At 33.3% G+C, this 72,089-nt stretch overlaps 1 protein-coding gene and 1 long non-coding RNA gene across 7 annotated transcripts; one reads left to right on the top strand and one right to left on the bottom strand.

Moving 5' to 3' along the window:
* Positions 1–22,493: 22,493 nt before the first annotated feature.
* On the bottom strand, positions 22,494–31,383 carry LOC127150447 (uncharacterized). Of its 3 annotated transcripts, XM_051088207.1 has the most exons (15): positions 26,974–28,903; positions 26,785–26,890; positions 26,051–26,709; positions 25,620–25,973; positions 25,095–25,310; positions 24,915–25,007; positions 24,726–24,842; positions 24,351–24,641; positions 24,105–24,254; positions 23,786–24,030; positions 23,506–23,676; positions 23,327–23,430; positions 23,168–23,239; positions 22,992–23,087; positions 22,494–22,896 (listed from the first exon to the last, which is right to left on the bottom strand). In XM_051088207.1, the coding sequence occupies exons 4-10, from the start codon at positions 25,956–25,958 to the stop codon at positions 23,830–23,832; spliced, it is 1,407 nt and encodes a 468-aa protein (XP_050944164.1). In that variant the 5' UTR covers positions 25,959–25,973; positions 26,051–26,709; positions 26,785–26,890; positions 26,974–28,903; the 3' UTR covers positions 22,494–22,896; positions 22,992–23,087; positions 23,168–23,239; positions 23,327–23,430; positions 23,506–23,676; positions 23,786–23,829. The 3 variants fall into 3 exon arrangements, with proteins under 3 accessions (XP_050944164.1, XP_050944166.1, XP_050944165.1); XM_051088209.1 differs by lacking the exon at positions 23,327–23,430; XM_051088208.1 differs by lacking the exons at positions 26,051–26,709; positions 26,785–26,890; positions 26,974–28,903 and adding an exon at positions 31,147–31,383.
* A 16,245-nt stretch (positions 31,384–47,628) lies between these two features.
* Positions 47,629–54,111, top strand: LOC103502134 (uncharacterized). Of its 4 annotated transcripts, none has more exons than XR_001764478.2 (8): positions 47,629–47,726; positions 51,706–51,759; positions 51,845–51,939; positions 52,028–52,120; positions 52,889–52,981; positions 53,100–53,204; positions 53,283–53,379; positions 53,627–54,111. It is a non-coding gene; the product is annotated as an uncharacterized LOC103502134 (long non-coding RNA). The 4 variants fall into 4 exon arrangements; XR_007822758.1 differs by having other exon boundaries at positions 52,651–52,981; XR_007822756.1 differs by having other exon boundaries at positions 51,845–52,120.
* The last annotated feature ends 17,978 nt before the right edge of the window (positions 54,112–72,089 follow it).

Raw genomic sequence — 72,089 nt, 5'->3', positions numbered from 1 at the left:
AAAACTCTAACAATTTCAATTTACAATTTAAATTACAAAGATATTTACTTATTCAATCCATAAAATTTTATACATTCTACAATATACATTATTCCCTAACGTACACATATAAAATTTATATAATATACAATTTATACATACAATATACAATTTATACATACAATATAATATATATTTTTCAGAAACGAAAAAAAGAACAAAATACACTATTTTTACCGACGAACCAAATAAACGATAGCACGAAGATGGTAGGTGGCAGTCGGCAACGAGACAAATACAGAAGTGGCAAACGGCGGTGGACGACAACTGACTCCCTCTCCTCTCATTTCTTTCTTTCTCTTTTCTCTTTTCTCTTTTCTTCGCGTGTCTCTATGTTCTATGAATCGAGAAGTAAAATGAGAGGGGATCTCCTTATGTAGCTCAAAAACGTCAGGAGAACCCCCCACTCGCGATGCAGTCACTTATGGCATCATCGATTCTCAAAGAACTACCGACCTCGTCACTTATGATGTTGTGAGAACTCTGTCAAAAGTAGTAAAAGTGACACCCATCTTGCAGCGCTACCTACCCTATGGTGGCAGAGGTTCGACCTTTCACGACACCATGCAATCTGGCATCGTGATATGGTTGTCAAATTTTTTTAAATATTCAACCTTTGTCGAAGCAGTCAAAGCAACGTCGGCAAAAGGTAAACCTCTCACGACACCTTGCATGCAACATCGACAGTTATGAGGACAACAACGATGCGTACATGCATGGTGTCATGAAAAGTCTATATATATTTAAATTAAATGATTTCATGACATCTCCTTGCTTGACGTCGTGGAAGCCTCACCTTCTACCGATGTTTTTTGTGTGATGTCGCCAGAGTGCCATACTATCGACACCTTCTTCACGATGTCATGAAAAGGTTCTTCTTACGGCATTCCTTTTCCCAACGCTTGTTTCGACGTCGACAAACCTTTGATTTTTTGTAATGTCACCTCAGTCGCCAAACAACCCTAACTTTGAAGATAACTTTAGGGCTTCCTTTCCCTGACTTAGTTCTTTGGCTTTCTCACTCTCGGGGCTTGGCCTCACTAACCTAGGTGTGCACTGACCTTCCTTCTAAACTGAGCCATCGACGTTAAGGAGTGAAGTGCTTACCAACAGACTCCTTAAACACAAGGCAGGATGACATGGCTCTTAAGTTGCATAAGTTTACATAACAACCCTGCCTTACCTTCTTTACTTGGCTTCTCCGCTTAAGATCCATCTTTTACTTAGCTTCAACGCATGACAACCTAGGGAGGGAAAACTTAAAACGTAAGTTAAACGAACTTAGTGAGTGTTAGGTATGAGGAATACCTTTTGGGGAATACAACAACTTCATATACAACAACAACAAGGTCAGTTCATAAAACATATGGTTCTCATCGCATCAAACCACAATCAATCAAACCACCACCACAATAAGTACAAATAAGTTCCACACATTTAAGTCATCATAGGGACCTGTGATTCTCTCCTCACCTGGACCTAGGATTCACGTTCAACTAGAGTCACACGAGTTACCTAGGATTTCCACCAGCATCTACCCACATTCAATCTTTTCTCAGACTTGAGATTCACATTCAACCAGCTCTCATAAGTATTCCTCGCCTAGATATGGGATTTACATTCAACTAGCATCCAGCATCAAGAACACATCATAGCTTGCCCCGACCTGGGATTCTCCCCTTGCCTAGACCTAGGATTCATATTCAATCAACATCATACGAGTTACATTGGATTTCTACCAGCATCTTGCAATAGGTCTCATCTTTTTAAGGTCATACAATCATTACAATTAGCATATGGAAAGGTTAGCTTCCCAGCTAACTTTCCTTACATAAAATCACAGTAGTAACAATATAATGTAATAAACATCAACGAGAGAATACTTTTAAACGATCATCAATGGAATCCATCTTTCACTTATCAAGTTCATAAACACAACATTAACTATTTATGAAAATCATTCATAAAACATTTCTTCCATTGATGAAAGATTCACAAATATTTTGCTTATGAAAGTTACTCAAAACAATTATTTGTTACAAAGATATTTCACAAAGATACTTGTTTTTATTTATAAAGAATCACTCATAAAAATACTTAACCTCAACTTTTCCTTCTCTGCTTTCGACTTTCCCTTGTTGCCTAGCGGTTACCTCGACTAGCCGTTCAACACTCAGAGCTTTCTCTTGTAATCTATCAGAGTGTTTAACATCTCCAAAAGCTCATTTTTCCTTCCGTCTTGGGCCCTATTTATAGTGACCTTTCACATCCAAGTGTCACTTCCACACTTTACATGTGTCACCTTATCGATTCGCTGCACCATGCAGATAACCTAATCTCGACACATAGGCTAAATATCAGTGATGATTAGATGTTCCCTTGAGATGCCAACCTTATCTCCTTGGAAAGCTAAACTCTTTAATAGCCTGACTCTCTCTCTCTCTCTCTCTCTCTCTCTCTCTCTCTCTCTATATATATATATATATATATATATATATATATATATATATATATATATATATCTTCTCGAGAAGCAATAAACATTTACTTTCCCCAACAGATCATTTAGTTATTTCAATAGGACTCCTACTTCTTTGCCACACTCTCTTAGGGTCGGTACTTCTCCCTACATTATGGTGTTAAATGCCTAATTCTTGTCAATGAGTGTTTTTGGGCCATTTTAGGGGGATTTTGGAATGTTTAAGGTATGTTTTGGTATTTTCATGATTAAAGGGAATTAAATGGATTTATTTCCTATTATTTTAGGTCAAGAAGAGATTGGGCAAATCTACAAGCCAATGGTTTAAGCTACCATTTGTGAGTGACAAAAACGAATTTAAAGTTGACTTCTAATCATGATTTGCCATAAAATGTTTTAAGCATGCCTTGATGTTTGAATATTTGAGTATACTAATTTAGAAATTGTTCTAAAACACGAGTTCATAAGTATTTTGACAAGCATGTATTATTTGATGAGTTTACTGATAAGATTTACAAGCAAACATGATTATGCTAAGTTTCTAAAGTGTTTAAGCTTGATCATATTTTAGCCTATACCATGTTGTTCTGAGATATATAGCAACCCTTCGGGGGAGATTTTACCTATGCATAAAGATCCTTTAATGAGGGTATTCCGTAGATACCTAGCTTCCCATCACTGGTACTAGTTTAGAGATGAGGGCTTTTACATATGGCTAGATTCCTATCCCATGTTTAGAGATGAGGGCCTGTATGAACACCTAGTTTCCCATCTCACAATAGCTTTAACAAGATATGGCACTACCGATGCCTAGTTTTTCGTCTCATAAATATCGTATCATGGGATAGGACTTCTATGCTTAATTTATTATTTTCATCCCGACGATTCTTCATGATATAACAACTAAAAGAGAAAAATTGAGATATGTTATTTGAGTTTGATAAATTATTTGTGTTAAGAGTTAACCTTTAAAGATTTATTGTTTCAAAAGCATGTTTGATAAAATCATCACTCACTAGGCTATTTAGCTCTCCCTTTCCAAATGTTTTCCACTTTATAGGAAGAGATTTGATCCACAAGCCTGACCTATTGTCGTCAGTCTACTGTGCCAATTTGTTTACTTAGTGGTTATTACTTCAAGATAAAACTACGTCATGTACATATGTCTTAAGTTAAGTTAGTCAAGTTGTTTTGGTTTTTGTTTTGTTTATGAAACGTTGATCTGTATTTAATGGCATATAGCCTTAACTTGTTTCTAGAATTTTGTAATAAAGTTTGTTTAATCTATAAGTTAGTTTTGGCCCACTAATTAAATTCTAAAATGGTTAAGTTACATTATTTCATTAAAAATTAGTAAACTAATGTTATTCAGAAAGGGGAACGATATCGGTTGACTTCACACCATCTCTCGAGTTGAAAGTAGGTGATCTGGGAGGGGGTTTGACAAGTGACTTCTAAACTAACCCTAGGAGTTCATCTCTCTTAGCTTCACGGAAAGTACTTAGGTAATACTTCTCTTCAAACACACTCCTAAAGATTTTCTAGTTCGTGGTATCTGCATCTCCTTATCGAACCTTGACTGACTTCCACCATTCTTCTGCCTCTTTCTGAAGGAGAAAAGTGGCTAAGTTAACCATCCGTTCCTCTAGACAATCCATTATCTCAAAACATTTATCCAACAGATTCAACCATGCCTCTACATTAGCCGATCTATGGATCCTTCAAATACTATAGCATCTAAAGACTTCGACCTCTCAGCAGTGCTTTCTCTCGGACCTTGCTTGAACTTAACCCATAGATTCCACTAACTTTTGAACCATCAGGTGATAACTTATCTCTTCCATTCCTGCCTGCTGCTGAGGGGCACTTGGCTTCGACTTAGGTAACTGTTCCTCTTCCATTCATGTGGTAGGATCATGCGCTCTTATTGTTTCCTACCTACACTTTCTGCTATTGTGAGGCATAACTATGACTCCCACAACATACCAACACCTTAGATATGCTATAGACTTTTCTAACTCTATGCACGAAACTCTAACTCTTTACTTAAACTTCTTCAACTCTTAAACTCATGAACTAGAGTTCAATCTCTAGATTTTACTTTCCTTTCTTACTTTTGACTTACTTCACTTTATCTCATCCTTTTACTCTTAACACTCTTAGGTAAATCCTAAGACCCATAGTTGAACTTAACTAACTCTATACTAATTATCTATTCCCATGGAGCTAATTACTCTGATACCAATTGTTACACCCCTTCATCACGTCCTTTCCCTCTAAATATGGAGTTGTCTCATTCTTTTACTCTTAACACTCTTAGGTATATTGTTGACCGAAGTAGTGATAACTAAATGCTATAAAAATATGAGACATTCAGGAGTTAGCATTTAGTCAAGATTGTCTTGTTTCAAAGGAGGAGTAATCTCTACTCCTCGATAGAGGTTATTCTAAACCTTTGAAATATTGTTGCAAAATATAATAATGATGGGTACATGATCAAAATTTGTTAAACTAGATTGGTTCTTCTAAGATTATAGTTTTTTCTCTAAAAAGACATGTTATTTAATTTTTCAGTATGAGTAGCTCAATAATACAACTTTTAGCTTCTGAAAGACATAGTGACGAAAATTACTCGACATGGAAATTAATACTAGTAGTAGATGATAGAGTATCAGAAAGTAGGGCCAAGGGGATGAGCTTCAATTAGAGTCAGATGGAGCCATAGTTAAGTAAGACAAACTTTGCGTTCTGAGTATCAAAGAGTTGAAGGATGTTATCTTAGAAGAAGCTCACAATTCAGCATATGCTATGCATGCAGGCAATACTAAGATGTATAGGACTTTGAAGAAAACTTATAGGTGACCTGAAATGAAGCGAGAGATAGCAGTGTATGTTGATAAATGCCTGATATGCCAGCAAGTTAAGTTGGTACGATAGAGGCCAGGAGGATTGCTCAATCCACTACTAGTGCCTGAGTGGAAGTGAGAGCACATAACTATGGGTTGTCTCTTTGGATTACCTCGTTCTTCCATTGGGCACAATGGTTCTTTTTTAAAAAGATTTCATATAATAACTTATAGATGGGGATAATTGAACCCGAGACCTCTTGTGCTCAGGTACATATAGGTGTCAATTGAGCTGAGCTCACATTGACAGCTACGATGGTATTAAGGTGATTGTCGATAGACTCACAAAGACAATGCAGTTTATACCCATCAAAGCAACGTTTACGTTGGACTAGCTAGTTAAGCTTTACGTTGACAAGATATTGAGTTAGTATGGAGTTTGCCTACAACAACAGCTACCATTCTAGTATTGGAATGACACCTTTTCAAAGCTTGGTATAGTAGACATTGTAGGACTCTAATGTGTTATAATAAAGTGGAAGAATGTGAGTTAATCGACCCATAGTTGGTGCAAGCCTCAACTAAAAATGTTAAGTTAATTAGAGATAATCTTAAGATAGCTTAAGATAGGCAGAAAAGCTATACAAATAAGAAGCAAAGAGAGCTTGAGTTTGAAGTGGGAGATCAAGTTTTCTTGAAGTTATCTCTTTGGAAGGGTGTCCTTCATTTTGGTAGAAAAGGTAAGTTAAGCCCTAAATATATTGGTCCCTTTATGATAGTGGAACAAATTGGGTCAGTAGCTTATAGACTTGAGTTGCCTTCAAAGCTTGCTCGAATACATGATGTGTTCCATGTATTCATGCTAAGAATGTACATTCTAGATTCTTCTCATGTTTTATGAGCAACCAGTTGAGTTAAGAGAAGATATGAGTTATGAGGAAGAGCCTGCGCAGATTCTTGATATGAAAGAGCAAGAGTTAAGAAACAAGACCATCTCACTTATGAAGGTCATTCAGAGACAGCACGGGGGTGGAAAAAGTAGCTTGAGAGATAGAAGATCAGATGAGGAGCAAGTATCCCTCACTCTTCAACTAATAATTTTAAATTTCAAGGACAAAATTTATTAAAGGGATTGGTGAGTTGTAATACCCATATCTTCTATCCCATTTGCTTGCTAAGTGTTGAGAAAAGCTAAGAGTTTGCCCAAGGAGTCTCAGGCCATATCAAGCAACTCGAAATGATATCCCAAAGTTTAGTGAAGCAAAAAAAGTACTCCTAAATTGGAATCTCGGGGTAGAGGCTCAAGAACTCAGTCATGTTCGATCGAGAGAAAAGACAGACAACTTTAATTAAAGTAATCTCGGGAGAAAGGTGCTAAGACTTAGTCTTGCCCGACCGAGAGGAAAGACAGAAGGGGTTTGAGTAATGAATCTTGGAAACCTTGAGCAATCTTGAGCAAGATTTAAGATAGAAAGTAAATCCTAAAGATAAGTCATGAGCATCTCGGTGCTTGCTGGCAAAGATGAAAGATAGAAAGGTTTAAAGATGGAACCTCAATCCATCTCGAGGCCGTTCCTGACTGAGATTGGAAGTAGGGAAGGAAATTTAAGGGTTTTTGGGCAAATTTTGGGCATAATCTAACTGAGAGGTGTACAGATCTCAAATGATCTCGTGCTGCTCTCGCTCGAGTTCATTAAAGGACTTGTGTGGATAAATTTTTTAGAAATTTCTATTGTGTAAGGTTTAGCATTGTTCAAGTGCAAAGTTTATTTTAAATCCAGCACTCTCATTTCTCTTATTTTGCACCATTCCACTTCAAGAGAAAAATAGAAAGAAGAGTGGAGAAGAGATTGAGAGTTTTGGGAGCCAAGCAAGAAAGTGTCTCCGATCAAGATTTAGTTGAGGTTTTCGATCAAGAGACATGCAAAGAAGTAAGGATTTTGGCAACTTGGAACTGAAGAAGAAAAGATAAAGCTTGAGGGTTGTATCCAAGTAAGTTTAAGCTTCCTCTTCTTTGTTTAAGAAGCTTAAGAGCAAGTTTTGCTAATTTATGTCGTTTTGGTTAAACTCTAAATCTATTCAAGAGCTTGTTTTGAGCTAGGGCAAGCTTGTAGAAGTGGTTTTGAGCAAGCTAAGGCCATCAAGAGTTCAAAGAGACACAAGGTTGGCCTGAAAAGGTTTTCCTTTGGGTAGAAAAAGGGAAAGAGAAGTAATTGAGAAATTTGTTTTAGTTTCGAACCTGAAGGATTGACTTGAGTTTCTTGTTATCTTCAGGTTAAGAAGAAATAGGACAAATCTATAGATTGAAGAACTAGCCGAAAGTTTGTCAATGAAAAAAATGAGTTTCAAATGAATTTCTAAACTTGTTTACTAAGTTATATTTATAGTATGTTTTGAGTTAAAGTATTTAATTTATACTTGAGTTATGGATGGCTTTAAATGCATGAGTTTCAAGTTTAGAAAGAGTTGGACGAGAATTATAAATGAGTATGCGTGGTTTAAGTTTTAAAGCATTCGATTTGAATATGTTTCCTTGAACATGAGAATTTTGAGCAGAACATTTGGATGTTGAGTTTATGAAAATATCTAAGATAAAGATATGTGTAAGCAAGCATGATGTAAGAGTGGCATCATGTTAAACGGCGCTAGTAGCTAAGTACAAGTTAAGATAAGTTGAGATTTAAGCAAGTATACTTGAAATCAAAGCATGATTTAATGTTTTGATATTTCTAAGATCTATACTAGCTACATGACTGTGATATTGAGCCTAAGGTTGGAGGATACCGTGTGCACACGATTATGTTTCCTTGTTGACGTTGAGCGTACTCTGTGACAACGATACTAGATATTAGGGGTACTGGGCATGCACTACCACAACATAGTAATGTTATTCTAGTTGATCGTTAGCCATGAGTTTCTTTGCTAGAAATACTTGCCTAGAAAAGTGTTGTATAAAATTTTCTTTCTAAGTGTTTGCATACTTGTTTCAGTAAACATGTTCTTTTTTTAAAAGTTGTCAATCATGGGCTTTATAGCTCATTATTTTATTTTTCTTATAAGTAGAGATCATGGTTTCGATATCTGATCACTAGAAGAAATCTGGTCTTTAATGTCGGGTGGAAAAAATGAAAAATAAGCTTTAATGTCGGTTTTCAAAAGGCGGATGTTTAATGTCGGTTTTAAACCGACATTAAAGTTCTATCTTTAATGTCGGTTTAAAACCGACATTAAACATCATGTTTTTTAGAACCGACATTAAAGGTCTTTTTTATTTTATTTTTTATTTTTTTAATTTTGTAAAAAGTTGAATTTTTCTCTCTCTTACTTTACTCTTTTCTCCTTTCTTCTCTACCAAACCCCACGCACGAAAGAAGTGTTCTCTCAACATTTCTTCCCTTTCTTCCTTTCTCAATCTCATCACTTTCTCCCATCTCTTCTCTGATCAGTCGCCGTCCCCACCATCACAGCCATCTCTCATACGTAGCTCGTGCTCGTTCGTCGTCGTATTTCTTGTATCATTTAAAATATCTTCATTCTTTCACTTTGCATCAAGAAAAAAGTCTCTCCTCTCCCAGCATTCTCCATATCTCAGCGTCGCCCAGCCACAGCTTGCACCTCCGTCCCACGTTACGGTGAGCCATTTTCCATCTCTGCCTCTCTATGTTGTTAGATTTGGAATTTGGAGGTTTTCTACGAGCTGTCCAGCAAGGGTAAAAGTTGTTTCGGGTGATTTTTGGATAAGTACTGTAAATTGAGTTTGATTTTGGCGAGTTGAAACGAAAGGCAGATTTGGGTATGTCGATATTTCTATTCTTTTCATTGATGATATCCTTATTTTTCTTGTCCATTTTTATTCAATTTTTTTGGGTTCTTTGAGATTTTAGGGCAATTGATTTAATTTGGGTAGTTGGAATTCATAATTTTTCAATTAATTTTGAAAATTGGAATTAACTGGGGGAGAAAATGTCTACTCATGAGGACATAGGAGAAAGCAGAGGCTTTAATTTGGGTGTAAAACTATAAAATAGCATCAAAGATATTTTTGCTCTAACATTGGATTATTTCATTTGTTCAAAGGCTTTGATATTTCATAATTTCCCCATCAAACCATTTCATTGCCGGACACGGCTCTCCCATTTGCTCATTTCCATGAAATTTGCTCACTATCGACTTTTCAATTTCAAAGTTAGTATGGTCATTCTTGTTTTAGCCTCCAATTCAATCACACAAATTGCAAAGAAAATCAAGAAACCCTGTTGTTCTAAAACTCGCGTTTTTCTCTGTTTATTTTGTAATTTACTTGTCTGGAGTCGTTGACTTTGGTAGCGGATTCAGTGGTAAAGGAGAAATGTTCTACTTCTAATTAGATTCTGGAACTTTATGGTGTTGTTTGTTTGATTTTTAATAAAAAAGAACTAAATAGATAAGTGATTGTAGTTTATGATTTATTGAAGTGCTAAGCTATTCTCTGTAATGGGTTCCTCCTATTTCTTTGAGATCACTGTATTTGGATTCCTCTGTGCTATTTCATGGGCAATTTTAATGCTTGTTCGTTTCTGAACAAAGCAAACGAGATGATATGTTATGTGTTTTTCAATTATATGACTGTCGAAATACTATTATTCTTTTGATTTTTGTTTTATTTTATTTTGGCTTTATATTATCCAAACGCACTTGTTCTCTTTACTTCAGCAAGCATAAGGTTAAACAAACTTTCCTGTTTTTGATTTATATAATATGAATAACAAGGGGTTGAGAAATACTTATCTTCACACTCGATATGTCAAATTCTCTATCAGATGTTTCCAGATTGTATAAGGACCTAGTATCTGCTCTTTTGAAGTCCGTTTCCGAAGCATCGTGTGGGTCACTAGATGACTTGGAGGACAAAGAAGAATGTAATGAGATTGCTGAAGGACGAGCTGAATTAGTAAATGCAAGTGCTTTTACTCATATCATTGATTGATCGAGTTTATAATCGTGACAATTTCCAACACCCATCTCCTATGTCTAATCTAGGTTTTGCTTGTACATTGCAGGTTCTAAAGACGGTAAACTTTGAGCTTCATGTTCAGGAGCCTTTCTTTACTCAGCTAAAAGGTAATTCTATTAGATTTTTTTTAACATTCTTAAGCTTGTGCTAGATGGTATTAAAAGTACTAAATATGTAAACAAGATCGTGCAAAAATCAAGCCTCTCTCTCACTCAAGAGCTCCAAGTACACAGCACACATCTTATCTTTTGATTTTTGTTTTATTTTATTTTGGCTTTATATTATCCAAACGCACTTGTTCTCTTTACTTCAGCAAGCATAAGGTTAAACAAACTTTCCTGTTTTTGATTTATATAATATGAATAACAAGGGGTTGAGAAATACTTATCTTCACACTCGATATGTCAAATTCTCTATCAGATGTTTCCAGATTGTATAAGGACCTAGTATCTGCTCTTTTGAAGTCAGTTTCCGAAGCATCGTGTGGGTCACTAGATGACTTGGAGGACAAAGAAGAATGTAATGAGATTGCTGAAGGACGAGCTGAATTAGTAAATGCAAGTGCTTTTACTCATATCATTGATTGATCGAGTTTATAATCGTGACAATTTCCAACACCCATCTCCTATGTCTAATCTAGGTTTTGCTTGTACATTGCAGGTTCTAAAGACGGTAAACTTTGAGCTTCATGTTCAGAAGCCTTTCTTTACTCAGCTAAAAGGTAATTCTATTAGATTTTTTTTAACATTCTTAAGCTTGTGCTAGATGGTATTAAAAGTACTAAATATGTAAACAAGATCGTGCAAAAATCAAGCCTCTCTCTCACTCAAGAGCTCCAAGTACACAGCACACATCATACAAAAAACTCAATAACCAAGCAATGGCGCACAAAAAATGGGAATACCCCGTGACACCAACTCTGTTATCAAAGTATTTGCTACAAGAATAAAATCATGTCACTACCAAATGGGCTTTGCTTTTATACTGAACTCTGCACTAGGATACCTCTACCTCTTACTCATCTTTCTTTTAAGTAAAGGCTATTCTTACTCTTGACAGTTGAATTTTTTACCGTGTAAAGTCAACTAGTGTACTTCAACTACAAATAACCACAATAGCTTCCATTGTTTAAGAGAGGCTTAACATCTGAATACCTAACTGAGCATCTAGTGACTTGAATTAGTAACAAATGGCATGTCTATTGGCAATTTAGACACAATGTATAGACAAGATAGTATCCTTTTTGAGGAGTCTTGATTTCAAATTCCTTATGAATATTAATAGTTTACATGTCAGGTTTTGTAATCAAATTAAAATTTGAGTTCACTCCCATGAAGGTGAGAGTGTTAGTAATATAATAAAAGATATTAGCTTAAGCTTTTGGGTTCACTTTAGTAGTAGTTTTCTTGGGAATCTTTACTTGTTTATCTGTTGGTTTAGTGTTTTGATTTTTGACACTGATTTCTCTTGTGCAATATATAATTGGTTCTAGATGGCCTAAAGAGAGTGGAAGGAAGATGTGCTACTGGTAATTACAATCGGTATTGTAAAGAACTTTCCCATTATAAAATTGCTTTCTTAGTTACAGTGTTGGAGACATTTGAGTTGCTATGGCTGTGAAACATTACATGGATTCTTTGTTGTTATTGGCTCGTTAATTTATAGTTTGGGGAGATAGTCTTGAACTAGACAAACCAACACAAATGTCAGAGTTGCAAGCAATTTTATTTCCCAATAATTTTTAACCATCTTCTTTGGTACAGAATTCAGTCTGGAGCGTTGATACTTTTCAATAAATGTTTGTTGTTTGAGGTTCAGGTATTAATTCCACAAAAATTCAAAACATTGACATTTCTACACTATTCATTATTTCCATACAAACTTCTGGATTGCTGTAGGATGTACGTCAATACCCTTCATTTTATGCGATGTTGAAAGCGGAGAGTCTTGATAACGTTCTTTCTGGAGTAAAAACATTAACAGATGGTAAGATAAAATACATATGTCTATAATTTTCGTTTCCTTAATATTTAATTATCTTGTTCATGATAATTCTTTAATATGAACTTTCTACTTGTTCTTTTGTTCTATAGAATTTTGACATGTCCTTCTTGCCTATTTATTTTTATTTTATAACGTAGTAGTTCTAAAAGATTATTTGCTTCGTGTACTTTATGACTTTGAAACATTATTTGTTAGTACCTTTTGAGGTCTTAAGAGCCATAAAGCAAGATAAAGATAATCAATAAGTTAAATATAAAGAAACTCGATAACAAACATTATGAAGCCATGATAAATATATTGAATATCATGACACTATTCCTAGTAAAATGTGGCAGCATGACAACCTTCTGGTTGGATTGTTAGAAGTGAAGTATGGTTGATAAAGGTGGAAAGATGCTCTCCTCTTTATTCATTTAACTCATACTTGCAGGCTGGTTAGGAAAGGGTAATATAAACTTGTGAATAATTTCCTTTATCAACAATTAAAGTTGTGAGACTGTCTTGTGAATGGAGAAGGTCATGAGTAAAAGTGGAATGGTGGAGGCATGCAAAATTATTTCAAATGGGGTAAAGAAAGAAATCTCATTCTGGAAGGAAGTATATTACCCATGCATGGACTAGGAAAGAAATGTGGAAAAGGGAATATTATCATGTGTAGATTGGTGATGACATTGAGGTTGAGTAAAAGAGTAGTTTTTTTTTTAAGATAGAATAGGAGAAGCAAGGTCTCAATATGATTAGATGGAAAACAGTTGTTGTTACCATATCTTTTCTTCATTTTTCTCATGAAACGTTAAAATGACAAAATCAGTTTTTGGTGTTAAACAACAGAGATATAGAATGATCCTAAGGTTCTAAAGCTCGCAAAAAATTCCTGCCTTTGCTAATTGGTGAAATGTAAAATGTGAGGGCAAATGTGTTTACTTATCGTAACCTCCTAAGGGAGTAGCAATGCTGATAGGGTATGATGGTTTTACTTTTCATATCGTAATCATACTGTGTTTCCACATATGGAAGCAAATGCCTGCCACATTAGGTCAGACAATTGGTTTGGCATATGAGGGGGCAAAATACTTTGAAAGGCAGGGACTGGTGACTTTCTTTTTCTTAGTCTTTTTCTTCTATTTTAATTTTTTTAATCCTTTCACGTAAAGTAGCTTTTCTTTCTCTTGAATCATAAGGTTTTTGTTTTCATTTTTATTCATCTCCAAGTATCAGCAGATAATGAAGTTACTATAACTGAGCTTTACTTTTCAGCTTATTGCGTTGATGTTGCTTATTTCTTTATAGATTGATATTGGTTTTCATAATAATGTTATGTAAAAAAATGTTGATTATTCATTTGGTGGGCAATATTAAGAACTTTTCATCCTTTTCTGCAATTTCAGTACTTCAAACAGCTTTGTTATTCATATAAATGGTTTATTTGGATATTGTTTGTAGATAATTGAAGTGATATCGGGTTGAAAGCTAAGCGATTGTGTAGAAATGGTCAAGCGACCGTTGAAAATTGAAGACTGAGAAGGCATTTAGGATTTTTAATTATTTAATTCTTATATTAGAATCTTTTTTCATGTACTATTGTAGAATGTATATATAAACATAATATTAATATTTTATTTTGTGTATTCAAATGTAAAAGACAAATGTTATAGTTTCTAACATAATATGAATTTCATTGATTTGTTGGCGTGTGAAAAACATATTTATCTACATTGACCCAATGTCGGTCTATAGGACAATAATGTAACAATTAAATAAAAATAAATTTGTAAAAATGAATAAAAAAACTAGGCTTTAATGTCGGATTTAAACCGACATATCAGAGTTCAACCGACATTAAAGGGCTTCAATAACACTATCAAAGATGTCGGTTGAAAACTGACAAACCGACATTAAAGAGGGCTTTAATGTCGTTTTCAAACCGACATTAAAGCCCAACCGACATTAAAGGGCTTCAATAACACCATCAAAGATGTCGGTTGAAAACTGACATTAAAGGCCTTTAATGTCGTTTTTAAACCGACATTAAAGAGGCCTTTAATGTCGTTTTTAAACCGACATTAAAGCCCAACCGACATTAAAGGCCTTTAATAACGCTCACAAAGATGTCGGTTGCCAAGTGACATTAAAGGCCTTTAATGTCGGTTTTAAACCGACATTAAAGGCCAAAATTCTTCTAGTGGATAGAAATCTGCCTACTCTACTAGAAGTTTGACTTAGTATTTTATGTACGACTCATTCTATTCATGCATTTTGGGTTGTAATTAAGTTAGTAAAGGATGTAGTTGTTGTGTCTGTAATAGACTAATAAAGAACTTTTGAATTTTGTTATGCAATAGTGTCGTGCAGTTGAGACTCTGGTTTTACTTATGTTTATATAAGACTTGTTTAAACAGGTTATTTATAGGTTGGATGAATATGAAGTTAATTGATGGAGTTTTATATTTTCAAGTTTTAGATGTTTTCTTTTCCATAGTGTAGTTCTAACACCCTTAATTTAAGATAATTAATAAAAAGTCCCAAAAAAATTTGGGATATTAATTTCTTTTCCCAATAATTATATTCTAATATATAATCGTCAACTTTTCACTTATTAATTATAAAACCACAACTATATAATTAATAATATTCTACACCAAATTCCAAAATCTTTAATTAAATATACATACTTTTATATATATATATATATATATATATATATATATATAATTAATCCAACACATTCCACCAAATAAATTCCTTTTAACTTCCAATTATAATTAATCTAACATTAAATTAATTTCTGGTTCCTACGGGTTCAACCCCGTCTTGCCAATACTACGGTAAGGTTGGGTTACAGTTTAGTTGAAAAAATCGTTTTGGTAGGCCAACCTCATCATGTCTATTAATTGCAATTAATTCATTTCTTTAATTCTTACGCATATTATTACTTGGAAATCAATTATTGGGATCTTGCATATTAGTTGTTGTATACATCATGAACTTACCCATACGGTCAAAACCTTTAAATTGTAAGAAGATGGACACTAGAGAAACTGCCCAAGGTGCTTGACTAAAAAGAAGAATAAGATGATAAATGATTTACCTGTTTTAGAAATGTAATGTTTAGTGGAAAATGATTGGTCTTCGTTAGACTGCTGCTTTAAAGGCCACTAACCATGTTTGTTTTTCTTTTCAAAGAATAAGCTCCTAGAGAGGCAACTTGAGACTAGGGAGATGACTCTATGAATGAAATTAAGAAAGTCGTCTTCGTTATTGCTGTAGAGAGCTTTAAGTTATTTTTTAGACAAAAACAATAGGGAAAAAAAATATAAAAAAACAGCAAAATATTTACACTGTATAAAACAATTCTAAAAACGAAAAAAGCTCATAGGCTCACCATGGAAAATACCAAAAATGCCCTATCAACAACGCGCGTAATATATTTGGTACACGATCGTTTAGATTTGGCTATTGTTTGGTACACGATCATTTAGATTTGGATAACTAAATCTAAACGATTTATTTTTTCAATTCTATCGTTTAATTTGATTACACGATCGTTTAGATTTAACTAAAAGATGTTTTTAAAGGTACACGATCGTTTAGATTTATTTACATGATTGTTTATTTTTTTCAAGATTCTTTCGTACACGATCGTTTAGATTTGGCTAAATATTTTTTAAAAAATTTTCTAAAACAATTTTTTCAAGATTCTTTTTATATACAATCTTTTAGATTGATGTAAAATGGAGGAGGAAAAGAAGAAAGACGATGCATGCAGAAAAAAAAAAAAAAAAAAAGACGATGGAAAGAAATCAGATTTGGTTATCTAAATCTCAACGACATAAAAAAAGAGAAGGAAAAGAAGAAAGGTGATGCACGGCAGCAGAAAAAAAGAGAAAAATATGAAATATGATAGAAAGAAATTAGATTTGGAACGTAAAAAAAGAAGAAAGACGATTTGTAGCGAAAAAAAATAGAACAATAAAAGAAGAAAGACGATTCCCAGAGGAGTAAGATGGAAGGACAAACCTGAAATATATAAAAAATGACTAACTTTATGGTCTTTGTTAGACGGGTCGACATTTATGAAAGTTTCCAAAATAATACATATAATTAGATAATGTATATATAGTTCCTAACTTGAGAGGAACTTCATTTTGTTTCTTTTATGCTTGGATTATTTAATTCCTTAACATTTAGTTTAAATAAAATGGTGTTGAGATCATTTGTTTAGCTTTACTTGAAAATAACGTGTATTGTAGTTTTTCTCTCTGGAAAGTGTGTTATTGTATTTCAGGTTACAACTTTGTATTTAGTTTTTCTTTTTCTTTTTCTTTTTTTTTTTTTTTTTTTTTTTTTTTTTTTTTTTTTTTGTTTGTAGAGTGTATAGTTGTATCGATTGTTATATTTTAGGTTTGGGTTTTGTGCCTTTACAGGTGAAACAGAAAATTGTTGGCTTGTCATGCAAACAACAAATATACATATATTATTATAGCAAGCATGCATTACTGCAAACAATCTATACATATACATGTTTTTTTTAAACAAAATACGATGGTGAACATTTGCTGACTTAAACCAAGATATATAATAACGATTTTAACTCTTTGACCGAAATTACCAATGGATTGGACATTTTAAAAATGCTTAAACATATTAGGCAATTATTGAAAAAATTAATAAAAAAACTACATAGAAGATGGTGTACAACTGAACTTGAAGATATTAGGCACTGAAACAGACAATTGACATTAAAAACCTTTTATAACACAATTTCATTGAAGTTTAGTTTTTTTACGGTGAACAATTAAATCACAATTTAAAATTTAAAATAGAAAATTTTAAATAGAGATTCCCAACTAGTAATAATAAATAATTAATATTATATTAATAATAATAATTAAGTTAATTAGATAAATAAGAGTTCGATTAATTTTTTACTCAGTATAATGTAAAACTTGAGATCAATTTTAGTTTAGAGGAAATGTAAGCGTCAGATGTTAATAGGCAAAATTTTTATAAGATATATACAAATAAAAATATGGAAAATGATAAATGAAAGGTTGTCTTCGAAAATATAAAAAATGGCAAAATATTTACGATTTATAGAACAATTCAAAAAACGGAAAAAGCCCATAGGTCCACCGTGTAAAATACCAAAAATGTCCCGTCAACCACATCGTCAATAACGCGCGCGTAATATATTTGCGATTGTTTAGATGTGACTACAATTTATACGCGATCGTTTAGATATGACTACAATTTATCTTTTTCAATTTCATCGTATAATTTTGTTACACAATCGTTTAATTTGGTTACGTTTAAATTTGGTTACAAGATCGTTTATATTTGGAGATCCAAATCTAAATGATTTTTATTTCAAAATTTGGTACACAATTTTTTTAATTTTTTTGGTACACGATCGTTTAGATTTCTTTACACGATCGTTTAGATTCCTTTACACGATCGTATACTTTTTTTACACGATTGTTTAGTTTTTTTTACACGATCGTTTATATTTAGTTACTCCAATCCAAATGATTTTTTAAAGATTCTTTATACACGATCTTTTATTTTTTTTACACGACCGTTTACTTTTTTTAAACGATCGTTTACATTTGGCTACTCTAATCTCAATGATTTTTTTTTCAAGATTCTTTATACACAATCTTTTATTTTTTTTACACGATTGTTTACTTTTTTACACGATTATTTACATTTGGCTACTCCAATCTAAATGATTGTTTTTCAAGATTCTTTATACTTGGTTTTTTATTTTTTTTACACGATAGTTTACCTACTCTAATCTAAATGATCTTTTTCCAAGATTTTTTATACACGATCTTTTAGATTTTGCTATTTTTTGTACACGACGTAAAAAAAAAGAAAGAAAGAAAGACGATGAAAAGAAATTGCAGCGAAAAAAAAAAGAGGAAAAGTAGAAAGACGATGGAAAAGCGAAAAAAAAAAAAAGAGGAAAAGAAGAAAAACGACGAAAAGATTAAACGATGTAAATAAAGAATTGAAAAATAAGAATGATGATTGAAAGAAATTGTATAAAAGAAATAGGAAAGAAGAAAGACGAAATCACAGGAGGAAGACGAGTCGCAAAAGAAAGATGGAAAGGAAAACCTGTAATATTTAAAAAAATGGCTAACTTTACGAGCTTTATTCTACGGGCCGTAAATAATTTGATGTTTTGTTACATTTATGCAAAAGAAAGATGAAAAGACAAACCTGTAAGTTTCCCATTAGTTAATTGTTTTATTGTTTCAAAGTTAAGTTGTGTATACACATGCCATATTACTTTTATTATATTCAGACGACCTAGTTTTGTACTAATATAATAGGTTGTTATGTTCAATTGAATATTATTTTTTATATTAATAAAATATTTTTACTGGTGCTTAAATATGCTCCAATAGATACGTGGAATGAGAATTGATCCACTTTTAGTAACAATTTTATATGTTGTTAAAACTTAAATTTTAGCGACAAACTTGCAAAGTCACTATATAAGATAAATAGCGACAAACAACGTTTCTATATGTATTCACCTTCAGAATTAACCCATCAAAAGCAACTTCATGGATTAAGTAAAAGGAGAAATGGGATTTGTAATTCATAAGGTCAAATGTTAGAAATTCTACAACAAAATTAAATATGGTGTCATTTGGATGAGGTCAGTACATGGTATTATTAATACAAATAACAACTTGGAATCGAACTTATATATATGAGAGTTGACCAAACAACTTATTTGGGTTTGTTTGGTTAATGTAATTATTAATAATTAGAAAAAAAATAGTTAGACTTCAGATCTGATTCCCATAATTGTTTGGCCAAGCAATTTTTTAAAAATAATAATTAAAAAAATTAAAAAAATCACACTTCAGATATACAATATATTGAAAAAGAAAGAAAATGAAGGAGAGGGTGTATGACCAAGTTATTTGACAATACTTCAGATATCTGATCACTAAACTCTATTTTCAATCCTTTGCCATTGGTGTTGATTTTGAGGGTTTAGAAATGGAGAAGTACAAATTTGTTGAAGAATTGGATGCTGGACGTTACAGTGTTACAAAATGAAAAACAATAAATTATAATCAAGGACCCTTAAGTTATGACTGCGGTTAATAATGTTTGTAATAACTAGTGAGACATCAGAAGAGAATAACACATGAGACTTTGTTAACCCAGTTCGGCCAATATTGCCTACGTCTGGGGAGATGCGCACAACTCAGATGAATAATTTTATTAATAGTCACTGTAAACATCAAAACATCAATATAGCTTATGTATACTTCTCAATACTATAACTATATGACACGTGTATTAACATCAGACTCTAAGCTCCCCCTGGAATAAAGAAGACTCCCGTCAACAGCATCTGATGGTCAGGCTCCCCCTGAGTGTATGAGTGACTCTATTACTTTGTATATTACTCATCCGCAGAACTCTATTTTAGGTAGTCATGTTGCTCCAGAAGTCATGAAAATTAGACTACCTTTTGTTACAGCCGCAGTCGCTTCAATGATGAATCGGAAGTAACTTCTTCGTATCAGCACCAAAGCGTTTCTCTCTATTTTTCACACACGTTTCAACCCTCTTCAGAGAACATATATAACCCAACTTGTATCTTCTAAAATAAGATCCCTAAAGAATAGGAACTTATTTTATATCTTGGAGATAGTTGGAGTGATTCCCTAAATATAGGAGAATCAAATATTCATTGATTATCTTCTCTTTTAAATAAATCTTCTCTTTTAAGTTTAAATATATTATTTTAGACAAAGAACACTTCAACAAAAAAAAATAAAAATAAAAAAAAGAAAAAAAAAAGAAATGAAAAGCATACAGACCGAAGAAGTTGTTACCATGAAGTTCATAGAACTTGGTCCTAAGGTTTATTCTGTTTCTTCATTCTAATAATTCTTTCAAATCCCCCATCCTTGCTAATTTATATATGCATCTCAAAATTCTTTATGGGATTAAATAAAAAATTATTGGAAGACTTTTTGTATGTATTCAACTTACACTTGGATAACTTATATTACAACATTTCAATCCTATATTTATAGGATTGTTACGAGCATATAACTCATACTATAATTAAATACAACAATTTAAATCCTCCTTAACTAACGTGAAACTCTTGCTAAATTAACTTTCACGTCCTTTAATTTCTTAACTCTCATATATTAATTCATATATAACTTACATGTTTAATTTTCAACATCCTCTGTTTCACATGTTTTCTGAAAATCTCCAAGCGAAATTTTTAACTTCACTACTACAGAAATTTGACTACTTAACATTAATACAGTGTCAAGTAAACCTTTACTTGACGTTTTTAAAAGTGTCAACTAATTGACTATTAAGTATAGTCAGATTAATTGACACTAAAAAACTGTCAACTATATGTTTACTTGACAATGTATTAACGTCAAATAATTCATCGCACTTGGCGCTATTTATGTGTCAAGTAAGGTTGTATACTTAACGCCTTTTACGTGTCAAGTAAACGTATACTTGACAATTTTTGCACGTCAAGCAAGATCGTATACTTGATACTATTTACATTGCAAGTAAAATTGTATAGTTGACACTAAAAAACCGTCAAGTAAAATAGTATATTTGATTAAAGATAGTATAATTGACATGTATTTAATGTAATGTATAATGTTTATTAATATATTAAATATACAAATTTTCCATTTTCTGTTTCCTACATTAGGTACATTCATTTCAATAAAAAACATCCATCAACAGAATAAACTTTCCAATGAGTAGTTACAGTACAAAAGAAAAAAAAAACAAATAATTGAGTATAATAAGTAAACCAACACTACAAGAGACGGGGGTACTCCCGACGCACAAAAACGTCGACAAAAATAAAAAATACGTCGGGAAAGGATATGCCAACGTATTTCACGGCGTCGGGACAAACGTCAGGAGAGGCATTCCCGACGCCGTACCAACACGGCGTCGGGAATGCCTCTCCCGACGACGTGACATGCGTCGGCCATAGTGACGTCGGGAATGCCTCTTCCCCGACGGACCTTATGCCGACGCATGACGCGACGTCGGGAATGCCTCTTCCGACGTTTTTCCCGACATCTTTTGTGCGTCGGGACACCCTTCCCTGACGCATCCTAGTCCCAACGTTCCATTGCGTCGGGAATTCCTTTTTATAATTTTTTTTAATATTTAATTTCTAATTTTTCCCCTAAAATATTTTGTTCAAACATTCACAGCAACGTTTGGATTGCTCAAATATTTTTCCTGACGTTTTCGATTAAATTAAAACAAATTCAATATAAATTAAGAAATTAAGAAATACAATCACAAAGTAAAAAAAAAAAGATTTAAAATTAATAATACGAATAAGTTCACAAAATATTAGTAAGTTTAATACAAAAAATGTAGTTCTCATAATACAAGAAAACGCAAACATAACAAAAAGTCTATCAAAGAGGTGTGTACGCGTCATTCTACACCTTCGGTCCTAAAATGATATAAAAGTAACACTACTACAAAAATCGGATTACTTGACGTTAAAACAGTGTCAAGTAAACGTTTACTTGACGTTTTTAAAAGCGTCAAGTAATCGACTGTCAAGTATAGTCTGATTACTTGACACTAAAAAACTGTCAAGTATATGTATACTTGACACTACAACACCGTCAAGTATAAGTATACTTGACCCTTAAAAACCATCAAGTATACGTCTGTGTGACACTAAAACAACGTCAAGTATACGTTTACTTGACACTAAACCACCGTCAAGTATCCCTTTACTTGACACCAAAAAACCATCAAGTATACGTTTACTTGACACTGTATTAACGTCAAGTAATCCATCAAAGTTCACCTTTTATGTGTCAAGTAATGTTGTATAGTTGACGTCTTATACGTGTCAAGTAAACATATACTTGACGTTTTTACATGTAAAGGAATATCGTATACTTGACATATATTTAACGTTATGTATAGTACTGTTTATTAATGTATATTAAATATACAAATTTTTTATTTTCTGGTTCTTGCATTAGATACATTTGTTTCAATAAAACATATCCATCAACAAAATAAAATTTTCAGAACTAGTATAGTTACGCAACAAGAAAATGACAAAATAATTAAGTAAACCAACAATAATTTCATTTGTTCTCACCAATGTCATCAACAATTACATAATTCCAATCCAAATATAGCCAACTAAAATTTTCTATCTGTGGCCTATTCCAAAATCAACAATAATAATAGCTACCTCTTATATAACCAATAATAATAGCTATCTTGTATACCAAAACTAAAGTATCTATCCCCTTGCATCTATTGCATCATCTATAAGTATAATGGCTATGAACAAAACGTTTACACAAAAAATGTTATGGGCATTCTCCTATGTTAGCCATTTACAAAATTAAGAAGAAGATCATATCTAGGTGTATCTATCATATGTACCGGGATAAAAATTCAGCCCACTCCACTCGTACTTCATCCAATTCAAGCTGTGAGTACAAGTTTCTTGTATCAATCTATAAAACATAAAAAGTCAAGTAGACACTTTGTTAAAAAAATAGTCATATTATAGTATTTATAACGTTACAATGTAAGTAGTTTAAAAACATACCGCATCAGTAATAATGCTTGTGTCCTTGCCCAAGATTTCGCGCATGTATCTCATGACATAATATCCACATTCAACAGTTCCTACCTGTAAAGGACACTATAACACAAAACCAAATAACAATGCATATTAGATTATGTGCTAAATTAAATTGTAAATAAATTTATAAATATATATACCTTTACCGCTTTCCAGAATGTTGTTTTTCTGGTCTTTTTCAAATTCTTCTAAGTTGGAAAATCGTCAAGGCCCTACATTTCCCAAAGTATAGTATAAATTAAAATGAACTAATTTCTTTAGTGATTAAAAATAAAGAAACATAAATATAGTTAGCTTACATATTCGTTACATATTTAATATCATCTCGGGAGCTTGTTCTCAAGGAATCAAGATGGTACACCACATCATCATATGGATTAATAATTACTAATGACCATGATCCCTAAATGAAATAAATATGCAAGTAATTAGTATTTTCATACTAATGCAAGTTTAAATTGATAAAAATTATACTTACCCAGGATTATAAGGAGCAACAACCAATTGATCTTGTTTGGAAGTCATTAATCTACTACAAAGGTTTCGAGCTCTAATCTCTCGAGTACTATGGCCAGCTGAAATAAGAGATGGATCTACAAAAACGTACTTTGAAACCTTCTTTAAATCAATAATGAGTGAGTATAAGTACCTACAATAAATTGTGAATATATATATCATGAAGAAGTAACATTTAATTGCATACACTACTAACTAAAAAGTGTGAATATATATATCATGAAGAAGTAACATTTACTTACGTAATATAAGCCACCATTGATAAAGTCTTAACTTTTTGCATGTTTCAAAAATCAATAACATCTTCTCGCAAAACATAACTCTTTCGAGATATACCAAATAACTCAAGAGGTAGTTGAAATGAAAAACTAGACCCATCAACCATTACCCTTTCAGCATATCTAAGAATATACTTCAATTGTATTGGTAGATTTGATGGTTCACTAGTAACTTCCACCTCCTTTGTCATTGGCCTTGAAGATTTTACCTAACACAAGTAAGTAACAATCTAAGAACTCATATACGTAAAATTTTTTGCTTACAATCCACCTTCACATTTACCTCATTTTTTGTCATCGGCGTAGTAGCAATCACTTCCTCCTCTTTCACTTCCTCTTCTTCTACGACCTTCTTCTTTGATGTAAGAGAGACCGGTGGTACACTAGTAGCAATCCCTTTCTTCTCTTTTACTACATTTTCTAAACCTTTCTCCTAAAACCATCGATATTTTCAAAGCACAAGTAAATGATAGCTTCACTTTGATAAACAATTAATATTGTAACTTTACTTTAGAAACAAACATTTTACCTTCTCTTGGACTTTGCTCTTGGAGCAACTACCATGTTCCGATGTTGGGATGCTTTGAACTTTTTGTTCCAACTCTCGAATACGTTTACGAAGAGCTTCATTTTCATCAATAATTTGTTGGGTTGTATCCACCTTCTTTGAATTTCTTGGCTTTGCTTGATGAAAATAAACAGTAGGTGTAATGAAACCACCCACACCACGTACTCGTCCGCCATATTCTGGAGTATCCAACGCTTGAGTCAATGCATCATTGGGTGATTCCTCATTGGGTGCTTTATCCAAAATCTCATCCTAAAAAAGATTAAATATGACCAGTAATACGTTAGAAGTATATATTCATGTGATTTGGTGCAAATGTAGCATTGAGAATCTTACTATTTCATTGGCAACTTGTTGTACATCTTCGTTTATGTATCCTCCATCTTTTTTTGTCCGAGCTTTTTTCCACATATTAGCTCGTCCAAAATCCTTTTCTTCGAAAGAACCCTTTTTCTGTATATCATTAAGCACACCATAGTTACATTTTAGGATATATTTGTAAAATACAATAACATTCTGAATTACCATATCCTCGGCAAGATTAGCATAGCCACGTCTTGACATATTATGAGTATATTTACTCCTCTTTCTTCGATCTTGCTGTTCTCTTCTCAGTTTCTATACAAATTTTACGTAAAAAGATTAAAATAACAAACATGTGCTTTATACTATGATTGATTTGATTACAAGACAAAAGGTTAATACCTGAAATTCTGAAGACATTCTTGACCTAACAAACTCTTGCCAAACAGGTTTATCAATTATGTGAGCATACAACGAAGGTGAATCTATCAAGAGTTGTGGTTCATCCATCAAAGGGATAATATATTGAGTTGTCAACCAACTCTTGAATTGACGAAATGAAACTCCAGCCGTTTTCATAATGGCCTTCTTACTTCGACCATCAACTACGAATGCTCCCTAGACAAACCGAACAATGCGTTCATTTAGAACAACTACAACTAATATATGCATGATTGGCTACCATAGTACAACTACAAGTGTGTCAATGTATGCATGATTGGCTACCATAGCTGCAAGATAGCCACAACATAGTACAACTTAAACTATACAATAAGTGTGTCAATGCATAATTGGCTACCATAGCTGCAGGATAGCCACAACATACTACAACTTAAACTATACAATAATTGTATCAATCTATGCATGATTGGCTACCATAGCTGCAGGATAGCCACGATATTAAAAAGAGAAAGGATTATTACATACCTCAACCATGCTGCATATTTTTTCTTTTAATTCAGTCGGCACTACCTTCCAAGATGCATGTGTGATGGGGATATGATGATGCACACAAGATCCAATGAAATATTGAAGCTTGTGCCCATTCTCCCCAATAGGTATTCCATTTTCATTGTATTCAACTACTGTTTTCTCCCCCGTACTCTTAATTCTTGTAACATCATGCATCAATGTTAGTTCTCTTGTTTTCTTCTTCTCGTTCTTTGATGCATCAACTTGTTCTAAGTGATCTGTATGTGCATTATCCAAACCTATTTCAACCTCGTCCAATCCAAGTGTTAAGTCCTTATCAGTTGGTAGCTCCATTGTATAAGAATGAATCTGAGAAAAAAAATAAAGTTTAGTTAGCTAAGTATAAGATGCAACATATTCATACAAATTAATAAGTAAAAACCTACCCAAACATTTACTCATTAGAAATCCATGTGCCTTCACAATCAGCTCGTACATATGTTGGAGTATTTTCATCGAAATCAAGTCTAGATTCAATATCTATTGTAGCTTTAGGCATTCCTTGACAATTTAAAACTGTATCTCCAAGTTCGTCATCATTATATTGATCCGCAAAATCTCTTTGTGGTGGAGTAAGAACAATAGACCACCGACTATCACTTGGATCCTCAACAAAAAACATTTGTTTTGCTTGAGTTGCAAATATAAAAGAATCATTCTTATGCCCTACTCTACTTAAGTCAACTAACACAAACCCAAGCTCATCAGTTTTGATACCACCACTATTTTCAACCCAATCACATTTAAAAATGGCAACCTTAAATGAATTATAATTAAGTTCCCAAATCTCTTCTATCACACCATAAAAGGACATTTCTCCGATTATAGGATTTTTATCTTTCGAGCTACATACTTGCATTGTTTTTGCAACTAAACTAACTCCACTATTTTGTACAGTTTTATTCTTGTCATGCGACTTTGTGTGGTAGTGACATCCATTAATAGCGTAACTATTGTAAGTAGTAACAACTGGATGAGGGCCATGAGCAATCCACCGCAAGTTATCTGAAACCTCAACATCTCCTGTTGCAAGTTCTGTTTCAACCTAAGTGACAGCGACTGAAAGAATTAGAATATAAATGAGAATGGATAATATTAAATAACTAATTTCAAGTTATACCTTCTCTCGTAACCAAGATATGAAGGTTCGATTGTGTTCATCTTGAATCCATTTCTGGTTTTTTGATCTACTTCGGTGTTGTTGTTGCAATGCAATCAAATGTTTCCTTATGAAGTACAACAAGAATGTAATTACTTTTAGTTTCATGAATTTCAATGAAATAAATGGATTATAGACAGAAGAACTTACTCTATATATGGTTGCACATCAACGGTATTCTCCAAAACATATCGATGAGCTTGATATAAAAGCTCTCGTTCAGGTATGCTAGTAACTCCACTTGACAATGGTCTACCAAGTTCTGAATAGTCAGAATTGTCTCTTAACTTTTGACAACCAAGTCCAATAGGATCTACTCCACATAAAAATTCTGAACAAAATTCAACAGCTTCTTCTAATATATAACCTTCAGCAATACAACCCTCTGGACGATTTCGATTTCTCACAGCATTTTTTATAACCTTCATGAACCTTTCAAATGGATACATCCATCGCAAATAAATGGGCCCACAAAGTTTTACTTCTCTAACAAGGTGTACAGTGAGATGGACCATTATCGTGAAGAATGAAGGAGGGAAGTACTTCTCTAGTAAACATAATGTAATCACAATGTCTTCTTGCAGCTTCTCTACTTGTGTAACATCTATAACTTTGTTACATATAGAATTAAAAAAAAGACACAAACGAGTTATAGCATATCGAACATGTTTTGGAAGCACAGATCTGATGGCAATAGGGAGCAATTGTTATAAGAGGACATGACAATCATGAGATTTTAGACCATTCAGTTTTGAATCTTCTATTGACACAAGATTCGTAACATTGGATGAGTAACCCCGAGGAACTTTCATTGCTGATAACGACTTCAAAAGAAACCGCTTTTCTTTCTTAGTAAGTGTATAACAAGCAGGGGGAATGAAAATTTTTTTCTCCCCATTAATAGGAGTAAGCTCAGGTCGAATCTTCAAATCAGCTAAATCACGTCTAGCATTCAAGCCGTCCTTAGTTTTTCCTGGAATACCGAGAAGTGTACCTAAAATATTCATACAAACATTTTTCTCAATATGCATCACATCTAAACAATGTCTAACATGAAGATGCTTCCAATAGGGGAGCTCGAGAAAAGCAGACTTCCTATTCCAACAACTCTTGGTGCTTCCTTTAGAGTGTTTTCTTTTTTTGTTTATTTTTCCTCTTTGAAAGTCAAGATCTTTAGTTTTTTCAAATACAACCTCCCCAGACAAAGGTTCAGGAATACTTCCAAGTTCTCGCTGACCATTAAACGATTTCTTTTGACGACGAAAAGGATGATTATGTGGTAGAAATTTTCGATGCCCAAGGTATGCCATTTTTTTCCATATTTCAATCGTATTGAAGATGTGTTATCTTCACAAATTGGACATGCCTTATACCCTTTCACACTACATCCACTAAGGTTTCCATAGGCTAGAAAATCATTAATCGTCCATAGTAGAACTGTTCTTAGGTTGAATAGTTCCTCATTGTAGGCATCATAACATTGCACACCACTTTCCCACAAAAGTTTTAAATCATCAATCAATGGTTCTAAGTATATCCCAATGTCATCTCCTGGTTGCTTTGGACCCGAAATCAAAATTGATAACATCATGAACTTTCGTTTCATACATAACCATGGGGGAAGATTATAAATCACCATCACGACTGGCCAACAACTGTACTTGGAGCTCATATCACTATAAGGATTTATTCCATCTGCTAACAATGCTAAACGAAGATTCCTGGGTTCAGAACTAAAATTTGGCCACATGGTATCGACTAACTTCCAAGCTGGAGTGTCAGCAGGGTGCCTTAATTTATCATCAATTTCTCTTTCAGTAGCATGCCAAGTTAAGTTTTTAGCACATTCAACACTTCTAAACATCCGTTGAAATCGTGGAATAGGTGGAAAGTACCACATTATTTTAGCAGGGATTTTCTTTTTCTTATTTGCATCTTTACCATATTTCCACCTAGACTCACCGCATTCAGGGCACACAATTGCGTTGGCATATTCCTTTCGATACAAGCAACAATCATTAGGGCATGCATGAATCTTTTCATATTCCATTCCTAATGCACCTAACATTTTCTTTGCTTCATACATTGATGTAGGGAGGTCATTAGGAGAAGGTAAGATATCTTTTAACGCTTTCAGTAGTTCTGGGAAACTAATGTTACTCCATCCATGTCTAACTTTTAAGTTATACAACTTCACTAATGTAGACAACTTGGTGAATTTTTTGCATCCTTCGTATAACGGCTTTTCAGCATCATTAAGCAATTTCTCAAAACCACTTGGATCCTTTGAATATTGCTCATGAGCAATTTCAACCATTTCTTTGATATTTCCAACATCATTCTCCTCATACATACACTTAGAGGATTCTCCATGAAAGGATGAATTAGAAAGCTCTTCACCATGCCAAAACCAAGTCTTATAACTTTCATCAATGCCATTAAAATATAAATGATCTCTTATACCATTGGCTTTATGTTTTTGACAATTTCCACACTTTAAACAAGGGCAACGTATAGAACTATTAGTTGTATTGGAAAATCCAAATCTGATGAAGTTCTCTGCACCCAACTCAAACTCTTTAGATAATCTACTCTTTGATATCCATGATTTATCCATACTTATAATATGATAATCTTGGATCTACAAAAAAAAAATTACAATATTCAAAATCAGGTAACTCATGCAACTTGCTATCCTATCAACAAACAAATCCCAATCTAGCCTAAGTGTTCTACTACTCGAAATCAAGCTCAAATTAAAAAGTGTTGTAATGGTTTGGTTTATTTTCTTAAGAAAATAAGTTCCAATTAAATAAACAAAAAGAACCAATTCAAACCAAAAGTGGAGATAAAAATAAAAACAAAATTATAAAAAATAAACATATCAAAAGCAAAGAACCAATTCATCTTTATTACTTCCAACACCACCCATTAATCTAAGTTTCTAATGCAAGATTCGTTAAACAAGGCATGTATGTCTACTTTTAAGTTGGTATTATATAACTATTGATATATTTCAAATCTAGAAAAGTTTACAATACCCACCAATTTTCAGAAATTCAAGATGATCCAAACAATAAAATAGTCACGTTCGATGCAATCATAAAAGTGCTCTACACCTAACTAAAACATATCTTTATCAAAATCTTATCTAATCTCACCTTTAGGTGCAGATTTTATTCCTTTATTTCATTCAACAATGAAAATTTTTTCCCTTCTAAAGAAATCAGAATCAAACACATGGAGGCAATTATATGCCTCAAAACAAACTCAATGATGTAAAAATTGTTTACTGAGAGTATACAACAAGTCATGTTTTAATATAGATAATGAGTGTGAAAGCCCCATCCAAATGATTTGTGATCTAGTTTACTTAAATATCACAAATGCAATCGGCCAATTTTACTTAATTTAACAATCAATTATTATGGGATAAAAGGATAAAACCATGCAACTAAACAGTAAATGCTAGTTAGACAAACAAGGAAATGAATCAAAAGAATTTTGACGCCCCATGCAATTATTCCACGAGTCAAAAAGACAAATAATTACAGTCTCTCCAATAACATAAACTTGATGAGTCAATCCAAACATGCTCAATGGACAAAGAGACATCGATTACCATTTCAAAAGTCAATGGTTCAATCACCCACCCAAAATTAAAAAACTAAAAATATATGCATATAAACTTGATGAATACTTTCCAACAACCTAAGACTGCAAATTTATACACCCTACCATGTAGAAAACAAATTTCAACAAGTTCTCCCAGTCTTTGGCTTCTTTCAAATTTTCTCAGGCATCACCATCATAATCTTAAATAATTTGGATGCTCGCTGAATGTTATTTAATATGCTATGAGGTATGATACTTCCTAGTGGGTGGTGACCTCGAAGGCCTTTTGTAATTATCAGTTAAGTATTATTCTTTTGGACTGGAAGTCCTTTTTGCAGGTTGGGGCTCCCCTTACCCTTGTACGGCACTACCATTTCATGTTTCTTAATGAAAGTTCAGTTTCTTATTAAAAAAAAAAAGTGGAGAAAAATGTTATTTAGTCTTAAAACTCTTTTTTGGGACTACAGTGACTTATTTTTAAGACTTCCCTAGCTACTTTTAGCCCTTAGACCCTATACAATTAACATAAACATAACCTTTTTTTCTGTTGACAGATGCCACTGAAACTTAGATTCTCAGCCTCTCATCGTGGAGGTATTCTATATAATTGCTAGTATTATTCGGAAACAGGCTATCATGCTGAACTAGTATTTCACACAGTACACAATGCATCATGATAGAACGCAATGAATAAGTTAATCATGTTACCTAGTTAGTCAGCCCCCGCATTTAAATTGAACGGCGAGTGGGTTCGGGCGGCGAGCGTTCGGACGGCGGGCGTTCAGTCAGACAAGGGTTCGGCCTTTGTGGTCTTCGGCGGCGGAAGCTTCGCACAGGTTCGGGCGGTGGGTGTTCGGGACCGCGTCAGCTGGGATATGGGCGGCGGGCGGCGGGCGTCTGGTTCGGGGGGCGGGCGACGGGCGGCGGGCAGCGGGCGTCTGGTTCGGGGGCGGGCAGCGGGCGACGGGCTGAGAGATGTGGAGATAAAGAGATGGAGATAGAAAGATTGAAGGGTTTTGGGAGAGAAAAGGGGGAAAATGAAAAGTTGTTTTTGAGGGAATTTTTTAATAAATTTTTTTATTATTTTAATAAATTTCTTTTTACTAAATTTATTTTAATACATTTATTTTTATTAAATTTAGTTTAATACATTTCTTCTACTAAATTAATTTTTAATAAGTTTCTTTTGGAGAATTTCTTTTAATAAGTTTGTTTTAATAAGATTATTTTAATAACATTGTAATAACTTTATTTTAGTAATTTTATTTTAATAAATTTATTTTAATAAGTTTATTTAATGAAATGAGAGAAATAAAAAATATTTTTATATTTAATATTTTTATATTTTTATATTTGACATTTTTAAAATATTAATTTTCAAAGTATCAAATAAAAATTTTAACTATACTTGACGTTATTTCCACGTCAAGTAAATATCAACTATACTTGACGCGGAATCAACGTCAGGTAAGATTTGCACTATACTTGACGCGACAAAACCGTCAAGTACAATGTCAACTATACTTGACGGGACACAAAACGTCAAGTAAAAATAATTCAAAAATTTTGGTGAAAATTTTGTCTTCTTTAAACTATACTTGACGTTGTTTTCGTGTCAAGTAACGTTTCGCAATACTTGACACGAATACAACGTCAAGTAAAATGTCCTTTATACTTGACGCGAAAAAAACGTCAAGTAAAGGTTAGCTTAAAATTATCCGAAAAACTCCATGAAATCTTCGCTTTTTTGTGATTATACTTGACGTTTTTCCTTTAAAATTGCCAATACTTGACGTTTTTTTAACAAAAGCGTCAAGTATGTAAAAGTGCCTAGTGTCAAGTAAAGTAGATTTTGTAGTAGTGTAACTAAGTTTAGTACGTATATCCATATGTTCACTGTATACTATCATTGCAAAAACTTAAGAATAATGAAGATATATGTATGTATCGTAGAGTTGGGGATCATGTGGTGGTTCCTGTTGTGCACGAGTGAATTCTTCTATCAGCTTTTGCATTCGTTCCACTTGTGAAGCTAACGCTTGGTGATTTTTATCTTGCATTTCAATCCGTTCCAAAGCTTCATTAAGTTTAGCTTATAATTCAATCTCTTTTTGTGTGGACTGCGAACAAGATGTCGACGAACTGTTCGCACTCGTCGTTTTGCGAGCCTTTGGCTTGGGTCCTCAACCGAGGCCTTTTGAGTAGCCTGGTCGTCAGAGAGTGGCTGACTACCCTCTAGGGTAGACTGGGATTGGAGTTCCAGCATTTGATTCTGCAACAAATTTAAAAACTATGTTAGGTAATGCGCAAAAATATATATTGAAAGAGGATCATTAATAAGGGCATAACTTACATGCGCATCCTCTACGGCCTGCGACACGAACGTCCCAGCTTGAACGTGTGTTTCCCAAAACAACTCCACACGATCGACCGGCTCCCCTTTTCTCTCAGCGAGCTCGTACTATCGTTGTAGAAACGACTTAGACCCGCTACTATGATTATAAGGCTGCTTTTATTTAGCAGCCTTGTTCGTCCGTGATTGCTCCTGCATGAAAACAATTATATCGTTTATTTCTTATACATATCAAAACTTGTTATCATAATTAATCATGACAAATACTTGGAATGGACGACTCATATAGTGGTCGCAGAGGAAATGTCAATCCTCATGATGTCCAACTAATGCGTTTGGTGGGTTGGCACGAGCCTCCTCCGGGTTGCTGTACTTTTTGAATGTCTGTGATAGTCGGCTCGGAACTCTTTAAAGGTCGTGAGCATCTGATGCTCAACAAACCTATTCATTGCTTGACCATTGAAATCAAGCATAAACAATCGCTACACATTACAAACATAACACATTAGATTGGTTAAAGTTAGATATGTTACAAATGAAATCATAAATGTGTAGTGCACTTAATTACCTAGAGGTCACCCTTGATGATCTCAATGTATTCTCTCCCAACGTCTGCCCACTTAAGGCAGCAGACGAGAAATGTCTTTTGCACGCATACGCCTATCACCTAGATGAAGTGAACGGCGTTTGGGGAAATAGGCTTCTCCGCTCCAGGGGCGATCGTAATCGAAATGCGCTCATTTATTGCAACGTGGTGCTCTAACTCCAAGAGTCGAGACTACGCACGTCTCCTAAGAGTCGGAGTTGGAGTCAGAGATTGTTGAGAAGAAGACCCTGCTCAATAAATCGATAATAACATATAATGTTAGAAAAAAGAACATGAAATAATCGTAAGTTAAAATGAAGAAAATTCTTAGACTCACCCGTATTGTCGCCCACAGACGACGACCCTCCCGCGATGTGATCTAAATCGTCCTCAAACTCGAGGAACATAGCGTTTGTCTCCATAAAATTATTACGTGGATATGACGATGACATAATAGCTGCAGACATAGAAAACAAACATTCAATAAGCAAATACGAACACATAGGTAGAATCAAAATATATAAACTACATAAATATGCGGGTACATGGTTTGTCACTATAATTCATCCTTGCTTGCATATGACAAGTGTTCATCCACATCGTCGATGAAGTCATCAGTGACATGACACACAACCGGTCTTTTAACGATTGTGGGATCAACGTCAGTTCTGCATAGAGTGTCATCCTCGAATGGTCATGCACTTGATGGCTTACAACAATTTCTAGTACATTAATATGGTCATTCTGAACATCCTTCACTTCTGGCACGTCCCATATACGCTTATTTTGGACGACTTGCACAACTTTCCAATTGCTACTATTTTTTGGGTCATCTACGTAAAAACTTGATGTGCTTGAGTTGCAAAAATTACAGGTTCCTCCGCGTACCAAAAACGGGATGTGTTAGAGAGATTTGTACCCTACTTCAAAAGGATTACTACTAGTTCCTTCCTCAAAGTTTTCTGTACCTCTAGAGCTTAATGACTCTCCATGATACACCCATTCTGTGTAGTAGGGGATATTCCAATAGTTAGTAGATGTCGTTCGACACCTTCTAATGAGCTCCAATTTAAATTTAAACATCTCTTGCATGGACACTTTAATCGTCCGTAGGCATCAACGTCTATACTTAAGGGAGAACTTATTTCTAAGTTTCATTCAACCCTTATCCATCGTTTAAGTCCCTAAAACATAAATAGGTTTGATTAGAAACATATCTCTCTCACTCTCTCACATCCATAACTTACTCCCCTGAATTTTCACTATTTTTCAATAACTAACTTCAAACTGCAGAGGCTACCATAGCTGCAGGATAGCCAACACAACCTAATTATTAACAACAAAATACTTTAAAATCTTCGCATCCTACAAACCCCTCCAAACTACAGAGGCTACCATAACTGCAGGATAGCCAACATAACCTAATTATTAACAACAAAATACTTCAAAATCTTTGCATCCTATAAACCCTTCCAAACTACAGAGGCTACTATAATTGCAGGATAGCCAACACAACCTAATTATTAACAACAAAATACTTCAAGCTATCCTACTACCACCCCTTGAAACCATCCCAACCAGAAGCAAATTCAAAACAAAAAAGGCTACAAACCCCTCCAAACTATAAAGGCTATCATAACTGCAGGATTGCCTACATAACCTAATTATTAACAACAAAATACTTCAAAATCTTCGCATCCTACAAACCCCTCCAAACTACAGAGGCTACCATAACTGCAGGATAGCCAACATAACCTAATTATTAACAACAAAATACTTCAAAATCTTTGCATCCTACAAACCCTTCCAAACTACAGAGGCTACTATAATTGCAGGATAGCCAACACAACCTAATTATTAACAACAAAATACTTCAAGCTATCCTACTACCACCCCTTGAAACCATCCCAAACAGAAGCAAATTCAAAACAAAAAGGCTACCATAACTGTAGGATAGCCTTCCCAAACAGAAACAAATTCAAAACAAAAAAGGCTACCATAACTGCAGGATAGCCATCTCAAATCAACAACAAAAATATTCAACACAAACAGGCTACCATAACTGCAGGATAGCCAAAACAAATCTTAAGACACATATTACATTTTCAATTCAAAACATAGACCCCCCCCCCCTTCAAATTTGAATGCAACCATAACCCCTCATTCAAATTTGAATTCAACCATAACCTCCTATAAAAATTTCAATTTAGCTAGTAATTCCCCTTTCAAATTTCAATTTAACTATAACCTCCCCTAATTAAATTTTCAATTTAACTATAAACTCGTCCACCCTCCAATTCAATTTTCAATTTAACTATAAACCTGTCCACCCTCCAATTCAATTTTCAATTTAACTATAATCCCCTCCCCCCTAATTCAATTTTCAATTTAACTATAAACCCCCTTCCCCAATTCAATTTTCAATTTAACTATAACCCCCTCCCCCACCCCCACCCCCCCCAATTCAATTTTCAATTTAACTATAAACCCTAAACTCTAAACCATTCAAATTTCAATTTAACTATAAACCCCACCCCCCGATTCAATTTTGAATTTAACTATATAAATTCTAAACCATAAACACTTCAAATTTAAATTCAACCACAAATTACACACATTCTATACGAAAATACATTTAACAAACAAAAATCTATTCCAAAAGAAAATCCTAAAACAATTCTCCTAAAAAAAACCCTAAAACATAAATTTAAACTAAACAAACTTTATATTTAAACTTACCTAAGGTGGCAGACGGCGGCGGAACGGCGAGGGACAGCGACAAGGGATGACAACGACGATGGAATGGACTACGGCGAGTTACGGACGTCGAAGCTTCGACGTTTCTCTCTTCTCCCTTTCCCTTTCGGTTTCAGTTCTGTGAAAAATAAAATTGAATCATTTATAAAGGGGATTTCCCGACGCCACATGACTGCAAGGCGTCAGGAATAATGGTATTCCCGACACTCATTAAAAGGGTTTCCCGACACGCTACGGTGCGTCGGAAAAATCCCTTATGCCTGACGTCGTTCCCGACGCATTCTATGGCGTCAGAAATAAGGTGTATTTTTAATTTAATTTGGCCTATTCCTGACGCCGTTTGGCCGACGCGTGCTTGAGGCGTCAGAAATACCCTTTTTCCTGACGCCGCTCCCGACGCAGTGTGCGTGGCGTCAGGAATACCCTTATTCACGACGTTCTTTGTGCCGACGTCTTTTTTAGCGTCGAGAAACCCCCATTTTCTTGTAGTGCAACAATAATTTCATTCTTCTCAGCAATGACATCAACAATTACACAATTTCATTTCAAATGTAGCCAACTAAAATTTACTATCTGTGGCCTATTCCAAAATCAAAAATAATATATAATAGTTATCTTATATAACAAAAAACATTTATTGTATACCAAAACTAAAGTCTATCCCCTTACATCTATTGCCTCATGTATATAAGTCTTAACTTTTTGCATGTTGCAAAAATCAATAACATCTTCTCGCAAAACGTAACTCTTTTGAGGTATACCAAATAACTTAGAAGGTATTTGAAATGAAAAACTAGACCCATTAACCATTACCCTTTCAACATATATGTAGATTGGTTTGGTAGATTGGATGGTTCACTAGTAACTTCCACCTCCTTTGTCATCGGCCTTGAAGCCTTTACCTAACACAAGTAACAATCTAAGAACTCATACACGTAAAATTGTTTTTTTACAATCCACCTTCGCATTTATGTCATTCTTTAATATCGATGGCCTAGTAGCAATCACTTCCTCCTCCACTACAAGAGACGGGGGTACTCCCGACGCACAAAAACGTCGAAAAAAGTAAAAAAAAAACGTCGGGAAAGGATATACTGACGTTTTTCACGACGTCAAGAATAGCATCGGGAGAAATGAGTTGGGAGAGGCATTCCCGACGTCGTACCAACACGACATCGGGAATGCCTTTCCCGACGCCGTGACATGCGTCGACCAAAAGTGGCATCGGGAGTTCCTCTCTCAATGGACCTTATGCCGACGCATGACTCGGCGTCGAGAATGCCTCTTCCGATGTTTTTTTCCTGACGTCTTTTGTGCGTCGGGAAACCCTTCTCTGACGTGTCTTATGCATCCTAGTCTCGACGTTTCATTGTATCGAGAATTCCTTTTTATATATTTTTTTAAATATGTAATTTCCAATTTTTTCCTTAAAATATTTTGCTCAAACATTCACAACGACATTCTGATTGCTCAAATATTTTTTTCGACGTTTTGGATTAAATTAAAACAAATTCAATATAAATTAATAAATTAAGAAATAGAAACACATATTAAAAAAAAAGATTTAAAATTAATAATACGAATAAGTTAAAAAAAATATTAGTAAGTTTAATATAAGAAATGTAGTTCTCATAATAAAAAAAAAAACACAAACATAATAAAAAGTCTCCCAACAAGGCGCGTATGGTCATTTTACACCTTCGGTCCTACAATGATATAAAAGTAACTAAGTTTAGTACATATATCCATATGTTCACTGTATACTATCATTGCAAAAACTTAAGAATAATGGAGACATATATACGTACCACAGAGCTAGGGATCATGTGGTGGTCTCTGTTGTGCACGAGTGAAGTCTTCTATCAGCTTTTGCATTCGTTCCACTTGTGAAGCTAACGCTTGGTCATTTCTATCTTGCACGTCAATTCGTTCCAAAGCTTCATTAAGTTTAGCTTGTAATTCAATCTCTTTTTGGAATGCGGACAAGATGTCGACGAACTGCTCGCACTCGTCGTCTTGCAGGCCTTCGGTTTCAGTCCCCAACCAAGGCCTTTTGAGTAGCCTGGTCGTTTACCCAACACCTGATCGCATATCTCATCCTCAGAAAGTGGTTGACTACCCTCTAAGGTAAGCTGGGATTGAAGTTCCAATATTTGATTTTGCAACAAATTTAAAAAATATCGATAAATCGATAATAACATATTAATGTTAGAAAAAAAACTTGAAATAATCGTAAGTTAAAATGAAGGAAATTCTTAGACTCACCCGCATTGTCGCCTACAGACGACGACCCTCCCGCGATGTTATCTATATTGTCCTCAAACTCGAGGAACATAGCGTTTGTCTCCATAAAATTATTACGTGCGTATGACGATAACATAATGGCTGTGGACATAGAAAACAAATATTCAATAAGCAAATACGATTAATCGTCCGTAGGCATCAACGTGAAACTTGGAAAATTCTAAAAATTGGGTCACTTCCTGTCTATACTCAAGGGAGAACTTATTCCTAAGTTTTATCCAACCCTTGTCCATCGTTTAAGTCCCTAAAACATAAATAGGTTAGATTAGAAACATATCTCTCTCACTCTCACATCCATAACTTACTCCTCTGAATTTTCACTATTTTTCAATAACTAACCCAAACTACAAAGGCTACCATATTGCAAGATAGCCAACACAACCTAATTATTAACAACAAAATACTTCAAGCTATCCTACTACCACCCCTTGAAACCATCCCAAACAGAAGCAAATTCAAAACAAAAAAGGCTACCATAACTGCAGGATAGCCATCCCAAACAGAAACAAATTCAAAACAAAGAAGGCTACCATAACTGCAAGATAGTCAAAACAAATCTTAACACACATATTACATTTTCAATTCAAAACATAAACCCCTTTTCAAATTTGAATGCAACCATAACCCCCCCCCCCCCAACAAAAAAAATTCAAATTTGAATTCAACTATAACTCCCTACAAAAATTTCAATTTAGCTAGTAACCCCCCTTCAAATTTCAATTTAGTTAGTAATCCCCCCTTCAAATTTCAATTTAAGTATAACCCCCTTCAAATTTCAAATGAACTAAACCCCCCTTCAAATTTCAATTCAACTATAACCCCCCCCCCCCTCCCCCTCAAATTTCAATTTAACTATAATCCCCCCTCCAAATCAATTTTCAATTTAACTATAAACCCTAAACCCTAAACCCTTCAAATTTCAATATAACTATAAACCCCCCCCCCCCCCCCCTCCTTCCCCAAAATTCAATTTTCAATTTAACTATAAATCCTAAACCCTAAACCCTTCAAATTTCAATTCAACCACAAATTACACACATTCTATACAAACTTACATTTAACAAACAAAAATCTATTCCAAAACAAAATCCTAAAACAATTTTCTTAAAAAAAAAAACCTAAAACTTTATATCTAAACTTACCTAAGGTGGCAGACGACGGTGGTGAGGGACGACAACGACGACGGAACGGACGACGATGAATCTTCGTTTCTCTATTCTCCCTTTCCCTTTCGCTTTCAATTCTATGTAAAACAGAACTGAAACATTTAAAAAGGGGATCTCCCGACGCAGCACGAAAACGTCGAGAGATCCCCTTTATGTCGTCGAGAATAAGGGTATTCCCGACGCTCATTAAAAGGTTTTCCCGACGTGTAATAGTGTGTGGAGAAAGCCCCTTATTTCCAACGTCGTTCCCGACGCACTGTGCATGGCATCGGGAATAAGGTGTATTTTAAATTTAATTTGGCCTTATTCCTGACGTCGTTTGGCCGACACGTGCTTGACGCGTCGGGAATACCCTTTTTTCGATGCCACTCCCGACGCATTGTGTGTGGCATCGGGAATAGGTTTTTCTCCGACACGAATTTCACTACGCGTCTGTCCGACTTCAAGAATACCCTTATTCTCGACGTTCTTTGTGCCAACGTCCTTTCTGGCATCGGGAAAGTCCCTATTTCTTATAGTGCTCTTTCACTTCCTCTCCTTCTACCACCTTCTTTGATGTAAAAGATATCGGTGGACACTAGTAGCAATCCCTTTCTTCTCTTTTACCACGTTTTCTAAAACTTTCTCCTAAAACCATCAAGATTTTCAAAGCACAAGTAAATGATAGCTTCACTTAGATAAACAATTAATATTGTAACTTTACTTTAGAAGCAAACATTTTACCTTCTCTTGGAGTAACTACCATGTTCGGTTGTTGAGATGTCTTGAACTTTTTCTTCCAACTCTCGAATGTGTTTACGAAGTGCTTCATTTTCATCAATAATTCTCCATGGAAGGATGAATTAGGAAGTTCTTCACCATGCCAAAACCAAATCTTATAACTTTCATCAATGTCATTAAAATATAAATGATCACTTGTTAAACACATTAACTTTTTGTTGCTTCATGAAAATATATGCAATTTGATCTTCAATCTTTACATATTCAACCTAAACCTTCTTCCTTGAAATGAAATCTCTGATGAAGCTAGTGAAATCTTAAGATCAAACACATTAAGCTTGTATCAACGTGTTTGCTACGATCATGGAACACAGGATTCTTTGCTAGAGCAATTGTTGACTTATTTTTTACATGGATCACAGTTGGAACATCTTGCAAAATTTCAACTGTCTTTAACAAATTTCTTAACCAAACTGCATGATAGACATATGAAGCTACAACGACATATTCTGCCTCACAAGTAGATATTGTGATAATAGGTTGCTTCTTAGAACTCCAAGTAAATGTAGTATTACCAACGAAGAAAACATATCCACTAGTGCTTTTTCAATCATTAGTATCTCTAGCCCAGTCACTATCACAATAGCCTTCAAATTTGAATTCTTTAGATGAAGAATAAAATAACCCATAGTCAAGCGTACATTTGAGGTAACGAAGAATTCTCTTTGCCACTTTCAAATGAGTAGTTGTAGGAGATTCCGTAAATCGACTCACCAATCCAATGCTGAAAAGAATATTTAGTGGTGTGCAAGTCAAATATTTCAAACTCCCAACTAAACTTTTGAAATATGAAGGATCAATATCATCTCCTTTTTCATATTTAGATAGTTTGGTCCCATTTTCAATCGGAGTTGTGACAGACTTAGAATTGATCATATTGAACTTCTCTAATATTTCTCTAGTATATCGTTCTTGAGAGATGAAAATACCTTCCTCTAATTGCTTCACCTCAATGGGAAGATAATATGACATCGGTCCTATATCTGTCATTTCAAATTCTTGGGTCATCACTTTCTTGAGATCTTCAAACATACTTGCACAATTTTCTGTAAAAATTAAGTCATCCTTGTACAAATAAACCACCAAAATATCTCCATGACCATTAGTCTTAATATAAAAAGAATGTTCATAAGGACACCTTAAATACCCATTATCAAGGAAATGTTTGTTGATTCGACTATTCTGCATTCTTGATGCTTGTTTCAATCCGTACAATGTCTTCTTCAATTTTAGAGTTTTATCTCTTTGCCTTTCACAGAATAACCAAGAGGTTGTTCTAAGTAGACTTTTTTAGATATCCATTGAAAAATGATGGATGTCGATATCCATTGAAAAATGATGGTTTGACATCCATCTAAAAGATCTTCCAATTATTTTGAGCAGGAAGAGCAATTAACAACCTTATGGTTTCCAAATGAGCAACGGGAGAAAATTCTTCATCTTAATCAATGCCTTTTCTTTGAGAATATCTTTTAGCAACTAATCTTGCTTTGTATCTCTCCACTTCTCCCATTTCATTTCTTTTTATCTTGAACACCCATTTAATACCTACTGCTTTCTTTCCATTTGGAAGAGTAGAAAGTTCTCATGTATCATTCTTTTTTATGGCTTTTATCTCTTCATTCATAACAATTTTCCATTTGTCATTTTGCGAAACTACTTCAAAATTCAAAGGTTCACTGTCACCAAATAGACAAAAGAGAGTAAGGTTATTAAAACTTTGACTTAACTCTTCAGTTTCATCATATATGTCTCGTAAGCTTCTAATGCCACGAGTTCTTTCACTTGAACTGTCAAATGATGAAGGGTTTCATCATATATGTCTCGTAAGCTTCTCATGCCACGAGTTTTTTCACTTGAACTGTCAAATGATGAAGGGTTTCATCATATATGTCTCATAAGCTTCTCATGCCACGAGTTCTTTCACTTGAACTGTCAAATGATGAAGGTGTTGATGGAGGAGCAATGTCATTAGGCTCATCATGATCATCGGAAAAAACAAAAAATTTATATTTTTCTGGTTCGTCATTCCAATTTCATGATGCTTCTTCATCAAACACAACATCTCTGCTTACCATTGTCTTCTTTGTCACAGGATTATAAAGCTTGTAGCCTTTTGAGCTTGCATCATAGCCAATAAAAACATATTTTTCACTTTTATCATCAAGCTTACTACACTTTTAATCAGGTATATGCACATAAGTCATGCATTTAAATACTCTCAAATGAGAAATGAATGGTTTTCTTCCTATCAATGCTTGTTGAGGAGTTTTGTTCCAAAAGCTTTTTGAAGGGGAACGATTTAACAAGTACACTGCATGCACACTCAACAGCTTGTGCCTAAAATTCTTTTGGCGTCTTCTTGCTCCTCATCAACATGCTTCGAGCAATGTTAAGTATTGTTCGGTTCTTCCTCTCAACAACACCATTTTGTTGAGGAGTAAATGAAACTGTCATAGGTCGACAGATTCCATTTTCTGCGCAAAAAGTTTTGAATTCATTTGAAGTGAATTTACCTCGCTTGTTTGATCTCAAAGCTTTTATGTAATGACCACTTTCTTTTTCAACAAGGGCTTTAAATCTCTTGAACATGCTAAATACTTCTGATTTCTTCTTGACAAAGTAAACCCAAGTTTTTTGACTGAAATCATCAATAAATAATAAGAAATAATTATTCTTACCGAAAGAACTTGGTTTGATCGATCCACAAAGATCAATGTGAACCAACTCCAGTGGTCTCCTTGCTCTCGAAGATGATTCTTGTGAAAAACTCTTCCTTGATTGTTTGCCATAAAGACAACCCTTTCACCATGTTCTTCCTAGCCAATAGTCTCAAGCCATCAAAGTTCAAATGCCTAGATCTCAAGTGCCAAATCCAATTTGGATCTTTCAAACATGACTTTAAACATTTAGCAACATCAGTTTGAATGTTTAACAAAAAAAAATTCTATTTTTCATCATTTGCATTTTAGCAATCATATTGTCATGTTTATCTCTTATCAAAAGACTATAATCCTTTATCAAAATATTACAGCCCTTCTATAAGAGTTGTCCCAAACTCAAAATGTTGTTCTTCATATTAAGCTGATAATAAACATTAGAGATAAACTCATGCTTCCCATTCTTCAAATTGATCAAAATTTTACCTTTTTTTTCACTAGAATTTTTGAAGCATCACCAAATACGATATCGCTACCAATAGATTCATCAAGCTCCATCAATATTGATTTACTTCCACAAATGTGATTGCTTGCACCACTATCAAGATACCATGCACTGTTTTCACATGTTTCCGCACCTTTGCATGCTAGAAGCAATGATGAATTACCACTTTCTTCATCTTTTTCAGCATAATTTGCATTTTCTTCAACTCTATTTCTACATTCCCAAGAATAATGTTAGAATTTATGACAATTATAACATTCAACCAATCTTTTGTCATGCCTCTTGTCATTATTTGATCTTTCTCCATTTGACCTTGAATAATGTTGTCTTCCATGACCTCTTGATGAATTTGATGAGTTTGAATTACTCTCATTAAATTTTCTTTGACTGTAGTTTCCTTGATCTCGATCTCTAAAATCACCATGACCATGCTTGCCTCCACGTCCTCGACCTCTATTGCCTATTTCTAGGCTGTCTTCCTTGTCTTTTAATTTAACTTTGACTGAAAAAAGTTGGTTAGTTGTCTGCTTGTTCTTCTTAAAAAGCTTCTCTTCATGGGCTTGTAAAGAACCTATAAGTTGATCAATGGACATTGTACTCAAATCTTTTGATTCTTCAATAGCTACAACGATGAAATTGAAATTTCCTCTAATGAGCGAAGTATCTTTTCTACTAGTACTTGCTCATCACTTATTGTCTCACCATATCTTTTCATTTAATTTACTACTACTAGCAATCTTGAAGCATAATCTGAAACTGATTCAGACTCCTTCATATGCAGTGATTCATAATTACCTCTCAATTTTTGAAGGCGAACCTTCTTGATTCGATCTACTCCTTTATACCTATTCTCCAAAATTTGCCATGCTTGATGTGCAGTAGTTGCTCCATAAATTTTCTCAAAATTGGAATTACCAATGGCTTGATGAATGATGGTGAGAGCCTTTTGATCTTTTTTCCTTGTATTTTTTAAATCTTCTCGTTAAGCCTGGCACAAAGCCACATCACTTTCTGGTTCTTTATAACTATTATTAACAATGTCTCATACATCTTGTGAACCAAGTAGAACTTTCATGCGAATACACCAACTGCTATAATTTTCTTTTGTAAGTCGTGGTACTTGGAAGTGAACTAAATTGTTGCTTGTCATTTAAATTGCTGTTTGTCATTTGCAAAAACAATTTTTTAGACTCCAAACTTAAGTTCTGATTCCACTTTGTTGGAAGCATGTGATGTATACCCCAAATAAATAATCACCAAATAGAATATTTGAGAGGAAATAAAAACTTATTGGAAGACTTTTTGTATGTATTCAACTCACACTTAGATGATTTAGATTACAACATTGCAATCCTATTTATAGTATTTTCACGAACATAACTCATACTATAATTAAATACAATAATTTAAATCCTATATTTAAACTAATGTGATACTCTTACTAAATTAACTATAACATTTTAACTCTCACATCCATTAATTTCTTAACTCTCATAAATTAATGTACATGTTTAATTTTCAAAACAATGTTGGTATGTTAAATTTACAGGTTCATGAAAATATAGGAAAAGAGATTATGAATCATCATTTGAAGGAGGCAAGTTTAATTTATTTCTAGCTAACTTCAAATTTTGGCTCTTATTACTAAAAAATACAGACCACGTTTTAGATGATTATGAAATAGGTAGAAGAAAGATGGAAGAGATAGATTTGAAATTGAAGGGTTGTTTAATATTTTCACGTAGATTTTGTTCTCGAAAACCCACGCGGCTTTGGTGATGGAATATGTTGATGAGAAAGAAATTTCAAAAGATCATGAGGTAAAATTATCTTATACTCTCTCTCTCTCTCTCTCTTCTAATATACTATAAATTTTTAACTTTGTTCTTTGTGTTAAGGGCTTTAATAACGTTTTCAGTTTTATATTTCCCAACCTCTCTACAACAATATATATTAATCAAAACTTAAAACCAAGCTATCACACACCCCATGCTATTAATTGGTGTGGGATTCCCTAATCCTCATTCTATGCTTTGATCAAACTTATGATATTGGTGTTGAAAAGTTTTTTGACATTTTGAGGAAATTAATTTCGTTTTCATTTTTCTTAATCTCTCGAAAACATCTATTGTGAAGGGTGGTCAACGGAAATAGGGAGAGACCAAAAGATGATGGAGGTTTCATCTTAGGGTTTCAAAACCTCTCTCTACAATTGTAAAGGTTAATATTGCTAGACAAATTAAAAACAACATATTGAGGTTTTACATACGAGATATAAACACAAATTAAATCGCATACCATAATATAAACTTTAAACATGTTTTGAAAGTGATTATCAAAATTCGAATTTTTTTCTAAAATTCATTTATTTTAATAAGAGAAATGCTAGCATGCATATTTCAAGATGTACTCATCTTTGCGGTTCCTTCTCACTACTTACATACAAAGATTTTAAAATATTCAAAATGAAGAAATTATTTTTATCACATAGTAAGTTATGATTGAATAAAGAAAGGTGTAGTCCAGAATGCATGTATTTTTTTGTTAAAATAAAATATGAATTAAAAAAGGGTTATGTACGAGTTTGTAAGGTCAGTAATCCCTCTATACCTGCTTTCTTCTAATTTTCTTTTGAGTTATAAGTTGACTTCAGATGTGTTTCCAATCCTTCATTACTATAGATTTTGTTGATGGAATTGGAGAAGTACGAATTTGTTAAGAAGTTGTTCCGGAAGTTTTGGTGTCACTAAACTTATGAGGAACAAAGGCACCAAAGCACTTTTTGCAGTCAATTTCATAGAACGTGGTCCTACGATTGGTTAATTTTGTTTCTTCATTCAATAATAATTCTTTAGTTTGGTCTTTCAAATCATGCATCCTTTTTTCGGTTCTCATACTTTATTTGTAGCGACAGATCGATGAGAATATGAAAAGAGACATTACTACAAAATCTGTTTTACTTGACAATAGCAATTTTTATATATTTGATGTTTTTTTAATAAAAACGACAAGTATTGACCATTTTAAAGAAAAAACGTCAAATATAGTTTTAAAAAAGCAGAGTCTTTTTGGAATTTTTTGAATAGTTTTATGTTAGCTTTTACTTGACGTTTTTTAACGTCAAATGAATAACGTCAAGTATAGTGGAGATTTCACTTGACTATTTTTTTGCGTCAAGTATATAGTAGAGATTTTATTTGACATTTTTTTCGCGTCAAGTATAGTTAACATTTACTTGATGTAGAAACAACGTCAAATATAGTTAACATTTACTTGACGTGGAAACAATATCAAGTATAGTTAACATTTTTATTTACCACTTTGAAAATATCAATAATAAAAATGGCTGTATAAAAATATAAAAATAAAAACTATTAAAAAAAACATTTTATTTCTCTCCTTTCATTAAATAAATTTATTAAATAATCTCATCTCCCCCTTTCTCTCCATGAAAAACATAACCCTCAACCTCTGGCGTCTACGTGTCCGTGATGGCCCATTGATGATTTGTAACATTCACTACTAGAAAGAGGGACTTTCTTGACGTTTGAAAAAAATCACAAAATGGGTGATTTCGGAGATAAAACGTCAAAAAGTTTTGTGAAAAGTTAGAGGGTAGACCACATTTTTGACATTTTTTACACAACGTTTGTAAAACATCAAGAAATTTAACGGAAACGCAGAGTCCGGATCCAACTTTTCGGAAAAATGCTGTGATGATATTTTTTATTATTAAAAAATCAAAATTAATATTTAAAAAATAATATATATAATATTTTTATTATTAAAAATGCGGAGGTAGCCCTACAGACGTATCCCTTGATGAAAACGAAAATGATGGAACGAAAACGGAAATGGCCAATTTTTGTAGTACTGAGAGATTATAAACCATCGATCACTTCAGCATCCAAGCATCGTTCGTTTCAAAGAGGCAAGTTTATTTTTGCATCAAACTTTGGTTCTCGTTAGCGAGAGATTAGTAAAAAAAAATACGTCAAGTTATTTTAGCTTAAGAAACAGTGGAGATGTACAAAATATAAAATTGAAATTGAGGGTTGTATAATTAATATTTGCAGGTTATTTTAACCCAACCGATTTGGGTATAGTGATGGAATATGCTGCTGGGGGAGAACTCTTCAAACGAATTTACAATTCTAGTCGTTGTACTGAAGATGAGGTCTCTTATCTATCTACTCTTTCTCCCTATCTCTCGTATACATGAAATCAGTCTCTCTAGTTGTATTATTCTTGTCAAGGTTTATTCAAAACTTAATACCTCATAACACAGCCAATTACACACCCCAAATTACTCACCCAAAAGCTAAGCTTCTTCCTAGCATTATCTCGCCCACGAGAGACTGTGGTGGTTATGTTGCAAGTGTTTCTCATAAACTTTCAAGAGAAGAAATTTGTTCTTTTATAAAACTCAAAAACATAGAAGAATATTGTTATCTTGAGGCACACTTTTCTTTCTAAGCTTCAATATTCTTCCATTGATTTGATACTTTTTTCTTGCAAACAAATGAAGGAAATGAACTCTTTATATAGTACTCAATAGACACTTTCTAAAAGACGTAAAATAAATGAAGTATATGCATATATATCATTTATGTACTCGAACAATTACATGTATCTAGAAATGCTTGTATCTTGAAATTAGAAATATATCTAGGATTGTGTTATCCATAATGTATCTAGCTTCTTAATTTTTAACATGCCCCCTTAAGCTAGACTTGCCTTGACTCCGAACTTCTTTTTCATTTCCAAGAATGAGTTCGTCTTTAATGCTTTTGTGAATATGTCCACAACTTTATCTTGAGTCTTGGAATACTTGATATATACTTCTCCATCTTTGATCAATTCTCTATTGAAATGATACTTGATCTTTATGTTTTTGCTTTTTCTATGAAAAACTGGATTCTTCGAAAGTAAAATAGATGATTGATTGTCAAGGAACATGATGATCCCTTTCTCTTGTTGACTCTTCAATTCATGTGGTACCTTTCTTATCCAAAGTGCTTGACAACAAGCTGCAGACAAAGAAACGTATTCAACTTCCATTGTCGACAATGCTACAACATCCTGCTTCTTTGATGCCCATGACTGCTCCCAAACCAATATTAAATACATACCCATGAATACTTTTGAAATAATCAATATTTTCTCCCCAATCACCTTAGCCAACAAGAACATTATCCATATTCTTTTTATAATGGATTCCATGATCAACAACAATCCAAGAATATATCTAAGAACTCTCTTTCTAGCTTTGTAATGACTTCTCTTTGGTGATGCCTAATTTTACTCAATAAACTAACTGAGAACATAAGATCAAATCTAGTTGTAGTTAAATACATTAAACTTCCAACATGACTTCTATAAATGGTGACATCAAAAGCTTCACTAACGTCATGCTTGCTTAACTTTAAACCCAGTTCCATAGAAGTACTAGCACGATAAGCATTCTCCATTTTAAAATTTATCAATAAATCTTTTGCAGATACTTCTTTTGGGAAATTGCAATCTCATTACCACTTTGTTTAACTTCAATACCAAGAAAATAATGAAGTAATCCCATAACCATCAACTCAAATATTTTTTTTTCATGCTCTCTTTGAATTCTTCAATCATCATGTTTTTTTTCGTAAATATTAAATCGTCAACATATAGACAAATTAATTATCAAGAAATTACCATTTTTCGTCTTCTTTAGTGTAGAGATCATGTTCACATGGACATCTTCTCAAACAATCCTTCAAGAAAAAATTGTCAATGTGGCTGTAGCAAGCTCTTGGTGCTTGCTTTAGCCCATACAATAAATCGACACACCTTATTTTCTTCTTTAATCTTGGCATAACCAGGAAGATGCTCAACATGATTTATTTCAGCCTCTAAATACCCATTTAGGAATGCAAACTTTACATCCATTTGGTGTATATTAAGTTGAAGCTCATTTGAAGCTCATTTTTTACTGCAAGGGCTAAAAACAAATGAATAGTCTGCAAGCAAGTTACTATTGAAAAAACATTTTCATAATCCACCCCAAACTTTTGTTTGTAACCTTTTAAGACGAGTCTGACCTTGTATATTTCTTCACTTCTCCATTTTGCTCCAGTTTTATTTATAGATCCATTTGATTCCAAGAGCTTTTTTGTTTCTATTAAATTGACTAACTCTCATATATGTCTCGTTTCTTTTGATTGCATCAATCACTTGATCTGTTGCATCTTTCCATTTTTCATCTTGAATTTCTTCTTCAAACTATATAGGATCAACATATGCAAATAAAGCAAAATCAATATGTTCATCATCTAGTATCCTTTTTTACGTATTATAGATCTCTGGAGTATTTCTTATCTTCCTTGGATTAGTTTCTTCATCACTTGTGGAGTGTGATGAAGAAGGTGAAATTAGATAGTGGTTGAGTCTCTTCAAGTTCCAAGCCTCGAGCATCTTTTTTGCCATCCATGTCAACAAGTAATGAATTCTAGTCTTCATTTGGTGCATCTCATTGCTAGACTTTTGCTTCATCAAACTTGACATCTCGACTATTAATAATTTTCCTACTTATAGGGTTGTATAATTTGTAAGCCTTGGAGTTCTCACTCTACCCAACAAAAATGCATTTGTCTAATTTGTCATCTAGCTTACCTCGTTTCTGATCTGAAATATGAGAGTAAGCAATGCACCCAAACACTCTTATAGGTGACTAACAGTTGGTTTCAATCTGTTTCATGCTTCTTGAGATGTAATACCTTGCACAGTTTTAAGTTAAAGCTCGGTTTGGAAGACAAACAGAACAAGTTACTGCGTCTCCCCAAAGTTGATTGGGAAGCTACTTGGCCTTAAACATACTTCTTGCAAATTCCATTATTATTATTCTTGTTTTCCTCTCTATAACTCCATTTTGTTTAGGAATTCTTCGAACAGTCTTATGAACTTCTTTCCCTTCCTCTATTTGAAGAAGATTGTTTGTCTCTACTCTCTAACTCTGTATTTGTTACGGCTTTGGGTCATCCATTGACTCTACCGCCACGTCCACCTCTTCTTCCACCAAATCGCCCTTTAGGGGAGGATTGCATATGAAAAATTTCTTCCGAAGGAGTAGAATCAAACAACTTCAATCTGAGCTCATAAGATTGAAGGGATCCCATTAAGCTTTTGATGGAGAGATCAGTTGACAATATGTTCATATTTTCTAGTCATGTTTCTAGGGAATTTTTGAACCACCCTTTGATCATTAATTGTTTCTGCTTTTCATCTCATTTGATTAACAATTAAGAGAATACGGTTGAAAAATGCTTCAATAGATACAGCATCTTCCATTCAAATGGTATATATCAAATTCAGTTCAAAGTGTTCGCAATCGAACCAATTTTACTTTTTCTTCTCCTTCATACAAATTATGCAATGGATCCCATGCTGCTTTAGCACTAAAGACTCCTGATATATTCTTTCAAAAATATTTTCATCTATAGCTTGATAGATGAAAAATAATGTCTTCTTATCTTTTTTTCTAGCATCTCTCAAGTCATTGAGTTGTTGTGGTGATGGACCATTCTCACTTTCTGGCTCCAAATATCCTTTGTCAACAATATCACAAAGATCATGAGATCCATAAAGAACCTTCATTTGTTGGCTCCACCGTCTATATTTTTTTCCCTCTAAATGAGGAAGTTAAGGCTGCAACATGTGAGATGACATCTTTTAATCTTCAACTTTGATACCACTTTATTGGAAGCATTGACAAGCCCACTTTAAATCTCACAAACTTTTAAGAGAAGAAACTTGTTTTCTTACAAAACTAAAAAACACGCAATAGAAGAATATTGTTCTCTTGAAACTCATTTTCTTTCTAAGCTTGAATATTCTTTCATTGATTTGATGCTTTTTTCATGCATACAAATTAATGAAGGAAATGAACTCTTTATATAGTACTCAAGAGACACTTCTTAAGAGACACAAAATAGATGAAGTACATGCATATATCCCATTCAAGTACTTGAACAGTTACATGTATCAAAAAATGCATGTATCTTGGTTGGTTCATTTGATAACATCAAGAGAAATAATAGCAAGAGACAATGGTCAGATAATGAATGTTTGATTATATGGTAATTTCAAACCTCACACTACAATGATCTTATTTGTTACAGGCAAGATATTTCTTCCAACAGCTGATTTGTGGACTCCAATATATTCATTCAATGGTAGGATATAATTAAAAACTAAACATTATATGGTTTATTGTTTAAAAATGTTATTATACCATATTTTGTTTGATAATGCAAACAGGGGTATGCAACAAATATGCCATAGAGACTTGAAGCTAGATAATAGATGGAAGCAAAGCACCACGCGTGAAGATCTGTGATTTTGGCTACTCCAAGGTCGCTCTTTGAATATATATACGTATATATGATAATTGTATTTGCTCATTTCAAGTTAACTTGCTCTTGCTTCAAATTTGTTTTGTAGTCATCCATGCTGTATTCAAGGCTAAATGCAATTGTTGATTCTACAACGAATGCAGAACCAATGGATCTAGCAAACAGACAATATAATCGAGAGGTATCTGAGATAATCATACTGCGCAACTACATTATTGCAAAGTGATGTACTTAAATTTCTAAATTTCTTTGGTCCTATTTCAAGATATAATTATATCTGCATTGTCTTCTTCTTTTGGCATGTGTTTTAGTTGTTAGCTACATTTATGGTCACCTAAAGTTATTCTCCGTTATTAAATCGACAAATAAAGATAATAACAAAAAGAAAAAAAATGGTGTAAACAACAGAGGATTGTCGACTTTGGTTCACCAGTAATATGTTAAGCCTAATTCACTTATGAGTATAAGGAGAACGATTTATTATAGAGAGAATAATTAAGATTATGTAAAGATGTTCCAGGGTTACAAATTTTATAAGATGTGAGTCAAAATCGTAAATAACATAATTATAAAAAATTTGAAGACCTATTTATCTTAGGTATATCAGCCTTTTCTCAAGTCCCTTTGTATGTGTTAATGATTGCACTCTTAATTGACGAGCTTTTCTCTAGCCTCTTTGTATTTGTTAACATTTGAACTCTTAATTGTCAGGCTTTTCTTTAGCCCGTTTGTACGTATCAACAAATAACTTTTTGTACCTATATTTTGGACGGAATGCATCATATCCGGAGCATGATGAGGGTGTTTGAGAGGAATAATGGTCTAGTTGAGATATCACAGTGCAACTAATGATCTTACTGATCGAATCTAGCCAAAAAAAAATGAGTGAAGACAAGACATTGCAACACTTCTTTGTCTTACGTTTTTGTATTGTCAATTTGTTCTTCAGTTATACCCGTTGCATTCAACACCAAATACAGCGGTTGGTTCTCCAACATACGCAACACCATAGGTTCTAGTTGAAGGAAAGTATGATGGAAAGGTATTTGTGATGATCAAATTGCAATTACGTTATTGCAAAGTCTACTACTAAATACTTTAAACTTTGTTTCAAGATACAATTAATATGTACATTGTCTTCTCCTGCACATGTTTTTTAGATAGCGGATGTATGGTCATGTGGGGTTACTCTCTATATTATGTTGGTTGGCTCATATTCTTTCAACGATCCGAACGATCATGAAGACGTCCAAAAAACTATTCAGGTACTTCCCAGCTTACTGCATACTACTTATTACAATAAAGTCATCATATCTTTCTCACTTCTCATTGTTCTTCTGCAGCGAATAATGGGTGCAGATTATAAAATACCACATAATATTAAAATATCTGAAGATTGTCGTGAACTACTCTCTCGCATCTTTGTCCGAGCCCTTGAAGGTATACTTTTCTACGACGAACTAATATATTTTTCTCATTTTCTTATTTTTGATTACTAAATACAAAATTATCTTCGTTTTATTTTATACGACATGGTTAAATGACTAAAAATATGACAAATCTTTGTTTGTAGTTAATAGACGTACAATCTCCTTATTTCTTTTCAAATTTTACCTTCATTAAGGTGTTGGGATATACTGCTTCTATTCAATAATGTAAATCTTACGATCTCGACATGATATGACAGAGAATTTTGCTGAAAGAGATTAAAAGTCACCCATGGTTCTTAAAGAAACTGGCATGGGAACTGAATGAAGGAATCCAAGCCCTCTTTTACAGGAGGGACATTCGAACCTTCTCTCATCAAAGTGATGAAGAAATCATGAAGGTCGTGGGAGAGGCGAAAAAGAAACTGCCCTCGTCGTCGACAACCATCGTGGGCTACAAATCAAAAACTGAAGAAGAAAAATAGACCAATTATATAGAAGAAAATGAGGAAGATGAAGAAGATGGAGTCTGAATGAAAGGATGGTAAATGAAATTCATGCCACGTGATGAAATATAGTTGATTATCATTTATATTATTGAGGTCGGTTGGTGTTGTATACAAAAGTATTAAATAATTATGGTTCTCCAACAGTTACAAGCGTAAAATATTATATCAATAGACTTTAAAAATGTGTTCATATACTTGTTGGTTGATGATCTGCAAGTCTATGCTACAAATTACTTCTATATTGTCACTTGTTATTGTGTTATTATATAATTCAATTTAGTTGGACTTATTATTTTTTTTTTTTTTGTTTCCTTAGTTATTTTCTATTCTTCTAATCATTTATGAAAGCAAACAACATAATGGTTGAGGATGTTTTGAATTTATTTTTATGTGATATACTTACTTGTAAGATGACATTTGGTTCACAATTTTGATGAGTTTGAGATTGAGTTAATGCAACAAATTTTAGATTGCATAAAAGTAAACGAAGTGAAAAGTGATATAATCTATGAGGAAGTCCTAGCTTGGGTTCTCACGGAATTTACCTATTCAATATACTCGATCAATGAACTCTTATTGATAGCACTTAAAATGTGTCATATTATCCAGCTTAATTTGGGGTATTTTTAATATTTTGCACGTTTATTCTAGATATTTTAGGTTTTGAGCATATATTGAGTGGACCCGACCGCTAACAAAAATTCTCAAATATTACGAGCTTTACTTGATGTTTTGCTGGCAAACCAAGACAAGAAACTAAAGTGGGAGAAAATAAGGCTTAGCGTCGTGATGTCCACTTGACACTATAAGGTAGTATCTGCCATTTTTCATGCAAGACATAAAGTGTTGCAGCATGACGCTATGAATTGAGGCATTTAGACGCTCCACTTGAGATTTGAGAATAATCTTTTGTGAAGCGCTGCGACGCTCCCTCAATTTTGATGTGAATAGCTTCTACTTTGTTGACATCGTTAAAAAAAACATTATTTTCCTTGGCCTAAATCATGTTAGTTCTCATAAATTTAATGTTACTCTAGCGTTTAAGCATTTTAGGCTTTTGGGCGATTGTGATACAAACTTAGCTAAAATGTGAGAAAAGCATGAAAACACCGCAACAAATTGGGCTTTTAATAGATCTCCAAGATAACCCATTTTAAATTGAGCTATTCAAAAGAAAAAATAAGGAATAAAAAAAGTAATTAAATCAAAACCTGCGTGCGGCCCAAATTTGACCAATTTTTTTCTTTTCGTAGTCTCTTTTCTCTGTGCGCGCGATAGCCAACCAACCCTCACATTGTTCAATTGACTTCTTCATCTCCTCACATTATTCAGTCAATTTCTCATCTCATCTCATCTTTTCATCGGCCAGCCTCTTACGACTTTTGTTCAACCGACGACGACGTCGCTTCCATCTCTGTCTGTCGTCTCTCTGTTCATCGACACGTTGTCTTGCTTCCATTCAATAGTTGTTTTGTTATATTCCCCTTTGACGAGCAAGTGCCTCATACATTTGGTGTTTGTTCATTTCCTTATGATGTTGAATGATCTCTAATGCCTCAAGGCTTGAGAGAACTCCTCAAGCATTTTAATCTAAAGACTCGTCGTGACCTTCTTCTCAATTGGTTAGAGTTCTTTTATGTCTCTCTGACCTCTATTCTGTAAAAACCTCTTCACATCTCTTTCTTTCGTTCTTAACCATGAGTAGGTCAGGACAACCTCTAGATCTCAAAAAGTAAGTGTATTCCTTATTCATTATATTTTTTGTTCGATTATTTCAACTATTTTCATTTGGTTCTCATTTCGCCCCTTCCTTTTTGCAAATATATGGACAAAAAGCTTTAGAGTAAGTTCTATTTCTCACAAGCTTTTTTGCAGTAATGTGTTCAAATTAGGGTTTTTCATTTTCGAACATCTCTGTTTCTATAATATTTTCTCTTTCTCATTATTTTGTCCACAGAAATTTCACTTACATTTTTTTTTCAATTCCAATTTATTAACAAAACAATCTCTTCCTTCTTTCCTTCTGTTTATGAATTCAGTTACCTGAATCTCAGCTTAGTTTCTTTTCACTTTGATGATGAAAACTCAATGAAGTTTAAATTATTAACTGTTAAATCAATGCTACTAAACTGAAAACACGTGTTCATATCTATGATGAACTTCAACTATTACCTTGATCGAATTTTTGAATGTTAACTGTCTAATTGTAGTGTCTTTACTAAGATATATGTTGGGCTTGACTTGTAGATCTGACATTTTCTTTAAGCAAATGATTGAACCTATCAACCTTGAGTCTTCTGTTGATTGGATATATGAAATCACATACTTAGTCTTTTTATATTTATTCTTTAGGTTTCTTTCGTATTGAAGTTTAGTGTTTAATTTGAAGAAGAAATAATATTGAGAAAGTTAGAATTTATAACCTTATACTTTTGATATTATGTGAAAATGCCACTGGATTGAAAACAAAATGTTTAATCATTTAAAGATATTCTTAATTCATAAGAAGATAAACACTTTTGCATTTCTTTAAATAATTTTTCTTTTACTTTTTTGATGAGAACCGTCAAAGTCAGCAATATCTCAAAACTTACTTATGGCATAGATATCAAAGAATTCTTTTCATTCTCTAGTGAAATCCTTTATGTTGAAATGCAAAGGTTAGTGATAATATCTCCTATTGAAAATATGGTCTACTTGTGATAGACTCTGAGAGTTTAACTTAAATTTTAGTATATTGCAAGTGTTCATTTTATTTTATTGTTATTATTTTTAGTGTAGAGAAAGTGAGAACACTCAAGTGGTTTATATTACATATAAGGATTCTCATGGAGCTGATACTGCAATACTTTTGACGGTATGACAAAATGGCATAATTAATTTGAAGACATGGAAGCATTCTAGTTTATACAAAATATCTAAAAGACATAGAAGCATTCTAGTTTATACAAAATATCTTGAATGAAATAAGCCTCATCATTTTTGGATTGGAAACACCATTTTGAGACTAAGGGACAGTGGAACCAACAACTGAACCAAAACGATCCCACAAGTTTGAAGGTTGCGTGTGTCAAATCATTGCATTCTCAATGTTTGCTTTAATTGATTAACATTGCAATAATACAAGAATTGATCATCGTTTTAGCTTTTATTTCCTCAAGTTGCCGAGACACTCGTATGTTTTCTTTACTAATACCATAATGATTAGATGCCACACCATCCAAAGCATGAGTTATCTTTTCCTTGCCTCCTATGAAATGGTTGTTTGTGTATGTTGAAGATTCAATGATTAAAAAATACTTAGAATCATTTGTTACAAACTTTGCAATGATTCAAAAATATTGCAATTATCTTGCTGGTTGTTACAAACTTTTTGGATGTTATAGAGAGATGGATTGGTTTGATCCTGGGATTGCCTTTAGGACTGACAATGGACCTTTTAAGGTAAGGAAAAGTTCTAGAATGTCCATTGGTATTTCTCAGTTATTCTACTTCTCTATCTCTACGTCAAAACAAATAATTTTATGAGTTGTGTACTGTTTACTCAATGGATTTAATGGTCTTTAATGAAGGCCGCTATGCAAAAATTCACTATGAAGATTGTCAGTATGATGAAGGGGGAGAAGTTATATCATGGCCAAGGAGGACCTATTATTCTTTCTCAGGTAACATCTAACAAACATATAAACAAGAGACTTTTCTTGGTTTCAAAACTGGGTTTACTGCAAATTGACCATTCAGTTAAAAAAATTTACAATGATAAATTTTACGGTTTGTATTTAGGTTCCTTTTTAACTTATTATCAATTTGACTTGAAGTAGGGTTGGAAAAGGACCATAAAGAATAGGACGACTTTCTTCCTTACCGACTTTTTTTAGGTTCAGACGTTCCAAATAATAGTAGGTTTAGAGGTACTTCAACCTTTTTTGGATTTGATAAGCTTTCTTCCATTTTTTTAGTCTTAATATTCTTCTCAAATTCTTTGAGCCTTTATCTTCGCTTACTTTTCTTCTTTTGAAGTAGGTTCAGAGTTTAGACGGCTATTTCTTCCCTTTTGATTTTAGGAGTAAGGTCATACTTTGAAAGATAGAACTTGAAAATACAAGCCAAATCCAGGGTTTTGATGATGTCCATTTCGCCATGGGCTTCATTCATTGCATGCTTTCCCCTTAGGCTTTCTCTTTGGAAACAAGTCCAAGATTCAATCAAAGGCACTCAACCCAAAGGCATAAGGACTAGTGTCACGCCCCAAGCACCAAGACTACTTATTCCGCAGAAGGAGTTTCACAAATCCATCACAAACAAGAAGAACGATGCATGACTAAAAGGCGAGGCGGAGTCGTAAAGAATTTATGGAATGTGAGAGCTACCTATTTCAAGAAGAACGAAAAAGAGTTGCAGACGACGAAAAGGCTGCAGGAGCGCTTTCTCTGGCTCTTGCCTAAGTGGTTGAAGCATAAGTGCTTCGATCGATGATTCAGTCTTTGAATTGCCAAAGCCCCCTTATAGATAATGTTTTGTAATTCATTCATTCATGAAAAGGCTAAGGAAGAAAGGCTACACCCCAGATTTGCCGCCTATGGGAACCAGAGAGCTGGAAAGGCAGAAGCTTGACCACTCGATTATAGGGGCTAGAAAAAAGCGAAACGCATACGAAGTAGATTGAGTTTCAGTATCCTACCTAGTGGCTTTCTTCTTATGTAGTTTGAACCGCTATGTGGGAGAATTCATTCTCAAAGATTCTACTTTTAGTGGATAGTCGACATCAAAATGCAATTCCTCTTACTAGAGAAAGAGTTGAGAAGTTTGAGTTCCATCTTTCATATAAGAATCAGTTCCATTAACAAGTTCTGCAACAAGAGATCAAAATGAAGGAATGAACATTTGCACTCCCGTAGTTAAGAGTCTTAACTCATTTTCTCTTCTTTTCTTCACCACAAATTCTTTGCGCCTCTCCTTCTTAGTTGAGTTGCTTCGCACTTTCAGTTTCACCTTTGGTTCATGAATATGGATAAAAACAAGTCTAGAGGTCTTGACTGAAAGAAGAAAGCCTACGGCGTTTGTATTGACTCGTCCTCATGCACTAAGGCTCAAAGTCAGGAAAAAATTGCACTCACACGTAATTTCCCACTTCCTTCCAGAGGGAATCAGTTTCACTCTCTTTTAGATCTTTAGCAGCAGTCTCCGAGCTCTCTTCCTCATTCGTTCTTCTTCTTTCAGAAAAATCATTCTCATTCTAGTGCTCGATACCTTCGAAGATGAAAGAAAGGAAGACTCTCGACCATGGAGGCTTCAAGGTATTCACTTTGCTAATGGATGCAAATCTAGGATTCTAGAGTTTGATTCAATCGAACGACCGATAGAGAGAAAGAGGAAGAAAGTACTCACTTTCATTCTCTATTTCATTTCAAAATATCGTCAGTGAAAAAAGAAATCTATCGAGAAATTTCTATCTTTCTTCTTCTTCTCCTTGAGAAAAAACAGCGACCAAAGTGTAAGGCCTCGAGTGGCCAATAAACAGGTGCCTACGAAGCCGGTAAAGGTCTGATAGAGTATCAACGGAGAAAGGTTGAAAGACTTTCCATGAACTAGTCTATTAAAGAAGAGACAAAGAAATCAATGAACAAAGAAAAGATTTCAGGGCTTTCTCGAATATGAAATCAGTTTCAAGCTCTGCGGTGACGAGTTCAATAAGAAGAAAGAATAATATGACAGGCCTTGATCAAGCGATTCTAATCTGATCTTTCTCTCTTATCAGTTTTGAAAGTTCTTCTTTCTCTTACATTTCGCCTCTTTCGCCCTATTAAGGGTTCTGACTTGTACTCCCGTAGTTAGGAGTCTTGACTCATTTTCTCTTCTTTTCTTCTCTCATATTACATTAATCCTCTCCTTCTTAGTTGAGCAGCTTCGTGTTGGAATTTATGTCCTAAAACTCGTACTTTGTTATTTGATTCAATAAATTTGTTATTGAATGCTATAATCTTAAAACCAATAAATTAAGGTCCTGAGGCTATTTTACTAAGTTTGTCAATACACTTGAACTTTTTGTAGAGACATAAACATGGATTAAGTTCAAGTTAATAGCCCAAATAGTCTATAGTGTATAAATAAGGTTGAGCGCCTTATTTTGAAAAAATACTATGGATGCGCCCGCTCCGTAGTTAGTACAAACGATGTAATCCTAAATCGTTCATGTGAAGACATGGGAGTGAGGGCATCCTATGTAAATGGTTTGCATAAGACTAGAACAAAAAAATAGTCACTTTTAGTTATAACGCCGTAAACTATATAAACTGACTATTTCAATTATAATGACCTAGGTAACTTGATCTTAATCCTAAGTTAACTATGAACTTTTGTTCATTCGGTAATATCCTTAGATCTGCATAGGTGAGGGCAGCTCATCATTGCTGGCATAATAAGCCTCCCATTTCAGGAATAAGACTGAATGGATAGCTAAGGACATAGGGTGCAATACGGAATTCACTCCTACCCACTTCTGGGATAGTAGATAGGTTGTTCCCTTAAGGACTGAATCCAAGTCTTGAACAATGGGCCCCACCTTCTCTTTGGCTCGAGAAGGATTCAGGTTTATAGGTTGGACCTTAAACCAATTGTTCAATAATGGATTAGTGGGTCTTAAGAAGCAAGATGTAATCTCGGGGGGTAAAACGATATTTTGACCCAACCAAGATTACGAACAACCTATGAAGGATCAACTTACTCATTATGGTTATATCAGGTGGACAGAAATATATCTATAGTGAGGGGAGTGCAACTACGAGTCTTTAGTGGAATGACTCATTAGTTAACGAATGTTGATTAAGCATGGTCTAAAAGAGTTTAGCTAGTTAATCTTGAATCGTTGGAGCCCATGATCTATAAGTCCATTAGGTTTACCTACTAGCTCATATGGATTCAACTTAGAACAATATGTTGGAATAACTCGAATTGTTCGAATTAGGTAAAGAGAGAGAAATCGACAAGTATATATGATATAGGTCGGTAAATATAAACTTTAAGCTTTATGTTTAAATATGATTTGAATTTTAGAAAAATAAATGCGGATTCATACTCGGGAGGTTGGAACTAGTCAAGACGGATAAATAGCAAAAAGTCAAAAAGTTGACTTTTGACTAAGAAAAGTCAAAGTTTGACTTTAACTTAATTGGTCAAATGACCAAATTGTCCTTTGACTAATATATTTATTACTAAATGTTAGTGGAAAATGTGGCAGCTTGTAATGTAATTATAAGCCACTAATTCCATTAATAGTTAATGGATTAATTAGGTGTTGAGATTTCATGAAGTAAATTGCATGCATTTTACATGTAATTTTCTTTATAAACTTCCATTTACAGAATGAGAAAGAGATGACGAAAATTTCATGAAAAATCTCTAAACGATACACCTTCCTCCATACATCTCTCTAAGTTTTCCTTCATAATAACGAGTCCCACAACTCGGTTCTTAGTTCTAAGATTAGTAGGTCAACATAGTGGTTGTCCTTTGCTTGTGATCTTCAGGCAAGAAGAAGTTTTAGAACGAAGAAGAAGTTAAGAACTACAAAATTAAGCTCATCGTTTACCTTCTCTATTCTTCGTTTAGGTCTGTCATTTAGTTACAGCATGTTAATTTCTAAATCGTTTAGATGCATATAGAGTAAAGCATGATCCTAGTCTTCCGCTATGCATGCTCTCTTTGTTGTTTTTTCCATCACTTCGCACCTTTCAGCCTCGCCTCTACATGGGTCCTCCAGTCTGAATACTCCGAAGCAAAAACAATGGCTGAATGAATATGAGTTCCTTTGTTCAAGGTTCAAAGAATTTGAGAAGTGTAAGGAAAAGTCAAGATCAAAAAATTTGAGAAATTCGTATTCACTTTCTTCTTCTTTCGTTCTTTCATTTATGTTTAATTCACTCAATGAAAAGAATGAGAATTTTCGAACTCAAAGAAGAAAGGTGTATTCGACAAGCTTCAGTTCCATAAATCATTCCTTCGGACTACTTCTACTTAAGAAATCAGGGTCAAATAAGAAGTGAGATTAACGAGAGAAAGAAGAATTCATCAGTCCCACTCTGCGGTTGGAAAAGGAAGTCTCAGTTGGTTCCCAAAGATGAGCTCCAAAGCGGATTTTTGAAACCCACCTACAAGTTGACTGAGTTTCTTAAGAAAGTAGAGAGAGTTGTAGAGACTGGCCGGAAAAGGGAGCTCTATAAAGTAGCTCGGCACGTAGGGTTAAGAATGGGCACTAGCTGATCCAATAGAGGTCAGTTCAGAAGGAAGGGAAGATCCAGGTAGTTCCCAAAAGTGGTGCGGTGAATCAGTTCTAAACTAAAAGAAATGGATGAAATAGCCATGGAGTGGTACAAGCAAGAAAGGGCCTTATCCTGATCCTAGTACACGAGGCTCAAAGAATTTGACCCCTCTTGAGTCTTTTAGTGGAATAAGACTCCTCTGAAGCGGTCTCAAACTTGAAGGAAGGAAAGCCTAGGATTGCAAAGGAGAAACTCAGGCATCAATCATTGGTCGGAAGCAAGCCGCGCTTAGCTTAGAGAGCCATGAGCAGTTTCTGTTGCCGTTCTAGAGGCAGGAATCTGACTAAAAGAGGGCATTAGTTTAGGCGAAAGTAGAGGGCACACCCATAGGTCTTTACGCCCACGTAGTGGTTCTACCAGTGTCAGTTCTTCTCTAGCCCTCTTTCAATCAAATTCTTGCTTCTAATGCCAATTGGAATCCAAAATATAACAATAAGATATTAGTTGGATGATTCAGGATTATGTAGGGTGAGTCTATTAGGTTAACATGCATTATATTTTATGTTGCAAAAAAATTAAGGGCATGTTTGGTAGAGAATCTAGATTATGTTTTATGTTTTCAGATTCATTGAGTTCGGCAGCTATGCGTTTGGTAGACAATTCGAATTCAGTTTTTGAAAACTGATTTTGGATTTTACAATCCAAACTATGCAAATTCTGAAAACTTTTTATTTTATTTTATTGTATCTAGACTTTGAATTTTACATTTTGAAAAGCATAATTATATTCAATACATATAAAAATATTTAGAAATACAATATATCATGTTATAAAATAAATTTATTTTTTTAAATATAACATGTAATATGTAATGTATTGTAAATTATATAATATTAAACTAATAATTATATAAATTTTTTTAAGTTAAACTATAAATTTGGTCCATATGGTTTTAAAATGATAGAATTTAGTCCCTATGGTTCATAACTATAATTTAGTCATTTTTTGTTTGATAAAATCATATAAAATAGTTTCACTTGTAGTGACTATTAAAGAGATAAAAGCCCTAGCATCAGAAGTCAATTTCAACATAAACTTTAACTCAATTTAAATGGGAATTAAAAATACCAATACATTGAAAAATTAATACATAAACTAATTTTCTATAGCCTAAAGGCTAAACGGGCATGTTTTTACAAAAAAGAACACTTACGTACGTTGTCGACTTTTTATCTGCTAAAACACCAAATTAGGTTACCATCACTTGAAGACCTTCTATTCTCTAAGCTTGAGATTTTGGTATGTGGAAACCAAAATTCGAGTGAAATTTTTTTTTACAGTGATGTTATTTTCTTTTTCTTTTGAGAGAATTGCAGAGTATGCTCAGAGTGCTTCTTTGAATTTCGTACCCTTACCTCCCTTTTCTTCAAGTGAAAAGTGGGAGTTATAGAGATTTTGGGATAGGGGAGAACAACTCACGTTCCCTATTAATTTAATTTAAATTAATATTAAGGGAAACTTACATAAATATAACAAAACTGTAAACTATTTACGGTTCGTGTAACAAAGCCCATAAGGATAGCCATTTTTTAAATATTCCAGGTTTGTCCTTCCATCTTTCTATTCTTTCTCGCGATTCGCCTTCCTCCTGTTATTTCGTCTTCCCTGTCTTTCCCTACGATTTCGTCTTTCTTCTTTTCTCTTTTTCTTTTCTAAGATTTCTTTCCATCATCTTTCTTATTTTTCAATTCTTTATTTATGTCGTTTAATCTTTCCATCATTTTTCTTCTTTTCCTCTTCGTTTTTTCGCTTCGATTTATTTCCATCGTCTTTCTACTTTGCTGCGATTTCTTTCCATCGTATATCTTCTTTTCTTTTCTTTTTACACGTTTACATTTGTAACCAAATCTAAACGACTGTGTATAAGACTGTGTACAACAAAATAGCAAGATCTAAAAGATCGTGTATAAAGAATCTTGAAAAAAAATCATTTAAATTTGAGTAGCCAAATGTAAACGATCGTGTAAAAAAAATAAAAGATTGTGTATAAAGAATCTTGAAAAAAAAATCATTTAGATTGAAGTAGCAAAATGTAAAAGATCGTTTAAAAAAGTAAATGATCGTGTAAAAAAAATAAAAGATCGTATATAAAAAATCTTGAAAAAAAATCATTTGGATTGGAGTAGACAAATGTAAATGATCATGTAAAAAAAGTAAATGATCGTGTACCAAAAGAATTAAAAAAATCGTGTACCAAATTTTTTTAACAAAAAATCATTTAAATTTGGGTCCCCAAATCCCAAATCTAAACGATCGTGTAACAAAATTAAACGATGAAATTGAAAAGATAAATTGTAGTCATATCTAAACGATCGCATATAAATTGTAGTCATATCTAAATGATCGCGTATATATTGAACCATATTTAAACGATCGTCTTGTAGCCATATCTAAATGATCGCGTATAAATTAGAGTCATATCTAAACGATCGCGTATATATTGAACCATATCTAAACGATCACGTATAAATCGCAAATATATTACGTGTGCGTTATTAACAGCGTGGTTGACGGGGCATTTTTGGTATTTTACACGGTGGGCCTCTTGGCTTTTTCCATTTTTGGAATTGTTTTATAGAGTGTAAATATTTTGCCGCTTTTTTATATTTTTGAAAATATTCCTAATATTAACATTAAAATAATTAATTAGTTTAATTTAAATTAAGGAAAATTTTCATAAATATAACAAATCGACAAAATATTTATGGTGCGTGTAATCAAATGAAAAAGTCTGGCTATTTTTTAAAAATATTATAGGTTTGCCCTTTCTTTTTATCGTCTTTCTTCTCTTCTTCTTCTAAAAAGATCGTGTATCAAATATAAAAGATATATTTCTTATTTTTGTTATGAAAATTATCAAACATAACAAAATAGGAAAACATATATGTATATAAATATGAGCTCAACGAATTCACGTTGTCTCCTTAAGACAAATTTACTCACCCTAGTGCTTAAGTATTTAAAGTAATTGTCTCCCAGGATAGAACAGATCACCTTTCTTCTAAGAGTAGCATTGGTCGATAAGATCAGCGAACAAAACTTTGTGGATCTACGAAACGTGAAAATTGTGGATAATGGAGAGAAAATAGTTTTTGGAAGAAGACAAATGATTATGAAAATTTTTCCTCTTCTTCAACCAAATAGAAAAGGACCGTATTTATAGACTTATTCGTGACAATTCGAAAAGTTGTGTCCTTTTTCTATAACATTTTTCATGAAGAGGTGCATCCACTCATGATGCATCCATTCATGAAGAAACACAAATAGTTATTGCTTTTCATGAAGTGATGCATCCATTCATGAGTTCATAAAGAAACACAAACAATAATCATTTATTCAAAAAAAAAAATTTCAAATTGTTAGTTGGTTGTTTAAGATTGTGACTAAAAATAAAAGATAGTAAAAAAAAGTGTCGTTTAGATTTGGGTAGCCAAATCTAAATGTACAAAACAATATTGAAAAAAATTATTTAGTCAAATCTAAATGATTATGTAGCCAAATTTAATCGATCGTGTACCAAAGAATCTTGAAAAAAAATCATCTAGATTTGGCGGCCCAAATCTAAATGATTGTGTACAAAATCTAAACGATCATGTAACTAAATTAAACGACCGTGTACAAAAAATCTTGAAAAAAAATCATTTAAATTCAGCTATCCAAATATAAATGATCATGTAACAAACAATAGTCAAATCTAAATGATTGTGTACCAAATATATTACACGCGTTGTTGATTGCGTGATTGACGAGACATTGATTGTATTTTTCATTGTGAGCTTATGGCTTTTTCGATTTTTGAAATTGTTCTATATAGTGTAAATATTTTGTACTTTGTTATATTTTTAAAAAGACCCCTTAAATTAATTAATTAAATCATATTTAATTAATATTTTATTTAAATCATATTCCAATAAATATCTCTCACATAACCTATATTTTAAATTTAATTAATTTAATTAAATCAAATTTAATTAAATAAAAGTACATTAAACTATTAATTAATTCTCCAATTAATTAATTGCTAAATTAAATATCTTATATTTAATTTAGTCCAAATTTGAATCATATTCAAATATAAATTTCTCTCGTAACCTAAGCTTTAATATGTATCATATGCATATTAAATTTTAACTTATAGTTTTAGTATGAATCTAATTCACATTAAAATAAGAGAAACTTTCATAAATGAAACAAAATATCAAATTATTTACGACCCGTGTAACAAAGCCCATAAAGTTAGCCATTTTTAAATATTCTAGGTTTACCCTTCCATCTTTCTTCTCTTTCTCGCGATTTCTCATTGTCTTCCTCCTGCGATTTCTTTCATCATCTTTCTTCTTTTCCTTCTTTTTTTCTGCTGCGATTTCTTTCCATTGTATTTCTTATTTTCCTCTTCTTTTTTTCTGCTGCGATTTCTTTCCTTCTTCTTTCTTCTTTTTTTACGTCGTTTAATCTTTCCATCATATTTCTTCTTTTTTTTCTTTTTTCTTTTTTTGCTGTGATTTCTTTCCATCGTCTTTCTTCTTTTTCTCTTTTTTTACGTCGTTTAAATTTAGGTAACCAAATCTAAACGATCGTATACAAAAAATAGCAAAATCTAAAAGATTATGTATAAAAAATTTTGAAAAAAAAATCATTTAGATTGGAGTAGCCAAATGTAAACGATCGTGTAAAAAAAGTAAACGATTATGTAAAAAAAAAAAGATCGTGTATAAAGAATCTTGAAAAAAAATCATTTAAATTGAAGTAGCCAAATGTAAACGATCGTGTAAAAAAAATAAAAGATCGTGTATAAAGAATCTTGAAAAAGATCATTTAGATTGGAGTAGCCAAATGTAAACGATCGTGTAAAATAAATAAATTATCGTTTAGAGAAATCTAAACGATCGTGTACCAAAAGAATTAAAAAAATCGTGTACCAAATTTTGAAAAAAAATCGTTCCCAAATCTAAACGATCGTATAACCAAATTTAAACGTAACCAAATTAAATGAACGTGTAACAAAATTAAACGATAAAATTGAAAAGATAAATTGTAGGTATATCTAAACGATCGCGTACCAAATAATAACCAAATCTAAATGATCGCAAAGACATTACGCGTGCGTTGTTGACGGCATGGTTGACAGACCATTTTTGGTATTTTACACAGTGGGCCTCTGAGCTTTTTTTCGTTTTCGAAATTGTTCTATACAGTGTAAATACTTTGTCGCTTTGTTATATTTTTTAAAAGACCCCTTAAATTAATATTTGAACTCATTCGAATATTTTATTATTTCATAAACTAATTTTGAATCATATCGAAAAATAAATTTATATAAAAAAGTTTAATTAAAATATAAACTTTTATATTATAATGTATCACTATACATTATATTAATTCCCGAAGTAAATTTAAACATCTCAAATTACAACCAAATTATATAAACCTCATTACCCTTTACAAGTTAGGAAGGGGACCTAATGGACCTATAGATCATATGCTACAACGATATAAGATTAATTGACTAAACTCATTAACCACATTAATCAATATTCGTTAACTGTGTATACACTCCACTAAAGACTCACAACTAAACTTCTCTCACTATAGATATATTTACGTATCCCTAAATATAGATCAATAACAATAAATTAGTCCTAGTGTTCATGTCTTAGATACACCATTTAAGAAAACACTCATCTACTTATCCTAAAGTTGGGAAGGAGTGAATTTCGTCTTGTGTATGTTCCCAACTCTCCAATCGATCTTGTCCCCAAAATGATAAGCATTTGAGTTGGCAAACTGACCACTCTCACCTGTACAAACCAAAGGACAATCTCTGGTGAGCAGGAGCTCATAATACACTCAAGATTAAGACTAAGTTACCTAGGTCATCCTAATGAACTATAAACCTAACTAGTTAACAGAGTTACATCTAGTGGTTACTATTTCGTGATTCGATTTTATGCCAAACTTATTGCATGTCACCTATACGAATGTGTTTGATCATTGCGTTTGTATCAAATACAAAGTGAGCAGTATCCATAGTAGTGTTATCATGATAAGGGGATAAGATACCCAACCTTATCCCTATACTATAGATCATTTGAGTTGTATCTCGGACATTGATCCTTGTATGTCTCTACATACTCTTCAAGACTCATCAAACAGTTTAGGATGCTAGTTTATTGGATTTAGGTTATTAAGCAAACCTAATAGTATAATCATTAACGATTTGTTGAAATTATAATAATAACACTTTATTAATAACGGTCAACATATTATAGTTACTATCTACGAGTTTTAGAACATAAAACCCAACAACTATTTAGGGGAGGTTTTCAAATCATACAAATTGTATATGAGGTTTTATCAAACTATAGGCTAAAGTTTAACTTTCTCCAAACAATAGAAACTAGAATTGCAATTTAACCAATTTTGTAAACACAAATTATATTTATAAATAAATTAATAATAAATTATTGTCAACTAAATCTTTTAGTTGATATGGAGGTCTAGTTTTATGATTTATAAATATATGGTATGAAACACATCTAAACATTTTTTTAAAAACTAGAATCAAATTTTTGAACATGATAGTAAACACATATCTGAAAATATAAAATACAACTTTCCTTTCATTGGTCCATTATTTTTAAATTTATGAATTTAGATTCTATGTTAGACCCTTAGAAGACATAAAACAGACCCATAGAAAATATAAAATACGCTTAAGTTCAACGTTATTTTTGATAGTTTTTTAATGTAATTAAAAGTACCTGTATCCAATAGTCCCATTTTGATAGTACATATATATAGAGACTAGTGACAACACATGCTATGCACGTCGAATGTCAAGAATTTATTAAAAATTTAAAATATACTTTTTAAAAAAATTATAAATTCATTTTATATTTATAACCTACTTTTATTTTTATAAACTTGTTTAGAGTTATAAAAATATCATAGAAATTGTGTTAATAAATTATTTGTTTAATAGACATATTAGGTATTGTAATATACACAATAAATCAAACATTTTTAATGATATTTTCAAATATATATTATATTTTTCATTATGTTCTTATTAAAGTATATTTTTCATAAAATATCTTCTACATAGTATAATATAATATTTTCTACATAGTACAAATACAAAGTAAAGTAAATTATTAGCAAAATAAATTTTTAAATGGAAAAGAAAGTTTGTAGAAGTATGTGTTGTGTTTGTGTTGTTCTTTTTTTTTTCTTTTACATATTGCTAATAATCTTTTTTATACTAATAACCATAAGTTATTAATTATCTATTTTTTTATAAAGACAACCCATGATTATTAAATACAATAAAAATGAATTCTAGAATCACCTCTTCATCTTCATGTGATAAAACAAGTGCAAAGACAATTTCCAAATCAAACTGCTAGATGTAGTCAAAATGCAATTATCATGAGTAGAAATTAATTAGCATCGCCATGACAAAAATCTTGTGTTCACTATTTGTCGAATAAGGAAATTTAAATAAGCTATTCTTGATATTACTCTAATGATTGTTGTGTATACTTACCTTAATCAACAATACTCTAATACGAAAATCTCTATTAACTTTGCTAGCTTGTGACTTTTGGTGCCCCATTCCTCTATTTTGGTTTTTGTCTCAATGGATTGGTTTCTACGTGACTTGATGCTCCAATAATGGCGTGACCTCAAACATTCTCATATTTCTATATCGTTGTACGTCATCGCAAGCTTGAGAGAATGATTTTTTTCAACTAGCATAATGAACTTTATATAGCAAATTAAATTTGTAGAATGAGAAGAGACCTTAGATGCAAAAATTTATTTATTTATTATTGGTATAAATTGTCTAATTAATATTAGTTAGTAGATGGTTTTGTAACGATAAAAACATTAATGAAAATCATTTTACGAAGATTTGGAAAGCTAAAAGGTATTTGGAATTTAAAAAAAACAAAGTGGAACATCTAATAAAGTATTTAGTGGTAATTTGGTTTAAATGTAATTAATATTTTGGGGTAATTTTTAGAAATATAGTTATTTTCCAAACTATTGACAAAAATAGAATAGGTTGAGAAGAAATGGCAAATACAGGGTCTTTGGGCAAACTACGGTAAAAAATAGGGTGATTTTGGATTTTTGGTTTGAGAGAAATTGTTTGTGTACTAAAAGTGTAAGTTATCAAGAGTTTTAATTTCAAATAAATGTATGTTTTTTTCTTTTGAAACTCATATCATAATTATTAGGATCTAATTTCTTAGTAAAAAACTACAATACTTTTAAAAAAGTTAGATATTTAAGTAATTAATCAACAATGTCTTATACATTTTAAATTGAAATTAACAAAAATTCGAAATTAATTTACAAACTTTCAATTATCTTTATCACCCTCTACGACATCATCGCCTTGTCGTTGTCTTCTATGTCGCATGCACCTACAATCTGTGTCGGCAACATTTAGTCGTCGGATCTGCTGAATAATTTGTTCTACGACTCCCGTGGTTTTGTCACATATGTTTCCCAAAGCTTCTATATCGTGTTCCACAGAGAAGTTTGTATTTCGTCAACAAAATCATACTGAAAGATTGCAAGTAATACAAACTAAATTAATGTTTTATTATTATTAAATGTATAAAATAAAGCCTATTAAATCCTTACCATGCAATGATATAAAGCGCCCTCCTATGTGATGAAGCGTCTGGTAATCGACTTGTACCAGAGAAAATAGTTCTCTGATACTGTCAGTTGGCCTATGGTGGTGCTTCAACCCAAAAATTATATCACGAATTCTACATCCCGATATGTTCCGCATGAATCTGATGTCAATCTTGATCATGCTTACCTCTCAAATCTATTTGATGTAGGCTCGGATCTATGAAACTAATCGATTGTGGCATTTGCAACATATTAAACTGTTGCAACACGCGATCTGGTTGATGCTTCTTGACCAGAAGAAAATAAATCAATGGACCTGCATAAGTCCACACCGCTTGACCACTACGACATCTAAGAGGAAGCGATGCCATAATGTCGGGCGTGTACAATGTCCAATTAATCTATTAAAAAAACAAATGTCAGTCGGCAACAAAAAATAGAACTATAAAACATTTGTATAATATTTTAGTATCTGAAATTGCCTCAATCGATCAAATGTCCATCAATATGTCAACAACATATTTGCTGACTATTCAGATGCAGGTAAAGCACCGCTTCATCTATTTGTGAAATAAACCATTAATAAATTATAAATAGTGCAGATTTTATTAAAAAACAACATGTATATAAAATAGTACCTGAAACTCAAAGGTCGACCATCTGAATGCTGCAGCGTTCCCTGTGGCGCTACAATGGAGAATATGTCGTATGCCCATACGTGTAGCAGCATTAATGGGCAAGCGATCTCTAAAGACTGTGGATGACTCGCTCGACAGAGTTCCCTATACAACCATGTGAGGGTCACAGCACCCTACGTATACGTACCAGCCTGGTCGAAATCCAATATGAATTGGAGAAATATACAATGGACCAGAATGTTTAACTTATCGACAAAAAGAAAACCAATCAACTACATGATGTATGCACAAGCGTATCTCTGAACGCTCACAACGTCAGCATTTGGTGGCAATTCTTAAAATTGTTCTGCCAACCATGGAAGACTCAACCGCTGACCTTTCATGTCAGGTGGTACAACTTCTAAGAAATCCTCGTAGATAACCTTCCAGTTAAGCTTAACGATCCTGTTAGAGGCTCCCCATCCATTAACAACCTCAACTTCACTATAACATCCTGTAACGTGATCGTGCACTCCCCACAAGGCATGTGAAATGTGTGGGTCTCTAGTCTCCAACGCTCAACCTGTGCAGTGATCAAATGCCAATCTAATTGCATGAACCCAATCT

The sequence above is a fragment of the Cucumis melo genome, chromosome 8 (assembly GCF_025177605.1).
Source record: "Cucumis melo cultivar AY chromosome 8, USDA_Cmelo_AY_1.0, whole genome shotgun sequence".
Lineage (NCBI taxonomy): Eukaryota > Viridiplantae > Streptophyta > Magnoliopsida > Cucurbitales > Cucurbitaceae > Cucumis > Cucumis melo.
The sequence above is the reverse complement of the archived record's forward strand: the minus strand, read 5'-3'. Positions and strand labels throughout refer to the sequence as shown.

Bases quoted from the DNA above. Each gene is read 5' to 3' on its own strand.
- LOC127150447 (XM_051088208.1), bottom strand. From the start codon at position 25,958: ATGGAGCTACCAACTGATAAGGACTTAACACTTGGATTGGACGAGGTT. The intron at 25,311-25,619 runs GTATGTAATAAT...CGGTTTGTCTAG, and splicing joins AAATATGCAGCATGGTTGAG to GGAGCATTCGTAGTTGATGG. The intron at 24,031-24,104 runs GTAAATGTGAAG...TACTTGTGTTAG, and splicing joins CGCCGATGACAAAAAATGAG to GTAAAATCTTCAAGGCCAAT.